This window comes from Harpia harpyja, chromosome 4 (assembly GCF_026419915.1).
Source record: "Harpia harpyja isolate bHarHar1 chromosome 4, bHarHar1 primary haplotype, whole genome shotgun sequence".
In the NCBI taxonomy this organism is placed as follows: Eukaryota; Metazoa; Chordata; class Aves; order Accipitriformes; family Accipitridae; genus Harpia; species Harpia harpyja.
The window spans coordinates 83,374,717-83,435,664 of record NC_068943.1 but is presented as its reverse complement, the minus strand read 5'-3'; the positions used below and the strand labels follow the sequence as shown (position 1 = coordinate 83,435,664).

Sequence of the window (60,948 nt, the reverse complement as noted above, 5' to 3'; positions counted from 1 at the left end):
CGCTGGTGACTGCTAACTGGAGCCTGGTGTCTTACTTGCATTTATGGGCTGCTAGCAGATGATTATAGAAAATACAGTAATTAAATAAGTACTTCGGCTGGGTAGGTTTGGCCTGGGAAAGAGTAAAATTAGACTAGGCAGTATGAGCTGTTCTAAATTCTGAACTCTGATTAATTTCACTTTCTTTTCTTGTAACGTGTCCAGTAATATTCAGGAGGAGGAGGAGGAGGGGTCACCCAGGAAAGCCTGTGGCTGGTGAATTGGAGCCAATAGGCTAAAACGCCCGGCACGTTACAGTGATACTTAGCAGTCCCATTCCACAAGGTGCAACGCAGGCAGGAGACCTGCAAGCTTTGGGGACCAGAAGCAGCCCTAACAGCGAGGGAGATGATTTGACCGGAGCTGTGCAGCATATCGGTGGGAAGCCATGGAGTGACCTCAGATCTGGTTCCAGCAGTTGGGCAACGCTGCTTTTTCTGCCCTGTTGCCTGTTCCCTTGGCTAGGCAACTGCTAGGATTCAAGAGTAAAAGTGGTTCTTGGGGCCACCTATTTACGATATTTTTGTGATAGCATCTCTTCAGTGGAAGCTCGGAGAAGCTCGCTGCTCTTCCCCCCTGTGTTTTGCATGCAGTGCTCTCTCCAGCACAACAATTTCCAGTAAAGCCGAGGCCAGGGGTTGAACTGGCTCCAACCAGTAGGAACCTGCAATTACCCAAGCATCTATGGGATGCCATCAACGCAGGATTCCCTTTGATGAAGCGTCGTATCCAGGTAACCTGTTCCTAATCAAACAAGACACCTTGGTGTGCAGGAAAGGGCACTGCCGGCCATTCCGGGTGCTCCAGGAGTGTGCTGTGGGCAGAGCAAACAGGAAGCCGAGGGATGGACCACGGAGAGCCGCTCCACCTTTGCCCAGGGGTGTTGGGCAGGTGACGAGTCACTTAGAGCTGGTCCTTCTCTCGCTCCAGCAGTGACGCATTGTTTTGAACAAGAAATTCCAAAAGCGTTGATAGTCCTTTTGCTTTAGGGACAGCGTCATTACTTGAGGTTTTTGGGGTTAAATCCACAAAGGTGCTAACCTTCCTCGCTCTCAGGAGCCCTGCAGGATTTGGGGCCAGGGCTCACCCTACAAGCATGGAGCGTTGGAAGTGCCAAAGGAAGGAGGATGGTCACCAGAGCCTTCCTCTTGAGTAGATGGAGAGAGCAGCCATTCCAAAACATGAGTCATTGCACTTAGGCTCTGAACCACCCTCTTTGGTGGAGGCCACCTCTCTTTCTCTCTTTCTTTCCGCAGCCCATAGAGGGAGCTCATGGTGCTTTGAATCACCTGGCATGAAATCTGGCCTTGGTGCTTACATAAGAGTGGGATGCCGAAATACCTGTATGGCTTGGGCTTTTTGGAGCCACCCATGAGGCCTTTGGTCTCTCCTTACCATGTGGCTCTTGCAGAATCTCATGATGCTGGTGCAGAGGGTTTGATAAGGTAACTGAAGGCGTTAAAGAGATGCCATTCAATGTCTGTTCACATTGCCCTCTCTGGGCTTCCCTTCTCTGTTTGGGTTTCCTTCCTCATCTGATCAAGAGATGAACCCTTGACTGAATCTCTTGGATGACTTGGGTCTAAGGAGAGGAGATATTCTAGACCCCAGGAGTGGAAAGATGAGAGGTATTTTTAATATCATCCCTGCTGGAGCATGATGAGATTCCCTCAGACGTGCATAGCTGCTGAAAACGCTCAGGTTGAGACATGATGCAGCAACCCCAGGAGTTCTTCCAACAGATTGCCTCTTGGGCCAGCGTGCAGGGAATTGAGTCAGGGCCATCAGACCTAGCAGCAGAAGCTGAGCCAAAGCAGCCGCGGCTGTTTCTGGGGACTGACAAGCTCTGCAGCACACACAGGGACAAGGGTCTTCCACAGTCTCCTTGGGGACTGCTGCTCTAGACTCTTTCACTTGCTGATGCTTTGCTGTTCTCAGCGCCTTGTGAGTAGGGAAGGGCAGACATCAAAAGCTCAATGGGAGCATCCAAAAGTTCATCTGAAGCATGCAGACCTTTAGCGTTTGTAACGGGAAGTTGGAGAGTTTTCAAGCACTCTCATCCCACCTCCTGGCGCTTCTGTTTCTGGTTAGGGCCAGACATAACCACAAGAACAAGCTTTCTCACGGTGTTTCAGCACATTTCCTGTTGGTCCTGGAAGAAAACTGGAAGAATGTTTGAAATTAAGAGGACATCTAGCCTTTGTAGAACCACAAAGGCTCTGTTTTGGAAATGGGCACAGGCTCTGAGTGTTGGTAAGGGGTGAGTTTACTTTCTTGAACCAGTTTGCGCCATCCCAGCTAATAAGTGTCCCCCCTGCCAAAAAAGAAGAGTTGATTTCATCTTATGGAGAAATGAGTCATGGTCCTGCAGTGCTCTTGTGCGATGGGAGCAATCCCGGGATGCTTCAGGAGACTCAGATGGAGCAGCCTTGTGCAATGGGTAATTTCGGAGCCCGCAGAGGGTCAGAGGTGGGTGTGAGGATGGAATAACATTGCTGTAGAGGGAATGTCCTCCATCGTGCTGTCACCCAGGCCGGTGTATCCAGGGAGGTTTTGTCAATCTTTTTCACTGGAGGGTATTGGGCTGTGTGAAGCAAAGGGCCATGGGCAGAGCTGGTTGGAAAATTGTGTACGTGTGTGGTTGGGGGGCGGGGGGGGACGACTACATGGAAACATTTCACTTTGGGGAAGAGGAAGACATTTGAAAATGGTTTCATCAAACTGTTTATGTCAGAGAACATGTGGGGTTTCTTCCAGCGTGAGTTGAAGTTTGTCTGCATCTTCCTGGGATTGTTTTTGTTGTGACGGACATTTGTAATCAAATTAAATAAAACCACAGGAAAAACAGCCAACAGGAAAACCCTTCAGCTCAGATCATCCCTTGGTCTCAAAAACCCTTGGAGGATCCTTCTCTGCCATTGTCCCTGCTGGGGACTGGAGCATGAGAAAGCAGCTTTGGGCTGGGAAAAGGCAAACTAAGAACCCATCGAGCCTTGTTGCCACCACGAGAGGTGAACTGTGTCCATGTAGACATCCAGCCACATCCTTTTTATTCCATCAAGTGCACGCTGCACTTCTGGATTTAGTTTGGGACTCATGAAGGAGCCAATACCCATTTTTGGTGTATTTTGTTTGGGATTTGAATCCTTGCAATCTAATTTTTTTTTTTTTTTTTAAGATTAAAGAGCATCACACCAGGGAAGTTTAGACAGCCAGATAAAGAGTGCTGGGACACATAGAGAGAAGGATCGAAACCACGAGCCGGGCTGGGATCTAACATCATCTCCCTGTGAAGCACAGGTATAGTTCACTTTCCCTGTTTTATCTTTGCTAAGCCTTAATCACGGAGTTGCTGCAATTCCTTCCATGAGGTTAAGTCAAAGGAAATCCCCAGGTCAGGTCATCCATCCTCTGCGCTCAGTTCTGATCCTGTGCCTGCACTTTGCTAAATCCAGAAAGATGTGAATTGGGGTCAGCAGCAGGATTTGAGCTGGAGGCTTGGGTGAGAGCACTGGCAAGCCAGTGAGGGTGGAAAGATGTCCAGATTTGTGTTGCTTCAGAAAGGGTTTCCACATCTCACCTTTCTGCCTTGAAGAACTGTGTTTACAAAAGTCAGAGCCCTGCGTTTGACTTCAGCTGGGAACTCAGGTCCACGTTGTGGCGAGAGTGTCAATTCTCCATCACTGGCAGTCTGAGAGCATTTGGAAAAACATGCCAGGGATGACACAGGCAGAGCTGTCCCTAGTCCGGGGTATGTGATGAGCAAGTTGACCTCTTGCATTCCTCCTGTCCGGCTCCATCCCTTTGCTACTTCATCTGTTCGGCGGAGCTGCACCCCGGCAGTGCTGCTCTACACGGCGAGGCGATGCAAGGTACTCATCTTCCTCGCTATAAACCTCAGGCCCATGAGGACGAAAGCCCACCTGATGCAGCATGCTCTCCCTTTGCAGAGGGCAGCTCTCCAGCCAGACTCACTGTGGGCTGACGTCCAGCCACGGAGATACGTCGCTGAAGCAGTGGGACAGGGTAAGGGAACTTGACCAAGACCACACAGGGGCTAGCAGCCTTGCTTGGAGTAGATCCCAAATCCCTAGGCTAGTTTGCCACCCGCAGGGCCATGCTACCTCCCTTGGGCAAGGGGAAGTTTCCTGGGACAATCCTTTCTTCTCGTCGGCCCTTTTTTTTTTTTTTTTTAATTAAATTAAATTAAATTTCTGTAGCATCTTTTTTTTATTATTATTATGTACCTTAGGCATTGCTCTGAGTCCATCAGGGTGAGTTGTATAACACACTGAATAGACAGGTTGACTATCTGCCCACTACTCCTCCCTTCCCTCCCCCTCCTCTCCTCCGGCCACCCTAGAGCTATGCTGCACTAAATGTGCTTCAGTTTCATCAATCCCCAAGCTGCACATCAAAGGCTGCATTTGCTTAGCTGCGCGCTTCCCTGGCAGGCTTCAGGGATTAATCACACCTGAGCCTGCGTGAAAAGCGTGACCGTGTCACACTTGTTTGTCTCGGACGGGTGCTCTTCTGGTTATCTTACAGCAAAACTAACTTGGCTGTTGGCCTTTATGGCTGTGCCATTTCCATTTTTATTTCTTTGGGTTACCAGCCACAACCGAGGTTGGCTGTAGGTGCCATACAAGCGTAGCGGAAGACGCCGTTACATATAGTTAATGGACATCCTTGATTTATTCGAGTTGCTGTAGCAGCCAGGAGTCCTGGGTACAAACTAGTGTCCTGCCAGGTGCAGTGCAAGCAATAAGAAGTGATTTCTGCCCCTAGAGCTCTGTAGCCTGGTAGAAAATGAGAAAAAATGAGTGGATACCTCCTAGGGAGCCTACAGAAACCATGAGACAGTAACGCTGGTTGCATGATTGGTGTCTGTCTCCATCCACCCCCAGAATAGGAGCTGTCGGCTTCTGAGGCTTGCTGGCCACCGTGAGAAGGTTTAAAGCAGAATTTGGACAAGAGCAAAGCCTCCGCAGAGCGGGCTGGCACCCGGAGATGACGCTTGGGAGTTGCTTGTGTGCTGGCGACAGCCCTGTGCTGCCAGAGATTCACATGGGCTGTGTTTGTACCCTCAGAGAATGAGAATCAGGAGCCAAAACTGCAGCTGGATGGGAGCAAGGATCCTTTCATTAACTTCAGCTGCTGCTTGGGTATGGGCTGGTGCTGAGCTGACCTCTGGGAGGGACCCAGGGAGTCTGCTCTGGTTTGCTTGGATTGCACTGCCTGCCCTCATATACTGAGTGGCCTTTTCTGTAGCTGCCTGTGATAGCAGCGATGCTACAGGGTGGAGAAAGCTGGACGTCACCCAGAGCGTACAATTCGGTCAGGGTTTTCCTGGAGATTGACCCTGCGTGTGCAGAAATGCTCACAGAGATTAGCATTAGCATCCTGGTTTGGGTGGGATTATAGCCTGGATTTTTTTTTTTTTTTTAATCTTGGGCATCATCTCTGGCAAAAGCATTAGCTCACAGTTGCAGACAGAAGCCCTAAGAGAGAGCAGGGCTCTGTATTGAGTAACAGGCACTGCCCCAAGGAGCTTGCAAAAAAGCTGGGAGGGGAAGTAAACACAACAGAGCAGGGCTGGGATTGCAGCACACTCCCCGTGGCCCCGTCCGGCAGCCTACACATGGGGCCCCAGTGCCCTCCTGGCTGTTTAACGCCCAGCACTGACCTGTACTGCTTCTGCACCGGGGGACAGAAAACACTGGGGCCCTGGATTGCGAGGGAGGTAGCCTGCCATAGGAAAAGGAGACGCCGTGGATGTGAAGCTGAGCAGATGTGATGATCTCCACTGGCTCAAGGCAGCCAGAGGATGGAGAAGCCCTTGGCAGCTGGAGGACATGACCATAGCAGTTAGTAGGGACGGGGCAGAGTTGGTCATTTCCAACATGCCTTCCATGGCGGGGAGCTGGAGCAGTCGGCTTGCAAAGCCTGAGGGATGTGTGGCACACATTCCTTGAGCCCCATGCAGCTGTGCTGGGGGAGAGGAGACACCTGGATCTCTTATGGGGTTGTGGCTTTGGACCAGCACAGTCTGAGCTGCCTGCAGTATTCCCAGGAGGATGCCTGGGTACCGCCAGGCAAGGCCAGGAGAGTTCCTGCAGTATGCAGGCAGGGGAGGATTATGGCAAATGAAGTGATACCTATGGCCACTGGAAGGCTGTGCGGGATGAGCTTGTTCCCTAGCTAATTTCCAGCTCCCAATTTAAATCCACTGCACTTCCTCTCTCCCTTGACAAGATAAAGATCCTGGGTGCGCAAGGGTGAACACCCTGCCGTTGCGTCCTCTTCCACAATCAAACCAGGCATGGAGTGATGCCTCTCCCGGTGTGTGCCATGGGGAACAGGGAGATGACAGGGGGAAAGGGGAGGTGGCTGCCTTCCTGTGGGTGTGTTTTCCAGAGCAGGAGAGAAACCAAGACGGATCAGACACCAGCCAAACAAGGTGACTACGTTATGAGGAATGCAGGCACAGGCTCTGTGCATGTGTGAGATGCAGAGAGGAGATAGAGGGGCAGCTGCAAAATGCTTTTGCCAGCACGACCAGGACACTGGCTCCTGAAAGGTGAGAGGAAGGGTCAGCATCTCCATCCAGAATGAAATAACGTGAAAGCGGTTCGAAACTCATTGCCACAAGACACTGTTGCTACCAATGGCTTAGCAGGGCTAATAAAGCTTTTAGGGAGGTATTGAGATAGGAAGAACAGCGAGAGTTTTAAAATAGTAAGTTGTAAAAAGATAAAGAGGTTGGGTACAGATAAAATCCTCATGCTTGAGCACGTAAAGGGCAGTGCAGAAGATGAAGTGACAGGCAGGAGCTTATTCTGGGACAGGTAATCCCCAAACCACTTCCTTTAGGGTTCCCAGAGGAGGAACCAGAGGAATCCTGAGTCTCATCCTTGAGTAGTTCTACTCCTTTGTGAGGTATTTCTGTGGTAATATTGGATTTACTTTCCTGGATAGGGCAAGGATCCGTCTGTCTGCTTCTCTAGGATGAAACAGGTCTTGGTACTGACATGGCAAAGCACAGTTTCCTCTGGGGCTGGAAAAAAAGATATTTGTGCAGAACTTGTAGGGAGTTTGTTGTCAGGATGCTTGCCTGTGTCAGCTGGGGGTGAGGTTGGCTGACAAACCTGCAAGTCCTGTGAGGGAACAGGCCAGCAAATGTAGAGTGAACACATGAGATTCCTTTTCTCTGGAAACCAGGCCAAAAAAAACGGCATGCCAGCAGTATGAGGCTGGCTGGAGATGACCCTGCTCCTCCCAAACAGGGGCTTTGGAGCTGGGACATTCCTCTCTGGGCATCAAACAAGCCCTGCTTCTCCCCTCTTATGGTTCTGGGAGGCAGGTGGCATGGAGACATGAGCAGAGCAGTGGGTGCTGCCAGCACGGGAGAGGTGATGGGGAGCAGGATGCAGCGGAGAGCAGGGCCTCCCCCAAGACATGCCGGGTGGTGGCTTAGGCAGGACCCTGCACTTCTGCTCCTGCTGGTAAAACAGGGAGAAGGATCCTCTACCCTGCCTCTGGCCTCCAAGTAGAGCTGAGGAGGCTGGGAAAACTTCCCTGTGTTTCTCAAAAGTGACAAGTTTGTTGTGTCCTGTGAGTATTTACACCTCTCTGCATGCCCCCATGCTCAATTACTGATGGGGGACCTGCTGGGGCCATTCTGAATTTGGTTTAGTTGCAGCCCAGTGTGGAGACGAGCCGCACATGTACTCGGCCCCATCCGCCTTTGATCTTAAGCTCTGTCAAGAAAGATGCTTTGGCAGGAATCTTGCCCATCAAGTACCATCCATAGGCGGCTGCATTGTCACAGCCGTGACCAAGCCCTGACAGCTCCAGGAGCTGAGGTGTTGCCAGGTTTAAGCCAAGCCTCCACCTTCTGCCCTTGGGCTGGAGACAGGCTCCTTTCTGTGCTGTGCGAAAGCTCAGGGCTCCCTGCTCCTCTGCCTGGCAAATTCAGGGACCTTAGCCGCTTTCAAGTGTTGTCAGAGGTTGAAGGAGCTGCCACTGATCCCCTCTGAGCCCTGGCTCTGGCTGTGCAGACACTGACCTGCTGCCAAATTGCGGCTGGGAGGTAGGAGCTGCTGCATGGTCCAAGCCCCTGAGGAAGAGGATGGGATGCTGCTGCCCGAGCGGAGAGGCCGAAGCTTGCCCCTCACATCCTCAGATGATCCAAGCCCTTGTGCCCCCGGGCGTGGGTACCACTGGGCTGTCACCGGGTACCACTCGGGTACCAGCACACCTGTGCTGCATCACACCCACCCCACCCCTCCACCCTCTTCCCAAATAATCCCAAAAGTGGTTTCCTTCCCTCGGCTCGAGGTGGGGAAACCACTAGATGGCAACGTTACCTGCAGTCTGGCCGCCTTTCCCGGGGATGGAGCGGGGCCGGGGATGCTCCCGGGGACCGGGACAGCGCTGTCCCCGCACCCGGCGCTGCTCGGGGTCCACGGCGGGGAGGCTGGCCCGGCGGTAGGCTGGTAGGTCAGCTCTTACCTGTGACTTCAGCGGCATGCGTAAAGGAAAGGAGTTACCTTAAAATCACTTTAATTCCAGGTCATTGGTTTGGCCTCTTAACAGCAAACTGGCTGCAGCAGTTGTGAGATGTCACGTCACCGGGCAGAGAGGTGACAGCACCAGGGCACGCGTACTCATATGCACATACGTGTTCACGTATACATGCGTCGCCATCCCTGGAGACTCTGTTTACCTGCAGAATTTCTCAGGCAAGCCCCAAACTGTCTCTTGCAAATGTGGCTGGATTTGACCTTGAAGAACGGTTTGGTCCTTTCAGCGTGGCCAGCCCTTGGTGGCCAGCAGAGACCCCTCAGCACTCACTACGGTTTCTGTGAGTTGGTGTCATTGCTGCGGCAGGGAGCACTGATTTTGCCGGTGGTGAGGGCTTTTAGGCATGACCAAATCAAGCTGGCTTTGAACCAGCCAGTGCAGGAATGCACAGCAGCATGTAACCTGTCAGGAAACACCCCGTGCCTTTCCCTGCTCCCTTCAGTTATCGTTGCTGCCCGCATTATATCAGTGCCGTAGTTGAGCCCTGTTACGTGAAGGGCTTTAGAACTGATCAGGTAAGGCAGGTGTGAAAAGCCATCTAGTGTTAACCTGGGCTTGTTCCCTTGGGAAGGCAGGAGAAAGGCTGCTGAGAGCCCAGCAGTGCTTCAGGCGTGGTGCCTGTCTCTGCTGGGCCACGTCCGACTGGCCGGCGAGTTCCTGCAAGCAGAGAAGTTACTGACCTTGAGCCTGCACCTTTGCATGCCTCAGTTTCCCCACGTGATGATCCTTCCCTGCTTCCCCTAAAGCAAAGAAGAGGAAGAGGATGGAGGAGCATGGTGGCATACTTCTCCAAGGCAACCAGCTGGCCTGAATGGGAATACTAATTAACTATCCAACGCACTGGGGCCAGAGTGCACCAGGAAATGAAATTACAGCGTGGTATGGCAGAGCAGCCCTGAACAGAAAAGGGATGTGCAGTTCACCCAGGGAAAGATTTATGGGAGTCCTGAGTCAGAGCTTATAATACTACAACAGGTAATATAAAAAACACCGGAGGACAGTGCGTGCGAGGGAGCAAGAGGCATCACTGTGTCTTTCCCCGTGAGGCTGCGGAGCCTGGAGAGGATGGACCGTGGTGGACTGGGATGGGGAGGGAGGCAGGAGCACTGCCTTGCTGATAGCTCTGCCCTCACTCCTGAAGTCCTCCAGTCTCTGGTGCAATGCATCCAGGTGTTCAGTATTATTTTTCTTCTTTTTTTTAGGGCTTTTGTCCCTCCTTAGTCGCCACCCGCTGCCCTTTGAGCTCTGAAAACTGCAAGTTGGAAACCAACCTTCGTCACAAAATCTCCCGCATTCTTCCAGCCACAAACCTCCACCCTGTGGGCCCCGTAGTCGAAGCGTCCAAGAGGAGCCCTGGGGGTGGGACACCGTGCGCTGAGCCCGTCCCAGGAGAGATGCCACCACCACAGTGCAAGAAAGGTGAGATTTGGGCCAAGGGGAAGGAACAGAGGCCAAGACCTCTCAAGTCCCAAATGCCTCCTCATGGCTCCTTTGCAGCGGAGAGCAATGGTGCTCCTCCGTGAAGTCCTGCTCGCTCTGTCCTCTCCACCACCCTGGCAGGGTTGCAGGTCTTTCCAGCCTCCGCACTTCCCTGTGTGACTAAGAGAGCTGGCCGGCTCCCAGGGGTGTCAGTCCAGGACCCCAAACAACCCCGGGGAGCCAAGAGGAACAGGAAAGCCCAGAGTCTCCTTCCTCATCACCCTCCTCCTCCTCCTCGCTGCCTGCCAGCTGCCTTCCTGGGCCGAGGGGTGGCCCTGGGTGGCCCCATCTCCCGCCGGCCCAGACGGGAACGGCCGCTCCCTATTACTCATGGGGATGATGTGGGGGGATGCAGGGGCGGAAAGTCGGAGTAAATGGAAAGCGGGCACTTGCCTCTGACCTCGTCTTCCCATCGCCGCAGCTGGAGCTGAGCTCAGCCAGACGCCCCGGCACGAGGCCACGGGTGGCAGGCGGCTGGCAAGGGGACGCGGCTCTCCGCCGTGAGCTCGGCCGTGCATCTCCGTCCTGAGCCAGGACAGGCTGCGGGGGACGTGGAGGTGAGAGCGAGCATACAGCTGCTGGGCCCCCATTTACACAGACGTGCACGCGTGCCCGAGAAACGCGCCGGTCCGTGCACACACATGCACAAGCGCCTTCGATGTCGGCCCATGCAGAGCTGTGCTCAGACACCCACAGTCAGCAATCCCTGGGTGACTGGCACCCACTGGGGGATGCTCTGCCCCCCAAAAGTGGTGCACATGGCTCCAGCAGCTCAGCTACCTCCCTGGGGGGAAGGTGGTTGCAAAGGGGAGGGAGATGGGGCACGGGATCTGAAAACCAGGAGTCTGAATTCGAGCTACAACCTGAGATAGACCTTGTTTTCCTGCTGTTTGTGCTGGAAACTCGCTAAGGCTGTGTCTTATAGACATCTTCAGAGGTGTCTATAAGACGTCTTCAGCCCATGCCCTGGGATGCCCCCTCAGCACCCCCACTCACCCCTCTGCCGTGGAGGGGCCAGTGCTTTCCAGACTTGTAACACAAATAAACCCAAAAGTTAAGGTGAAGGAAAACGTGCCCTGGCCATTCTGGAGGTTGTCTGAAAACCTTCCTTGCACCCCTGGGTCCTCCTGTGCCCTGAGCCCTTCTCCAGCTCGGGTGGCATACAGCTGCCTTGAAACCAAACCCACCCACCCCAAGCTTTCCAAAATCAGGATGATTATCCCTATTTCCCAACAGCAAGGTTTTCTGTCATGATGGCTGGACCGTACAAGTGAATTTGCAGGTTGTGTTGCCACGATTTCAAATGATTTCACAATCTAGCTTCTGTGGGCTGGAGAAAGACTCACTTCCCACCTCAAAGGCTTTTCGCAGCACTCAAATTTACTAACGTTAGTATTCAAAACTTCTCCTTTGCCAAAAGCCAGATTTTCCTACCTAAGCTGAGTTTCCATGAGGATGTCCATAGATGGGGCAGGAAGGACCAGAGACTGGAGAGCTCAGGAAGGCTGGCAGCTTCTTTGCAGAAGGCAGTGACATATTTTTACAGAAAATACATCTTTCAAGAAAAATCTTTTGACATGAAGGACTTGGGCTGACTGTGACTCTGAGAGGGTGCGAGACGTAGACCCTGACTGCTTTCCAGGTCTAAAAGCGGGGGCAAATCCAGCTGGTGGGAGGGGAGCTGGGGAGCCATGGAGGTCCCCTGTTCCGCATGAATGCCCAAGCTCCTAGTTATTATGAGAGGGGTACACACCTCTGCAATATTTTGATGAGAAATCCTGCCCAGGTCAAAGTGAGCAGATACGTTCCTAGCAAAAATAGTTATTTCCAATGAATTGACATTTTCCTGTTAAAAAAAACCAAAACAAAACACTTCCAAACCCTCCCTCCATCACTTTTACAGCTCAGTGCTCAGCTCACGGCAAGGTGGCAGCTGGACTCAAACCCACGGGCACTTTTGGGGCTACAAACTGGATGAAATGGGATCCCTGGAAAGCCCGACTGCGACCAGGTGGAATTTCCCAAACCGACAGCGAGACAAAAGCTCGGCCGACCTCCGCGCCAGCAAATCTCTATCGGGGGACGTTCAAAGGGGCCGGTGCCCGTGGTGCCGCCCACTCTCCCGGGACCAGATGGAGGTGAGATTCAACTGCTGGTTAACGCCGGCGATGCCTTCCCGGCTTTGTGCCGAGCGGGATTGGGTTACGGGGCTGGGGCTGGGAAAGCTCCTCCGCAGGTCGCAGGTGGATTAAGGAATTCCAGTCCCCATTCAGTGCCCAGTGAACCACAACTAATATGGGAGCTGTAAAGAGCAGGGGTAGGCGAGATGGGAGGTGTTGAATGGGAAAGGCACCTGCAGGGGAGGGCGATGTGAGCTGGGTTGCTGGAATCCGGCAGGCGGTGAGGAAATGGTGTGATTTATGATCAAACCTGGCCACAACCTGCTTTTTTTTGCCTTTGAATAGGGGCAGCCAGGGAGAGCCCTGGGTGAAGGTGGCAGGGGAGGTTCATGTGTCACCTCCGTAATGAGGATACTTCCAGGGAGAGGAAAAATAATCGCCTAGTGCAGGTGGATTGCTGAGCTGGGTCAGAGCCAGGCTACGTCCCGGCCATGGCCAGAGGTGGGCACAGAGCCTGCGAGGGGCTGAACGAAGGGACCCTGAACAGCGCGGTGCCGGGGAGCGTGGTAGGACGTGGGCAGGTCTCTGAGGATGACACGGACTTCCCAGTGAGGGTGAGGACCTGATACGCCGAAAGGGCTGAGAGATGGAGAGGGAGTAGCCGGGGTGTAGCAGATGGTGAAACCCTGAGTCCGTGATAGTGCTAACGTAGATCAGGCGATAGCAACTCCCTCTTTTTGCCTATTAAAAAGCCTGTCTCCTCCAACAGCTCTGCCGAGCCGTGTGGTTCCAGCCAGGCATCACCCCGCCGAGCCCAGGATGCAGGCTGGACCCTCCGCTTGTCCGAGGTTGGTGGCCCCTTGCTCCAGCCCAGTCCGAGCGGGTTTGGACTCAGGGAGCACCCTGCACCTGAGCTGGGCACCCAGCCCCCAGTTTGAGCTGTCTGGGGAGATGTGGCTGCGAGGGGAGCCAGTAATGGGACGGACGCCTGCTCCCAGCATCTCTGAAGTCAGAACAAGGCTGCAGGGGATGGGACAGGATGGGACGGTCCTCCCACACCGCAGCCTGGCCTTGGGAGGGATGTCCCAGTGTCACAGAGACCCTGACAATGCCACATCCCCCGGGGCAGGTCCCCCAGGTCCTCCTGGCCATGCCTGGGGAGACTTTTGCACCCAAAAGCCGTCGGGGAAGCAGCGATCTCGTACACCCTGCTCCCTAGGAGACTCCTAGGCGCCTCTTAATAGGACTTTAATTATACATCTACCATCACCATTTTTTTCTCGCTGCCTCTCTCTCCCTCTTGAGTTCAGCTTCCCCAGAGACGTAAATACCCGGCGCGTGCTGCCGGGATTGTCAGCTCCACTAATGACCACCTGCAAGTGTGCTGGGGAGGGAGGACGGTGGCATGGGGACATGTTAGGTGACACCACCCTGACTGGTTCAGCGGTGGCTCCCGGGCTTGACAGGGGTGTCCCTGGGCCCCGGAGTGGGTGGCTCTGCCTCTGGCTCTGCAGGAAAGGACGGTGGCTCTGGGAGTCAGGGAGATGACTGTCACGGGCCAGAAGAGGAGGGCTCAGGTCCTGCAAGGGGACCAGGAAGCAGGGTTGTCCCTGTGCTCCCTCCGTGCAGCAGGACGATGCTGCCAGGTGGCTGTTAGCCCTAGGCACTAGCCAGCCATCGGATGGAGGTGGCCACCAAACACCTCTGCCCTAGGGGGGATCCGAGCTCCAAATGTCACACCGCCAGCTCTGCCAGCGTCCGCCCTCGTGGCATCCCTGCCAGAGCCATCCCGCCTGCCCGAGACGGTGTCTGATGCCCACGGCACTGTCAGGTTGCTTTTCAAAGCTGCCTGGCTTTCCCTTGAAGCCCTCTGCAGAGACGTGCGGGATTTGGCAGGGACCGAACCCTCCTTTGCAGAGGGGAGAATCTGGGCTGAGTCGAGCATCGCCTGGCACCGCTCTGCTCTGTGAGCAGGTACCGTGGGCTCAGCTTGCTTTACAGTGAAGCGGAGGGTTGGCTTCTGCCCTTTTCTGCTTCTGGGCAAGACCCTGACTCCTTTATTCAGGCAAAAACTCACACTGAGAATTTTGCTTAAGTCGAGCCTGGGAATTTGGCCCCAGAGGCTTAAATAATTCTTTCTACATGGTACATACAGAGAACAAAAAAAAAAAAACCCAAGCCAAAAAAACAAGCAAACCAGAAACAGCAATATAAGAGGAACAATTTCCTTTACCACTAATTTTCTCTCTGTTAATTAGCAAGAATGTGGGGTCACTGATTATAATGCTGTTAACGTCTCTCCAAACCCACACGTCCCAGCTGGGGACAGCAAGTGACCACGCAGTGCTGAGCCTCTCCGGGTCCCCTGGCAGCCTCGGCATCGCGGGGGACAGGAGAAAATCTTGCCTGGGAAGCCTATGTGGGTACCCGGGGCCGGACTCTGGTAACTGCCCTGCTGTTACCTCTTCTGCGGGTAAATCGAGGACTCTGAGATGACATTTTTTTTCGAGGCTTGACCCGAGTCTGCTCCCTCTGAAACTCATCGTTGGCTGCAAAGGAGGAGAAGGGAGCCAGGCCTGGGACTGCTAACAGGGCGGTTTTCATCAGTGCTAAAATATAGAGCTGGAGTACGGAGAATGTGGCGGGTCTGACCCAGGGAGCATCTTCCCGCTCCCCTAACGCTGTGCCTGGACCGAGGGACAAGCTGGGCATCTTCATCCCCTCGAGGACACCCACAGCCACCGTCCTTGGCACCTTCCAGCAACAAACCCACAGAAGCGAGTCACTGGGAGGGGTTGGAAAACACCCATTTCTCCAGAGATGTTGAAGCTTTTCCAATTTATTGCTCCTTTCCCTCTTAAAAATTCCTGAAATAATTTTTTTCAGAGTCTTAACCACCAAAAAGAAAAGGATGTTTTGGAACACTGCTTTTCGTTAAAGCATTGAGGGACTTTGTGCGTGCGTTTGGGGGTTTGGTGGAAGGCTTGGGATTTCACCAAATATGGGAAATGTCAACAGAATATATATTTTTCTCTCCAAGTATTTGTTCAAAAGTTTCTGTTCCATCAGTAAAATGTCACAGTGATTTCCATGACCTCCTCCCTTCTTCTCTTCACCTGCTCGTGGACTTTTGCCATGGGACTCCGATGTGGTTCCTTGTGAGCCACACTTGGCTCACCCGTGAGCATCCCCCATAGCCACAAACTGCGTCTCGAGCTCGGTCTGACACAGGGCTTCACTGAAAGCCCTTTCTGATGAATATAAATCCGGGGGGGGGGGGGGGGGGGGATGATTAAATTACTCGTCTATTTTTGGCGGAGAGAGTAGGCGCAGGGGAGGGCTGGTCTCCCCCCCTGCCGCTGAGGAGCCCTCTTTGCCAATTCGAGCGAGCACCGCAGATTTCCCGTCACTCGGTCCCCACAACCCGGGCAACAAAGCGATTTTCTGTCATCAGCGACGCAAAGTGCTCACAAACAAGGACTGAACGTGCAGTCAGCTGCAAGCTCAAGCCCTTCCTGTCGGCTCTTTAAACACTCGGCAAATTCTTCCCTCAACCTGCAAGCCCCGACACGTCTCGCGGCACGAGACGGGCACCATGCATCGGACGCGGAGGATGTGGGGTTGTCCGTGCTTTCCCCTTCCCATGCATGTGTCCGCTTGCAAATGAAGCTTCCAGTGGTTGGGAGAGGCTGGGGGTGGGCTGGAGAGGGCCCAGGTGCTCCTAAATGGGGGATCCAAGTGTTGTCCTGTGGCATCTGGATGTGGAAATGCTGTCCGGTCAGCATCCCCTCCTGGCCAGCGGTGCTGATGCTCCCACAGCTGGAGCATCCCCAACATGTGCCCCCAAAGTGAAGATCCCCCAAGTCTCCCCGCTTGCTCTGACTTGAGATCAGATCATTTTGTGCTGTTTCTCTGCACCAAAAAAGACAGGGATTCCTCTGTGAGTCTTCGTTCCACCGGTCTGGTCGGTGGAGTCCCTGACCCAGAGACATTGGCCTTTCCCCAGGTTTTTATAGTGCTTCTCAGTGGCCTGGGCAGGGGTCAGATTTCAGAGGAAACCCTGGTATTTCTTCCTGATCCTTTACAAAAACAGAATGAAAACATCCTACAAATGGTGAAACACCCCCCCCAACCCTTCTGACCCATCAAAATGTTTTGCTTTGAGAAAAAAGAACAATTTTGCTCTACTTACTGAAATTTAAACAGGGTTGGGCTTGTTAAAAAAAGTAGCTTGACTTCAAAGTGAAAAATTACATGTTTTCACTGTAACAAGTGGCAGAGGGGCTCTTCTTCCCAGAAGCTCGTCTATTCCTCCTGGCCTGGTTCACCTCTTGGGTTTTGCCTCCCAGATACCCTCAGCACATCCCAGCATCAGCAGAATTGCCCCCCTGCTGCTCAGCACCTGGACCAGTGGGTGACCGAGGTTTGCTTTGCTGGGGGCACTGAGCAGCCGGCAATGGCAGGGATAGAGCCCAGCACTGCCAGAGGAGATCTCAGCCACAGCTTTCAACTTTCCAGCTAGGATATTAAAAAACAAAACAAAAAAGAAAATGAATAAAAAAAAAAAACCAACAACAACAAAAAAGAAAATCTGTGGGTTTTAAATTCCATCCTTGGCCAAGCCCCTTTCCAGAGAAAGATGTCAACAGGCACTGCTGCCAGCGGGCTGAAGCGGGATGCTGGGGGGAAACGTGGGGTTTAATTCCTCCCACCCGATGGGCAGAGAGGTGGGAGCGGAGCTGGCCCCAGTGGGACTCCAGCCTCCACGGCAGAGCGTCACCGCGGGGTGCAAGCACCTGGGGTGGAAGTGGATGAGGGATAAGAAACACCTTGGTGGGCACCGGGCATGGCTGGAAGCAAGAGGAGGCTGTGCCAGCACCAGGGTACCACGGCGGGCACCTCACCTCTCTGAAAACACCGCATTTAACCCCCTCTCCCCACCCTGGTTTGCCAGTGTGGCAGCTATTAAGGTGGTAAAATAGGTGCTGCCCGTTTCAGTCCTAATCCCAAAGTTTATAAAGTTTCTCCTTTAGAGATGTGTGCCTGCAAGAGGTTGTTTTAAAACACATTAATCCAGTTTATTGGTTCAAATTCTCCGCTGAGAGGCCAGCTCTTGATGATCTCTTTGTTTAAATGCTGCATCTAGCCATTACTAACTGCCTTGTTATGTTGTTAAAGTTGCAAACCCTTAATAGGTCTCACTAAAGGGAAAATAACAGCTTCTTAAATGAAGAGCCTGCGATAGGAAAGGGAAAGACCGTCCATGCAAGGAAGAGTGCCTTGGAAATCATGTAGAAAACCTGGGCCAGATCTTAAGTGGGCTTGTTGTAAGGCTCACCCTTAGGGGAAAAACAGCCCCCAAACAGTTATCTAAAAAAAACCCAATCCAAACCAATATTGTTCATTATTTAAATGCACAATAAATTCAAGTTATCAAAAAAAAAATCCAAACCAGTATTTCCCATTATGTAACTGCTCCGCTTACAACACAATAAATTTAAGTTATCCTTTTTATCTGCTCCTCCCAGAAAGAGGCCATTTTGCACCGTTCCAGCAAAGGCAGGGAAGGAACAGGAGGGGAAGAGCGTCAAGTTAGAAAAGACAAGTGAAATTTCAGCCTGGTGCCGATCCACAGCCAAAGTCCAAGCGATGGAGTTTCATGTGAATGGAAGGGAAGGAAAGGAAATGTAACTGGGTTTTTTAATACTTTTTGAAGCACCCCAGAGGATTTTCTGGGTTTGCATCAGCAGACAAGATGCTTTCACAGAGTCAGCCTCCTCGCTGGCTGGGGCAGAGCTTTACTAGTGACCGTGGAAGGGAAGGCGAAGGGTTTGGGCTGCGACGTGTCACCGTCCCCGGCAGGACAGGGTTCAGCTCATTTCCAGCTTCGGTTCTCTCCAGCTCCCTGTGTTAAAGGCGATGGGGAGTGAATGAGGGTTAAAAAGCCTCTTTAACTGGTGCTCTTGTCAAATTAGCAGGGCAAGGCGCTGAGGCCGGGGCTAATGAATGGAATAATTGATTAAATATGTCATATTTCTGCCTAGCACGTTCACACCTTCCCCAAAGGTTTCCAGATGGGGCATAATTATCCCCCAAACTGGCTTCGCACACCAGGGCACAAGGGGAGAAACAGTGACATGGGGAATTTAGACAGCAGAAAATTGCTCCCACAATTAATCCCAGGCATTTAATAAACTCACCAAAGAATAGCGGGGATGGGGAGAGACCCTCTCAGCTTTGGCCCTCAGTGGTGCCGGTCAGGAATAGCTGGTGATGCTGGTGTGAATTTTCATCCTCTGAATTTATGGGGTTGCAAAGCTGGCACCGGTTTTGCTTCTCTCCAAACAAGATGCCACGAAGCGGAACTTTCCCCTCTCCTTTGCTCCCTCATTCGTCTGTCTCAGTAGGGGCCAAGGGCTGAAGTGATGTCAATCAGGGGGACTATATGCCCCCTCGGTGGATCATTGCTGATTTACATCAGGGTCCTTTTATTCCTTTGATTTCCAGCCGGCAGTCCCTGTGAAAATCAAACCCAGACCAGATCTACGTCCTGGAAAATATTTTAAGTTCTAAAACAAAATATTTGCTTTATTGAGGGGGGATGAAGTGGGGGGTGGAGGGGGAATGATTACTTGTTTTAAGAATTTTTAACATCTACATGGTTTCATCTCAACTCAAACCGGCAATGAAGCAGGGCACAAATCCTGGCCGACGCGATGGCTCTGACCACAGCTGTGCTGTTGGGGAAATGCTGATTTACACCACTTGGCCGGTCCCTTTGATGGCACCGGGCTGACCCACACCCGCTGCAGAGCCTCTGGGTACTGGAAAACAAGAAATCCCCCCCGAGCCCAGGCCAGGGAGCTGGGCTTCAACCAGCCCAACCCCAGCCAGGCTGGCTGCTGAGGCTGCGACATCTGGGACAAGCCATTTTTTGAGCATCTTTTTGCAGAAAAACCCTTTCAGATCCCTTCTGGAGTTGTTGGAGCTCTGCAAAGGTAAAGGGGGAAAAAATATTTATGTGAACTTTCTCTTTCCTTGCGTGTCTCTGAAACCTGCCCGTCAAAGCTGGGTCCCAGACCCTCCTGTGACGGTCACGTCGCTGTCACCTCCCGGGTGCGTGTGTCCCCTGGGCCACCTCTGCACCTTCAGGTCACCTCCCCATCGGTAGCTCCCATCTCGCCTCGCTCATGCCGTGATTCATTGCACGGGGAAACAGGTCCTGGGTGCTTCGGGGGTGTCTGACACCATCCAGGGGACGAATCCTGCTCCCGCTCGTGTTGGTGCTCCCTTATGGGGCAGGATCAGGCCCTGGGAAAGGAGGGTGTCACGGAGCGCAGCCTTTCCCCTGCACTATTACCTGCTCCAGCCCCCTCCCAGAGGATGCTCCCTTTAAAGTTCCCTTCTAACCCAAACTATCCTATGATTCTATGCTCCTAAATGGCCCTTCGTCCTCCGCGGTCCCCCCTGGGATGGCTTTTGCTCCAGCCAACAAGCCAAAAAAGCCCAGGGAGAAGCCAGCGCCGCAGCTCGCTGTGCAGAGGAGCCCAGCTCACGCCGGCACCCTGTCTCTCCGCGCTCCCCCGGGATTATTGACGGGGCTGGAGATAGCGCGGTTGTTCGTTAGTGTGGCAGCGGTGGCGTGTGGGAGGGCAGACGCCAGGCTGTCTGCTCCCACTTTGTTCGGCTTGTTATTAACTTCTCCTTGGGCTGCCATTAACCCAGAATTCCTGTACTTGGCTTCAGGCTTTCCCCGCGCCGCTCTATCTCCAGCGCGTAATTACAGCTGTTGGGATCTCCCTTTATCTTGGAGGATCTTGTAGGTTTGTTACCTGGCACATGCTTTCCTGGCCCCCCCCACACACCCTTCCCTGCACCCCTTTAATCCCTCCTGCTTTCCTCAGCCTCGGCAGCCGGTGCCGGCAAGCCGGCAGGTAAAAACCCGGAGCCTCCATCGCCTCGGCTTTGCACCGGCGAAGCCGCATCCCGAGCGCCCGCCGCCACAGCGAGAGCATCGCCGGGCAGGTGGACGGCGGTGGCACGTCTCCCGCATGTCCCGGCTGGCAGCGCCCGGCGCGTTCCCTGCCACCGCGTGGGTCTCGGCATGTGTCAGCACCTTCCAGCCCCGAGACCGAGACTTTGAATTGGCTCCGAGCGTGGCCTTGATTTATTTTTTTAATTTAATACGAGTCGACTTGATGTATTTATTTTGGCAGCGGGTTACCCCTCAAACCCCAAACCCTGCTAAAACAGCGTGTTCTGTCCCTGCCAGCCCGTGCCGACACAAACACGAGGGCTGGGACCTGGCCCCCGGGCGTGCGCCCCGTGCTCGTCCCCGGGCAGGTGCCTGGGTGGCACCGGCTGCTGCCCTCGAGCTGCCGAAGTCACTGGGAACCAGCCCCCCCCGGGTGAGCGGTGACTGGGAGCTGGGAGGTTTTTTTTTACAGCCTGAAGGTTTGGTGCCAGTTTCTTACCCCATCTCCCAAGGGAACGTGGAGAAGGTAGTGCTGTCCCTGCACCCACCCCGGTGGGCTCGGAGATGGGGTGTCCCCTTGGCACAGGATTGGGCTTGGGGATGCTGAGATCCGCACCTTCAGACCCCCGACCCAAAACTCCACCTGTGCGAGGCTGGTATGGAGTTGGGGAGGAGGAGGAAGAGGAGGAGGAGGAAGAGGAGGAGGAGGAGGAGATGGGCTGCCTTTCATCTGGTGTCACCACTGCCTCGTTGCTTGCCCTGGGCTGCCCCATGCCATGGGACCCTCTTGGAGACCCCCAAGTGGGGGGATCCACTCGCTCTCCACCCCCCAGGCGTGGCGGGGTGGGATTCCTCCTTAACATCACCAATGGAACAGAGCTGCGACAACGTGCCCCAGGAGGAGATTTAACCCTGAGGATCCTCCTCCTGCCAGAAGTCAAATATTGCTCCAAAACACCCATGGGGACACTGTCCTTCCACCGGCACCTGGCACAGGGACCCTGGCTCCTCTGTTACGTGGTGGACATTTTGGGGTACTTAGATTTAGATTTAATTATGGGTATTTGTTATGTCCACCATGTAGCAGAGGGGTGGGAGTGCACAGGGGGCTGGGAAGGGGGTCCAGGTCCCCTAAGTATTTGAACCCACCAGATCCAGCCCTGGGAACCTCCCTGCCACCATGGGCAGCCTCTGCGGTGGGGGAACATGCAGCCCCCAGCCCCAGCATCTCCCTCCCACCCTCAGCGCCAGGGCGAGGAGCACTGGAGGGAGCGGAGCCACCAGTAGCTCATCCCAGCAAGCCAGCACCCGTCCCCGGAGCTGGTGAGAGCTGAGTCACCCCGGCAGGGAAAGTGAGGAGCCGGGATAAAAGCAGATCAGCGGAGGTTTGCTTTGATACTCGCAGCGGCCACGCTTCGCCCTCGGTGCTGGCCAAGCCGGGCTCCCTGGGGATGCCTCAGCCAGCCCGGGCAGGGCTGGAGAACATCTGGATTTCTCCTTTTGCCTCTTTTTATTTGCTGCCTCGCCCCCGCTTTTGCCTGGGTGGGGTTGGGGGATTTTCCACGTTGGCCCCTGGAGTTTGGTGGCCCCAGGCAGAGGTAGCAGGACAGCTTCTCCCTGCGCCCAAATTTAGGGCTCACATAGGATTTTGAGCCCATGTCGTCCCCAAGGACAGTCCCAGGGATGCTGGCGCTTTGCCCAGCTCCGTGCTGGGATGGAGGGACGTGGGGACCCCAGAGCCTGTGCCCAGCACCAAATGGCCGCTCTGTGGGTCCGGCTGTGCTGGAAATGATCCTTACGGTGTTGTGAGCAAAGGTTTAGGGAGGTTGGGATGGGGAAAGCCATCAGCTACGGGCGTGCGGAGGCGGGTCGGAGGAAGGGTTGTTGTATTGGGAGTCTGGGGCAGGACACGGTCCCAGTGTGTCCTGGGGTTAGCCAGGAGCTCGGCTATTTATATCGGAGCTCCTGGCCCCTGCTCGGAGTGACTCAGACTCGGCACGATGGCCAGATGGAAACATGTTTTGAAGATGGTCTAATGGGAGGGTGGGGATGGAGGACCCTCCCTGCCAGCATCCCCGGCTGCCTGTCACCCCGCTCCCTCGGGGCTGCTCCTCCCGGGCAAACCCCACGCGAGGTGGCAGCTGAGCCCTCGTGGCCGATGCTTGGCTCGGCACGAGCCACCCGGCTCCCTTCCCCGCCGTGTCACCCCGGTGTCCCCAAACCCATCACCGTGGTGCAGCCGGGGCTCACGAACCCTCCAAATCCTCCCCGCCGGCACCGTCCGGTCCTCCAGCTGGCTGTCCCCAGAGGTGGTGACGGCATCCCCCAGCCCCGGAGGGGGTTTTTGTCCCCAGTTTGCCCTGGCTGGCAGCCGGGGTGGAGGCTGTGGGGCTCCTCCGGGCCCCACGCACCCCAGCGGGGTCAGGGCTCCCCGGGGGCAGCGGGGAGGGAGCAGCCGGGCAGGTTGACGCCTGCCGCCGGGAGCGGGGCCCCGCGGGGACGGGGTGCTGCTGACGCCAGGGGAAGGGGCCTCCCGTCTGCCAGGGTGACGGGGTGGCTCCGGGGCTCTCACCCCCCCTGGCACCCTGGGTGTCCTTCCCCAGCACCCACAAGCACGGGGACCGGGGAGGCACAGGGCCTCGACGCCCTGCGTGTCCGTCCTTCCATGGGGTGTCTGTCCGTCCTTCTCCCGTCCCTGGTGCGTCCCTCCAGCGTCCCCGCACAGGTGAGCTGAGCGTGAACGGCCTCAGCTCCTCCTTGCCCGGGATCTGTCCCCTGGGTGCCCAGGGCTGCCCCGTGTCCCCCTCAAGGGGACGCGTCCCCCCAGGGCCGTGTCCGTGGGGAGTCACCATCCGCTCCCCGTGCCCCCGCTAGAGGGGGGATCCCTGAGAAGGGGTTAACCCCCCAAAAACAGATTACCCCACACGTGGGCCAGGCCCCCCCCAAGGGGACACACAGCCAGGACACGGGGGGGGGGGGTCCTGGTGCCCCCCCCCCCCTCCCCCCGGACCCCACGCATTGCTCCGCATCGGGGCACAGAGAGGGGGCTACCCCCCCGGGCGGGGGGGAGGTGGGTGGGTGGGCAACTGGGGGGGGTGTCTGGGGGGGGGGTGGGGGTGCCCCGGGGCCGTGACGTCATCGCGGGCGGGGCTCGGCGGGGCGGGGCGGGGCGGCCAGGGGATCCCCCGGGCGCGGGGCCGCGGTGCGGCAGCGCGGAGCCCGTCGAACCGGGGGGGGGGGGGGGGGGGACGGGCAGCGGGGTTCGGAGCGGTATTGCGGGCTTCGGGGGCTGCCCGGCCCGGCCCGGCCCGGCCCGGTCCGGTCCACCATGACCATGAGCTCCGTGGCCGAGAGCCTGTTGGGACCCGACCCCTCCAAAGCTGCTTTCCTGGAGCTCGGTCACCCCTCGCCGCCTCACTACCCGCTGCACGGTCTCCATCCCGCCGGTCATCCCCAGCACGACCCGCCACCTTTTGCCTCCTACGGCCGGCCCGGGCCCTATCCCTACACCGGCGGTGCCCCCCCCGCCACCCCACGGGGGTCCCTACCTGCCTTACCCACCCCCCGGTGCCCAGCATCCCCCGGCGGGGCTGGCCCACGGCGGCAGACTGCAGGACGCAGGTAAGGTGGGCGCGGGGTGCTCGGCGCTGCGCACCCCCTCCTCCCCCCGGGCACCCACCCGGCGGGGAGCGATGGGAATTCACCGGGAAGCGCCGGGACGGAACCGTCGGAAGAGCGTTGGGGCTGCGCCGGTCCGTCGGGGAAGCGGAGATGTGGGGGCTCGGCCCGGTGGGGAGGTCCCCGAGGGGATCCGCGGGGGCTGGGGGTGATGTCCGCGGTCCCCCCACACACACCTCCCGGTGTGCCCGGAGCCCCGTGTGGATGGGTGGCTGCGTGGTTGCAAGAAACCCCCGGGGATGGGGAGCATCAGAGCCCCGGCTGTCCTCATCCTGCCCCCGAGACCCCCCCGGCTGCCCGCATCCTACCCCCTGAGCCCCCCCGGCTGTCCTCATCCTGCCCCCTGAGCCCCCCCGGCTGCCCTCATCCTGCACCCTGAGCCCCCCCAGGCCGGGCAGACTCTCCCTTCTGCCCCACCGTCATCGTGCTCCGAGCTCAGCTCCCTGCCCTGTTGTATCCCTGTTCCCCACTGTTTTCCCCAAAAGCTGATGTGGGAAACAGCAAGCTGAGCCAGCCCAGAGAGAAGCGGCCCCCAGGCTGCCCCACGGAGGGGTCCGGAGCCCGGCTGAGCCCCTGGGCCCTGTGGCCCCCTCGTCAGCCCCGGAGAGCCGTGGCAGTGGCCAGAGCAGACTATGTGCAGGGTGTACGTGGGTGCGTGGACACGCTTGCCGCCGTGCCCTGCGCTCGCCCACGTCGGCCCCGTGCTGCTGAGTCGGGGACCACCTTGTCCCCCGTCCCTCTCTGAGCCCCGGTGGGTTTCTGCCCCGCACAAGCCACGTGGCCCAAGAAGGACCCAGGGATGCTCCAAGGCACGGAGCGGGGAGGAGATGGGTCCAGGATGGGGGCACAGACCTCGCAGCGAGGGGCTGCCCGGAGGCTCGCTGCAGCCTGGGGGAGCAGCGTGCCCCCAGCAAGGGTCCCCGGGGCAGGGGAGTCTGTCCTGCCGCCCCCTCTGTCACCCCATGGGCCCTGCCTGCTCCCCCGCATTGGGTGCACGGCAGAGGGGCCTGTGGCCTGCCCGCTTTTTTGCTTGTATAGTGATATTGAAGGAATAATCCCATCCCTCCCTTCCTCCTCCTGTTTCCCCTTTGCTTTACCTGGGGCTTAAACAAACCAGCACAGCAAAAGCAGGTCCCCCCCTACTTATTCCCCCTCCCCTCCAAAACTAACCTCCAAAAAACAAAACCCGCTGCAGCCTCCGGGGCCAGGGTGGGATGGTTTGGGGTTGGGTTTGGGGGGTTTTTTTTAACCTCCCAGCGTGTTAGTTTAACTCTCTGCTCCTCTCCCACCCCAAGAACACGAGAAGCCCCCGGCCATCGCCAACGGGGAGTTGCGCATCAACGGCAAAGGGAAGAAGCTGCGCAAGCCGCGCACCATCTACTCCAGCCTGCAGCTGCAAGCTCTCAACCAGCGTTTCCAGCAGACCCAGTACCTGGCGCTGCCGGAGCGTGCCGAGCTGGCGGCCCAGCTGGGGCTCACCCAGACCCAGGTACGGCCCCCGCCAGGGGCGAAGGGGATGGTTGCATCCCCGGGGATGCACCACGCGAGGGGTCTTGTGCCCATCGCCGCTCCGGGAGTGACTCCGGATTAAGGCTGCGTCACGACGCCGGGGTGCAACTGGAACCGTGCCGAGCCTTGCCGTGCCGCGGCGGGGGGAGCTGGCGCCGGTGGGCCCCCGGGGCTCGGGTTTGGGGCGCCCCTGCTCGCACCTCCCAGCGGCACCGGGACTTTCCCAGCCCCGAAGCCTGGCTGCCGGCCCGGCCGTGCCCGGCGTTGGGCGGCCCTGGGCCGCGGGACGGGGTGAGTGGGTTTTTGAAGGCGATGGGGAGAGACAAGCAGGCGGCAGCGGTGCAGCCCGGAGCCAGGGGCGAAGCGAGCTCATAAAGCCGGGGAAGAAGAGACAAGTGGGAACCTGCCGGCAGCGCGGGGGGGACCGCGGGGAGGAATGAGTGGGGCCACCACCCCAGCGCGGCGGGCCCCACCGTGCCGCACCCCGGCCCAGCCCTGGCACCCAGCACCCGGCTGGGCTGGTGGGGGCCACAGACTGTGCCGGAGGGGGGGGACGTGGGGGACACATGGGGATGTGCACGGCTGGGGACTCCTGGGTTGGTCTCCGTTTATCGCAGGTTTGTTTGGGCTCCCTGTGCGCCTCTTCCCACAATCTCCTCCAGCTGCCCTTAGTGGAGTCTCTGGTGGTTTGTATAGGGTTGGGCTGAAAGCCCTGCTTATCTCAGAGACCCCCACGCCGAATCGGCTGTGCCCCCGGGAAAGGGCAGGTGTAGATGGGGGAGACGGGGACCCCAAAGGGGTCTGTAATTATTGACGCTGGGGGTTTGGGGGGGGCATTAGCCACAGACCCCATCCTGCCCACTCACCCCTCTCTCTCCCACAGGTCAAGATCTGGTTCCAGAACAAGCGCTCCAAGTACAAGAAGATCATGAAGCAGGGCTCGAGCGCGCCCGATGGGGAGCACCTCCACACCGCCGCCTCCCTCTCCCCCTGCTCCCCCAACATCCCCCCGCTCTGGGACATCCCCGTGCCGGGCAAAGGGGCCCCCCTGGCCCCCAGCAGCTACATCAACAGCTTCGGAGCCTGGTACCAGCCGCACCCGCAGGATGCCATCCCCCGAGCCCCCATGATGTGATGCTGCCACGGATCCAGCAACCGCCGGCTCCGGGAGGGCCAGCGAGGTGGGGGGGATGCTCTGCCGCTCCCCCCCCCAGGGACCAGGGAGCCCAGCAAAGCCCTGGGGGACCCCAGTGAATGGAGAAGGAGGAAGAGGAGGAGGAAGGCGATTGCGGTCTGCAGGAACCTGGACATCGCCTGCTCCATCGCGGTCTGAAGTGAGACAGCTCCAGCACAGCACCCTGGTGCGCCCGTCCCGGCAGGACAGGACTTGGCCTCCAGCTGTAGCCCCGCGTCCCTCCGTTCATGGACATGGGGCAGGGGGGGCCCCGAGAGGGGCTGGGGGGCTGGGGAGTCTCTGGACCCCCCCGGTGTGGCCTTATTTATAAATACCGTTCATTATTGTATGTGCCCCCCCCTTTATAAATAGGCTGTACACTTGTAAAGACTGCTCCTCCGTACCTGCTGCTCCCTTTAGGGGGGTCTGTCCCTGGTTTGGGGGAGATGCTTTGGTCCCGGTCCTCGGAGGATCCCGTCTCCAAAAGCTCCTGGGAATATAGCCCTGCGGGGATAGAGGCATTGGAGCAGGGGGCTGGGGCTGTGTCCACCCCCCAGACATCTGTGCGGGACCCGCCGCTATTTTCAGACATGCAATCGCTCCCCCAAAATGGAGGCGCAATTATAGTAATTGTGGACCTGGGCCCCTCGGTGAGGGGCTTCTCGCCGCCTCCTCGGGGTAATTACGGGCAATTTAGAGCTGTTGAAGATGTCTCCCTTAATAGGGGTGGGAGAGGGAGGGCAGGGGGACGCGGGGCAGGCTGGGGACCCTGGGGCAGGTCGAGCCTGGGGTTACTACCCCACGTCTCCAGCAGCCCCCGTGAATACCTGGCCCGGGGAGCGAGGGTATTTTGGCAACGGGGGATATTTTTCTGCTGCAGCTTTGACAGTGGGTAACCTCTCCCTTTGTGCTTTTCAGAGGCCAGAACCTGGCTGGAAAATACATTATCGTTATTTCTCACTTTTCCCAATCCTGCTCAGTGTTTGTCACCCACAATGGGGACGAGACCCACACTGGGGCTCTCCCCAGCAGAGATTTGCTGGTGCAGCGGGTCCGTACTGAGGTTTGCTCCGTTGCAGAAACATGCCATGATCCTCGGCTCCAGATATTCCCACCTTATATTTCCCCAGCTCCAAGGGTCCCTTCCTGTCCGGGGGACCACGTCTCCCATCACAGCCAGCAAGGTCGGGGAGGGAGCAATGCCGCGATGCCATGCGTAGCTCTGTTTTCTTTGCACCTTCGACAGCACGCGGGGCCGGAGTTTTTCCGAGCACTTGGCTCCCACCTGAAGAGTTGGGTTTTTGAGCAAGCAGTCAATAGCTGGGAGATGGGCAGGGCTGGAGATCTGGCGTCGAGCATGGGAACGGTGTGACCCGGGGCCGGAGGCACGTGGGGAGCCCCGGGTCCATGCTGGGAGCCACAGGGCTGGACACGAGCCCCCACCGCCCTGCCAGCCGGTAGCCGGCTTGATCCCTCATCCGAGAGGTTTGGGATGCTGGTGGTGACCCCGCTGGGATGCAGGCACGGTTGTCTCCGGCCGTGTCCCGCAATGGCCACGGGCGCATTGCGACGATGGTACATGGAGGATGTGGAGCCCACGGGCTGGCTCGGCACCCTGGGGGACATCGTGGCTGGGACCGACCGCGGTCCGGGGCTGAGACATGATGCGTGGTGTCCTCTGCGTGGGTGGATGGTGTCCATGAGTGGGGACAAGTCTGGAAGAAGCAGGAGTCTGTGCAGGGCAAGACTAGCTTTATTTTCCCTGAGTGATGGAGCCCGTCCTTCGCACAGAGGCTTTAGGGAGGCGGATGGATTTGCTTTGCACCAACATTGGCAGAAAGGAGAATTTCTCATCCAGAGACTGGGGAAAGCCCAGCTGCTTGTGGGTGGGATTTACCCCAGACAGGGGCTTTGGGCTGGAAGGGGCAGCTTTCCTCCAGGAATTACTCTCCAGCCCCAGGAAGGGGCTGCAACATGCTATGGTCCTGGCTGCAGAGGGCTCTTGGATGCCTTAGGGTGCTGCCATCGAGGAGCTGGGTGCTGAGCACCATCCCAGCCCTATGCATTTGGGGTGACCTCCTGCAGAGCCGGCGGTGGGGTCGGAGGGGGCTCGGCAGCGTGGCATGCCCGGGAGGGAAAAGATCTGGCGGGACGGGGGAAGCAGGAGGCAGAGGCCACGGCACCCGCTCGGCTTTCCCGATGGATGTGCTGCCAAGGACCTGCAGCCAGAGCTGCTCGCAGGTCCCGTCTTGCAGCAGGAGGGACGCAGCAACCCTTGGCTCCCGGGGCCAGGATCCGGCCCGCCTGGCGCTCGCGGTGTGGCCGGGATGGCGGCTGGCGCCCGGACCCCATGCGGAGGGGTGTGGGGGGGCCGCCTTCGCCTGCGGCTCCCCCCTGCACCCAACCGCACACATGGGAGAGCCACGGCCGACCCCTCCTGCCCTGGCGCGTGGGAGCAGATCCCAGTTAGGGCACCCTTGGGTGCAGGGAAATTCCTGCTCCAGCCCATCTCTCGGGCACCCGCGGGAGCTCAGCGCCCGCTGCCGCCCGCCTGCGCTTGGGTCCTGCTCGGGATGCTCCTGTGGGATGGGGATGGGGACAGGGATGGGGTCCTGTGCCCTGAGGAGGGGGTTTGGGGGCTGTTCTGCCCTTTCCTCTGCAGCCAAACCGGACGGTGACCCCGCTTTCCTCTGCACCCCGGGAGAGGGGTGGTGTTGCCAGCACGGCATCGCTGAAGCTGGTCTTGGCTCTTCTCCACCGGCCAAAAGCGTCCCCGGCTGGGGACACTCAGAAAAGGCCAAGAGCACCCCGACATCCCGGTCTGGTAGGGTTTAACCCACTGGATGGGAGAAATCCCACTGGGGGACGGGGACATCCCCGGGCTTGTTTGGCTCTCTCTTCCCTCCACTCGCGCAGGCTGGAAATCCAACTGACCCCCTTCAAATTGCCAGGGCAGGTTTGGGCAGCTGGGGGGGGAACTTTGTGTCCCTTTCCCATCCCCAGCCTGGGCAGGGTGATGGGACAAGGACCGGGGCGGACCGGGAGCAGAGAGATCCCCGAGGCCGCTCGGGAGCGTTTCTGTCCTATTTTCCAGTGCCAGCAACAGTGACGGAGCCCCGGCTGGCGGCAACGCCGTGGCTGCCTGGCGTCACTCCTGGGCTGCGGCCGCCGTGTGCCGGGTTAGCCAAGAGCTGGGGAGGAGACGAAGACACGGTAGATGCCAGGCCGGGCCGTGGGCGGGCAGCTGCCCCCGCTCTTTGTGTTGGCAGCGGCGTGACGCAAGAGGCTGGAAGCGGCGTGTTGCAACGGGGCAGGAAACGTGTGCCGTGCTGGGAGGGCTGCGCGCCGGGGCTTGTGCACGAGGGACAGATCCGTGCGGGGATGCCGGTGGGATGCCGGCCACTGCTGCCCCACAGTTTGGATCCACGGAGGCTGGAAACCACAGCTGAGCCCTCGTCCTGCCTGGAGCCACTGGCAAAATCCTCTCCGAGGGGCTGGGTGTCCCCAGCATCCCCATCCCGGTACCATTCGGTGTCGTTCTCCATCCCCGCTGCCGGCAGGGGATAACTGGTATAATGAAGGATGGTCATTTTATTCCTGTGTCAGGGCCAGGATGCTGGGAGGAAGGGGGTGATGTCCCCACCCCGGGGGGGGTCCTGCCTCTGGCTTTCAGGCCCCATTCTGCTTTTGGCAGCCCGCTGGGGCAGCAGCTGCTGGCAGAAGGAGTGGGCTTTGCCGTGGGGAGACATGTCTGAGTCCTGCGGCCCCTTTTGGGGAGCTCTAGTGGTCTTGGCCAACCTCTGGGCCGGAAGAACAGCGGGTGATGCTGGTGCTGAACCCCCACCCCAGGTTGCTGGAGATGGGGCTGAGCGAGAAGGAACAGGGGGAAGGCAGCCCCGCGGCTCATCGGGCAGGTGCAAAGGGCTCCTGCACCGGCGCTGGCTCCCCTGCACCCAGCCCACCCCATGGGCTGTGGGTGCTGTGACCCCTGGGAACCCCCAGCCCCACCTGGGCTCCGGGACATGCTCCATGGCCAGGACAGAGGAGTGGGACTGGAGGGACTGGGGGCTACGTGAGCACAAAGACTTCCCCAGTGCCCATCCCCGGGGCGTCAGGACTGGCGGCACAGGCTGCCGGGGGAGTCCAGCTTGCAGGCAGTGCTGCCGGAGGGGAGCAGGATTAACGCCTGTCCGCGGGCAGCGATGCACCCGGTATTTATATAATCCACGGATATGTAATCTTCTGTCTTTTTTTTTTTTTTTTCCTCCCCCCCCTAAATTAAAAAAGAAAAAAAAAAAAATAAAATAAACCAGCGCCAGCTCATGCCGTGCTTCTCACTCCAGGCAACGCCGCTCGGTTTCCTCCTCTCCCAACCCGCCGCCTCCTCGCTCTTGCTGGCAGCCTCCCCCTAATAACCCCCGTGTCTCCAGCGTGTCTGCCCGCCTGCCGGCTCTGGGGCGGTTTGCACGCAGCCTCCAACCCCAACCTCAACCCCAAGCGCTGGGGGACGGGGGGCTGGCAGCACCCCTTAATTCTTTGCAACCGGCCCGGTCATGCAGGCGCCGTACGGGGATGCCCAGGGGTCCGGCTGTGCCCGATGCTGGCACGCCGGCGGCACGGGATGGGGATGGGGAACCGGCGGGTGCAGCCCGTGGGGGGGATTTGGGGAAACCCCCACGGGTGCGAGGTGCGAGGTTGGCCCCGCACGGACTTGGCCGTGGGAAGGGGGGACATGGGGACACCTCTGGGGACACTGGGACGCCTTTGGGGACGCTGGAAGCTGGGTGCATCCCGGTTGTGCCCGGCGTGCCGGCACCCCACGGTGCCGGGGGTGTCCCTGGACAGTGCAGAGGGAGCATCCCCGGAGCCACCCCACGGAGGGCTGGGTGCTGCCTGGGGCCATGTGGGAGCAGCGCAGGGGGCTGGGGGGGGCCCTCCACGGCCATCGGGGATGTGATGCTGGGGACCAGGTCCCCCGTCCCCAGCGCGGCTCAGTGGGGACAGCACTGGGATGGGTGACGGGGCTTCAGCCCCCGACCCTTTGCTGCACTCCCACCCATGAAATGATGCCGGTGACAGCCGGGCAGGGTGACCGGAGCGGTTCAGCCCCGTCCCTGTCCCAAGACCCTACGGCTGGGGGGGGGGGTCTTTGGGTCACTCGTGCCCTCCCGGCCCCATAAAACCGATGGGGAAAGTCGGCGTCTCCGCAGGGATGGCAAGTGTCGGTCCCGCGGGGTCGGTGCCTTGGTGGGGATTCCGTCCCCTGCCAGCCCTCGCTCATGGGGTGTCCCCAAAAGGGACACCGGGTCAGCCCGGTCACCCTCCCAGTTTGCATGGCTAAGAGGCTACTGGTCCCAGTAAGAGGAGCGGGAGGGACGCGGCAGCTCTCCGCGGCGGTTCAGGGAAGACTCTGCAAACCAGGAATAAAATCCTCTCCCTGCAAATTCCCTCTCGGCGGGGCGAAGCGGGACTCGGGGGGAGCCGGCAGCGGCCGTGCCCACCGCCCAGTGCCATCCCCAGTCCCCGACCACCCCCCCCCAGCTGCCCCCCAAAAACGGGGCGCAGGGGACGCAGGGTTTAACTCTGCGTTTCCCAAGCAGGAAAACTCCTGAGCTCCTCCCTGCTCACCAAAAACCTCCCAAAAAATGGTGTTTAGAGCCTTCAAATTCAAAGCACTTCTTTTATTAACATTTATAGATCAGCTTTTGTTCACTAGGAAAGCAGCAAAGGACGCTCGGAGGAAGCCCCTGTCCTTAGAGCGGGCTCCCATCAACCAGGATTTTTTTTTTTTTTCCTTAAAAAAAAAGCGAACAAAAAACCAGACCGAAAACAGTTTGGTTTGGATCAACTTTATACAAATGAACCTTATGTACACTCTCTTTTTTCCCCCGTACACCCCTATTTATATAAGGCAACATAAATAAGATCCTCGGGACTGTACAACACGTATGAACACTTCTTAAAACTGCACTTTCTGCTTTTAAAAAAATAGCATCATTCTCTTAAAAAATAGTAAAGAGGTTTTTTTTTTTTCTTTAAAATGTGTTGTCGATTTATTTAAAAAATAGGCATTCTGCTTCGCTGTTAGCTTAACTGACACAGATGGAGGCACTGTTAGAAAACGGACATTAGTACGATTTTTCTCTTTAAAAAATAACTTAAGCCATTCCCGAACTGTTTAAATATTAAAATATTTTCTCCCCACACACTTTTTATTTATTTTTAAATAACCACCTTATTGTCTGACCATCGTCCCGGGCGATTCCCGCGAAGCTGCCACAGAAGCGGCCGGGCTGGGGGTCCTGGTTTACTCCCGTGGGGCATCCGTGGCCCCCCAAACCGCTCCCGGTCCCCGGATTTTGAGTGTCACGAGGGCGAAACACATCCCGCTCCTTCGGCATCGGCGACGGGCACCCACACGCCGGGACGCCGCGTCCTCCTCCCCACCGGCTCCGTTCCCATTGGGGTGCGGGTGCTCCGGGTGCCCCTCGTGCCCCTCCTGGGTGCCCACTCGTGCGTGGGGTGGGGTGGGGGTCACAGCGTGGGGCAGCCACCCCCCCCCCAAGGCAGCTCACCAGGGTGGCCCCAAGAAGCAAAGCTCCGTCGAGGGACCCCCGGTGGGATGTGGCTCCTCGGGGGCCGTTTTTATTGGGGGGGGGGTGGAAAAAGAAAAAAAAAAAAATGCATAAGAAGAGTTCTCCACCTTTTCCTCGCCTGCCCTGGGCTGGGAGCTAATGAGTTTAACCCTCTGCAGTCCTCTTGTTCCTGAGATGAGCTGGGAGAGGATAGGATATATAAGTGTATATCTAGGGGTGCATGTACATGGTTGTCCTTTTTTTTTTTTTTAAAAAAAAAAAAAAAAAAAGAAGAAAACCCAAAAAGTAGGGGGAAAAAAAAGGAGGCAAAGGAGTTCTGCCACTGTCTCTCGTTCCTTTTCTCGCTCCGGGCTGTTAGTAGACGGCACCGGTGTTGGGGGGAGGCCCCGGAGAGGTGTGATGCATCGTGGTGGCCGGTGGCGGCTGGTGGGGTCCGTGGGGTCCGCTGAGGGTCTGGGGGTGATACCAGGGGTTGTGCTCCTCCAAAAAGCCGGGGGAAGAGCTGTAGGGAAGCGGCTGCGGGAGCGAGGTCCGGCCCGGCGCGCTGCCGTGCGAGTTACTGTCCCAGACGGCCGGGGAAGGTGGGGAGTTGCAGGCCATGGAGTCGCTGTTGTTGGGGCTGTGCTCCAGCGGCACCTCGCCGTTCTTGTACAGCTTCTTGAACTTGGAGCGGCGGTTCTGGAACCAGATCTTCACCTGGCAGGGAGGGAGAGGGGTCAGCACCCCGACACCAAAAGCAGACGCCCGGGTTGAACGAGGTACGGGAGTAGGACCCAGGGTGGGGGTGAGGTGGGGATGCCAGGCAAGCGGGAAGGGACAAGGGACATGGGTGTCACGGGGAGCCCAGACACACGATGCGACGCGGGAAGGGACAAGGGACATGGGCGTCATGGCGAGCTTGGACACACCGTGCACCGTGGGAAGGCACCCAGGACATGGGCATCACGGGGACCCCACACACATGGTGAATCGTGGGAAGGCCCCCCCCCCCCCGGGACGTCGGTGTCACGGGAACCCCAGACACACAGCGCATCGCGGGAAGGCACCCGGGATGCGGGTGTCACGGGGAACCTGGACACGCCGCGCGCCGCGGGAAGGCACCCATGATACGGGTGTCACGGGGACCTCGGGGGCGCGGCGCGTCGTGGGAAGCCCCCCTGGGGACATGGGCGTCGCGGGAAGCCCGTCACGCCATGCATCACGGGCCGCCAGCCCAGCACGCCGGGCGTCGGGAGCGTCGCCGGTGCTGGGTGAGGCGTCGGTGCTGGACGCCCTTGGCCCCTGGGGAAGGAGTGGGGGGGGCGGTGGTTGTCACCCAAACAGGATGTCCCTCTGGGAGCGGGTGACGCGCTCCGTCAGCCCTTTGCCGAGTGTCCCCGATTGCTTCATCGCCCAAGGGAGGAGGAGGAGGAGGAAGGCCGGGTGCTGGGGAGCGCCGCGCCAAGGGCGGCACAAGGGCGACGGCGACGGCCCGCAGGCAGGGAGGGCGCCGGGGACGGGATGGGGTGCGGGGGAGTCGCACGCCGCGGTGACGGCGGTGATGACCCGCTCGCCCTCATGCCAGCAGATCGGTGGGGGACGATTTGTCCTCACGCCAAGCAAATCCCAAAAGCAAGGGTTTAGCCCCAAATCTGGGTGCTTGCGTGGCGAGATGCCCGTCGCGCCCATCCCTGCTTTTCCAGTCCAGCCTAAAGTGCCACCCCAGCACGGGGTCCCGGCGAGGGGAATGTGATTCCTGTCCCAAAATCCCTTCTCTCTGCCTGGACCGAGCGGGAGCGGGGAGCCAAAGTGCCACAAGGACGGACCCAAGGGGAGCCCCAGAAACCCGGCTGGGGGGAGCAGAGTCCGGCCCCCACGTCCCTGCGCTCCAGCTGGACTCAGGGTCAGGACCTGCTGCCGGGACGGGGTGTCCCAAGCACCCTTTCCCGAGCACCCTGTCCCGCCTGGGATTTCGTGTCCCGTGTTCCTGGGAGCCAGGACCCTCCCAGGCACCAGGGCAGGATTCGGCCTCAGACCCTGCCGGGTGCCGGGGCAGAGCGAGGTCTGGGATGGGGCTGGCTCCACAGGGAAGGGGATAAACCCCGAAACCTGGGGAACGGGGCACGACTGGGGTCCGTCCCCTCTCTCTGCTCCGTCTCTCCTGTCCACTTTTTCCTCGGCAAAGCAGATCTGCTCCGCACAGGGAAATCTGGCGGCAGGGACCCCGGCGGCCATAAGCAAATGGGGATCATCCATCTCCAGGGACCCCCAGACCCCTCCCGGCTCTCACCATCCAGCTGTGAGCGGAGCCCTCACCCAAACCTCCACTCATTCGGGTTTTGTCAGGAGGGGGGCAGCTCCGGCTTCCCCTCTTGCCAATCCTTCCTGCCCGCGGCTGGGAATTGGGGTGACGGGGGGGTGACAGGGCGCTCAGCCCTTACCTGGGTCTGGGTGAGCCCCAGCTGGGCGGCCAGTTCAGCCCGTTCGGGCAGCGCCAGGTACTGGGCTTTCTGGAATCGGCGTTGCAGAGCCGCCAGCTGGTAACTGGAGTAGATGGTGCGGGGCTTGCGGATCTTCTTGGGTTTTCCATTGACCATCCGCACCTCCGGCTCCGGCTCCTCCTTCACTGACACTGGGCAGAGAGCGGAGGTGTGAGGCCGGTGCCGGTGAAGGGGTCCCAGCGCAGGCATCCCACCCCCAGCTCAGGGTCACCCCGCTCTGTGTGGTGACACTGCCCCGTCCGTCGGGGCATCCCCCAGATGGCCGCATCCAGCCCGGCTCCATCCTGCTCCATCCCCCCCGCAGCACCGGGGATGCCGGAGGGGGCTGAGCCCTGTCCCGACATCCACGCCATCCTTCGACAGGGACAACACCCCCTTCCCCCAGCCCCACGGCCACCCCGTCCCCAACTCGGGGACAATTAGAGGGGTGCAACTTCGCCAAGCTCCGGCTGCAATCCCAAGGGATCAGCGGGATGGATACGACCCCTCTCTCCTGAGCATCCTACCTGCTTCTTGGGCTGGGAGCTGCTGGTCCCTGAAGTGGCTGTACTGGCGGTAGGAAGGGCTGTAGGAATAGTCGGATTTAGGCGAGTAGGTGCTGGCAGCGCCGATGCCGTTGAGGTTAAACTGGTGGTAAGGGTAGTGGCTCACGGGCTGGCTGTAGGACTGGCCCGAGTAGTAGTCGTGCTGGCCGGTGTAGTAGCCCAAATCGGTGACGGAGGACTCCGGTAAGGTAGGAGAGTCCTTGGAGGCGGCATGGCAACTCAGCGAGCCCGAGAGGTCGGTGAGGATGCTGGAGAGCTTCTTGTCGAAAGAGCCGCTCATCGCTGGAACTGGGGGAGGGGGGAGCTGCCCGCCTGGCTGGGGACCCCCCAACCTGGCGGCTCCGGCTGCCCGCGCGTCAGGCCTGGCGTGCCCAGAGCCGGCTCCTCCGCACCGGCTCTTGCGAAGAGCAACCAAGAGACTGTGCCCAAACCTCCAGCCCCGGCCGCCTGCTTAAAGCCTTTAATTAGGGAGCAGGGCAGGGTGGGTGCGCATTCCGATTGGCTCCAGAAATATTGCCTGGGAGGCAAAATAGGCTCCTGCCTCCTCTCTGTGTGTGTTTTTTTTCTCTTTCTTTTTTTTTTTTTTTTCTTCTTTCCCTCTCTCAAGAAACAACAAAGAGTGGGTGAAGGAGGGAGAAGGAATAAATAAAGATCGCAGGCTCCTGTCTGCAGGAGCAGGGACTGGGGGGGGCGGCTGGCAGGGTCTCTGGGGACACCCTGTGATTCAGGGGAGGGCTTTTTTTCCGGGGGATTGGTGGCCCTCCCGGGGACTTTTGGTGCTGAGAGGGGATTTGGGGGGGGGGGTGTTGCTGGGGGGTAGGGGAGAGGAAGGGTTGGGGTTAGGGAGTAGCATGGATTTGGGCTTGGGGCTGGGTGGCTACAGGGGGATGTTTTAGACCCCCCCACCTTCTCCTAGCAGTTACCAGTGTCTCCCAGTTCAGTGCCATCCCCAAGGCAGAACCCCCCCCAGCCTCATGGAACAGGGGACTCTCACGTACCCCAAAACTTGCCGTCCTCCACCTGCCCTGTGGGGACCTCGGGGCAGTGACAAGCCCTGATTCTGGGGACATCACCCCCCCCCCAGGACTCTGTGCCCCTCTCCCACCCCCAGTCAGGGCCCTGACCCCCCCCACTGCCCTAAGACCCCCTGCCAGCATCGCCCAGCCCGGGGGTCCCAGGCCAGCCCCTGCCACCCCCAGCCACTCGCAGGGCTGTGCCCAGCCCCCCCCTCCACCCAGCAGTGTTGGGGGGGGGGCTTCGGGAGGGGGACTTTTATTTGGGGGGGGTGTCTCTGCCTCTACTGGCAGCTCCTTACCCCTGAGAGGGCCTGGGGGGGGCGGAGGGGGGGGGCTGGGGCCCGATCCTTAAGCCTGGTAGAGGCTTCTCCCCCCCGTCCCCCCCCCGATCCCCCTGCCCCCCCCCAGCAGTGCAGCGCGGTGCAACGGCTCCACCTGACGGCCGCAGCGGGCATCTGCGCCGCTCCGCTGAGGCGCGGGTTCGAGTCCCGGCCGTGCCGCCACCGCCGGGGCCATGAATAAAATAGAAAAATAATTTTTAAAAATGTGAATAGAATGGAAATAGAAAGAATGGAACAGAAATAGGAATAGGAATAGGAATAGGAATAGGAATAGGAATAAGAGAAATAGGAGGACTAGGAAGAATAGAAATAGAAATAATAGAAATAATAGAAGTAGAAATAGAAATAGAAAGAATAGAAATAATAGAAATAGAAATAGAAATAGAAATAGAAATAGATATAATAGAAATAATAGAAATAGAAATAGAATTAGAAATAGAAATAATAGAAATAGAAATAGAAATAGAAATAGAAATAGAAAGAAATAGAAATAGAAATAGAAATAGAAATAGAAATAGAAATAGAAATAGAAAGAACTGGAGATCAGTTCCAGAGGGAAGCAGCCAGGAAGAGGCAGGAGACTGAAGCGTGACCCAGAAGTCTGCGTGTGAAGGCACGGGCTCGTCTCCCTGCATGGGAAACGTAATTTGAGATTTGAGGAATTAATTCAGAGGGGACAGAAACGTCTGGGACAAGCCCAGCCCTGCCGCCTGTCCTGCTCGGAGCTCCGCGGGGGCCTCCCTGGGGAGGTTTCCCAAGGTCCCGGAGGAGCCGCTGGGACATCCCCCAGGTCCCCGGCCAGGTTGTCCCTCCAGCCGGACTGTCACCAGGGCTGGTTCCTTCTGGGAGAGGGTTTCTCCAGCAGGAAAAGCCGGTTGGAGAGCTGCAGGCCGGGGAACGCGGCCGGGGAGCGGGGCGCAAACGGGGAGCAGGTCTGTGCAGTCCTGAACCAGTTTGGGACTGGGAGGCACTGGTGCCTGCGGCTGCAGGAGGCTTCTCGGCCAGGCTGGGACTTGGTGAACCCCAAAAACCCAGGAGCTCATGGATGGGACGGGGGACGGGGGGGGTGGTCCAGTTTGGGTGAACTGGGACAGTGGGGGTGGCAGCAGTCGCTGTACGGGGGCACCCAGGGGTCTCCGTGGGTGGCTGCACGGGTGGGGGGGGGCTGGCAGGGCTGACCATAGGGCCAAGCCAGCACCCCCACCCCCGCCGTCCCCTGTGTCCCCCACAAGGCTGGAGGGGTTCCCCCCCCCCCGTGCCCCCCCACCAAGGTTGGGTGGGTGGGTGCCCCCCCAGATGCTCCAGTTGGAAACGCCCCCGCAGCCCAGCAGTGCCCACGGGAGTCCCCTCGTGTCCCCACAGCTGCGGGAAGGGTGCGGGGGGGGGACACGACCAGGCGGACTGCCCCCCCCACCCCGCAGCATCCTTGAGCGGACGGCTCCATCCAGTGGCCTCTTACAGTAATGACACCCCCTCCTTGGGCGGTGACACCCCTTCTTTGGGTGCTGGCACCCTTGGGTGCTCATACCCCCCCGTGGGTGCGAACACCCCCTTCTTTGGGAGCTGATACCCCACCCGGCAGGTAATACCCTTCCCTGGGGGGGGGGAGACACCCCCCTCCCACCCTCGGGTGCAGATACCACCCCGGTGGGTGCAAACACGCTCCTTAGGTGCAGACACCCTCTTACTGGGGTGCTGACACCCTTCTTTGGGTGCAAACATCCCTCCTTTGGGTGTAAATACCCTTCTTTGGGTGCAAACACCCTTTTTCAGGTGTAAATACTCCTCTTTGGTGCAAACATCCCTCCTTTGGGTGCAAATACTCTTCTTTGGGTGCTGACACCCTTCTTTGGGGCAAACACCCTCCTTTGGGTGCAACTACCCTTCTTTAGATGCAAACATCCTTCCTTTAGGTGTAAATGCCCTTCTTTGGGTGCAAACACCCTTTTTCCAGGTGTAAATACTCCTCTTTGGGTGTATATACCATTCTTTGGGTGCAAACATCCCTCCTTTGGGTGCAAATACCCTTCTTCAGGTGCAACCACCCTTTTTCAGGTGTAAATACTCCTTTTCAGGTGCAAACATCCCTCCTTTGGATGCAACCACCCTCCTTTGGGTGCAACTACCTTTCTTTGTGTGCAACTACCCTCCTTTGGGTGCAAACACCCTCCTTTGGGTGTAAATACCATTCTTTGGGTGCAAACATCCCTCGTTTGGGTGCAACTACCCTTCTTTGGGTGCAAACACCCTTTTTTGGGGTGTAAATACTCCTCTTTGGGTGTAAATACCATTCTTTGGGTGCAAACATCCCTCCTTTGGGTTCAAGCACCCTTCCTGGGGTGCCGATACCCTTCTTTAGGTGCAAACACCCCCCTTTGGGTGCAAATACCCCTTCTTTGGGTGCAAACACCCTTCCTGGGGTGCTGCCCCCCCCCTTGGGTGCTAGCACCCTCCTGGGTGGCAACCAAGGCCACAGGGCGAACCCCTGAAACACCTGACAACCCGCTGGGCTGAGAGACAGACCCATTGCACCCCAAAATGTCCCCAAGCCGGGGGGGTGGGGGGGTGGCCTGGCCACCTGGCTGGGGTTCTTTGTCCCCGTGCCGAGGGCTGTGTCACCTGCCAGAGCGAAAATCCACCCATCCCTGGGGAGACGGTGGGTGTTTGGGGTGCTCCGAGCCGGGATCGGGGCCAGTCCACACTGGGGGACATCGGGACAGGGACTGGGGACAAAGGGACAGGGGACAGGGCCCCGTGCCAGCACCGCGTGCCGGCTGCCCTTGGGACTGTCCCCTGTGCCGTCACTCTTTCCAGTGACATTGTGCAGCGCAGGAGCTGTGCCGGGACGCGGGAACATCGGGGTGGGGGACACAGGACATCCTGCAGCCCACCCACTCACCCGGTGGGGGGGGGGGGGACAAGACGACATTTCCCCCTCCACCCACCCAGGGGTTTCCTGGCACGGGTGGGAGTGGCACGATGGCTCCCGGTGACTTTTGCCGGGGTTGGGGACCACACCACCTCCCCGGGAGGGACGTGGGCTGCAGCCATGTAGTGGCCATGTCCCCGTCCCCAGTGGGGGGGGGGGGGTGTCCCGGGGCACCCCCGTGGCCCCGGTCCCACTCTCGGGGTCCCGGCTTGACCTCCTGCCCCCAGCCAGGCCCTCGGGGTGGGGGTCTGTCCAGCCCCATCCCTGGGGACCCCCCCCCCCACCCAGGTCCTCACAGCCATCCCCGGGTGACTCCCACTGGGTGCCGCAGCCCCCAGCACCCACACCCGGCTGGATGGTCCCGGGAGCCGGTACCGGGCAGGGAGCCCGTGCATTCCCGGCGTTCCCGGGTGGGAAGGCGTCGTGGGAGGCCGGGGATTTTCTCTCCCTCCTGTCCCGCTCCCACCTCCCAGTGCGGTGCAGCGAGGGGGGGCTGAGCTCAGGAGCGGGGGTCCCATCCCTTGTGGGGGGGGTCCCTCCCCATGGGGGGGGTCTGATCCTTGGGGGTCTCATCCCAGGAGGTCCCACCCCACGGGGGGGGTCTGATCCTTGAGGGTCCCATTCCAGGGGGTCCCACCCCATGGGGGGGTCTGATCCCAGGGGGTCCCTCCCCATGGGGGGGGTCTGATCCTTGGGGGTCTCATCCCAGGAGGTCCCACCCCACGGGGGGGGTCTGATCCCAGGGGGTCCCATTCCAGGCGTTCCCACCCCATGGGGGGGGGGGGTCTGATCCTTGGGGGTCTCATCCCAGGGGGTCCCACCCCATGGGGGGGTGTCTGATCCTTCAGGGTCCCATTCCAGGGGGTCCCACTCCATGGGGGGGTGTCTGATCCTTGGAGGTCCCATCCCGGGGGGGGAATCTCATCCCAAAGGATCCATCGTGGGGGTCCGAAGTGGGGGGGGTCTCATGTGTAGAGGTCCCAGGTAGGGGGGGTCCCAGGAGGTGGGTGCCAGCTTTGGGGTCCCCTGGGACAGCGCAAGGTGCAGGGCAGGGCCCGTGGGGTTTTGGGGGGGGGGGGGCACTGCCCCCCCCCATCCCCCACGGCCCAGGGCCGGGCCAGGACAGGGTGGGCCACTGGAGTGGGCGGAGCCGTCCCACGTGTGCGGGCACGGTTGCGCGTGGCGGGTGGGTGAGCGTGTGCGTGGGCTGGGGGGGGGGTGGGGCGGATGAGGCGGTGCCCCGGGGGTGGGCGGGGCGTGTGCCAGCGCGCGTGCTCCCGCCGCCCGCCGTGCACGCGCAGGTACGTCCCCGCCTCCCCGCTGCGCACGCGCGGGGCGCCGCCCCCCCCCCCCCCCCCCGCAGGTGCCCGGTTTGGAGTCGGGGGGGGGGGAGGAGATGCGTGTGCGCGCGCGGCCCCTTTAAGGGGAGTGCCCGGAAGGGCGCGCGCCCGCCCCGCCCGGCCCCGCCCCCGCCCCGCAGCGCACCGGCCCCGGTGGGGCGCGGTCCGGCGGTGGCGGCTCCGGGAGCCGGTGCGGGACATGGCGCGGTGCCGCCGGCTGCTGCCGCCGCCTCTTCCTCCTCCTCCTCCTCCTTCTCCGCTGCCGCCGCCGCCGGGGTTGCTGCTGCTGCTGGTGCTGGGCACGGTGCTCGGTGGTGCCGCCGCCTTCAACCTGGACCGCACCTTCCCGGTGCTGAAGGAGGGCGCGACCCCCGACGGCTTCTTCGGCTTCTCGGTAGCGCTGCACCGTCAGACCGAGCGGCGGGAGAGGTGTCTGTGAGTGCGGAGGGAGGGGGGGGTCCCCGGGGTGGGGTGGGGGGGGGAGCGGTGTCCTAAGGTTGGGGGAGCGGGGGAGGGTGCCCCGGGGGGGGGCCCCACGGGCGGGGGTCCCACGGGCGGGGGTCCCACGGGCGGGGACAAAGGTCCCCGGGTTGTTCTCGCCGCCGTGGGGGGCGGGAGGAGGAGCTGGCGGGGCTTTAGGTGCAGGGAGAGGGGCGTCCCGAGGGGTTTGGGTGCTGGGGGGGGGTCCCTCGTGGGAGAAAGCGGCCCCAGAGCCTTGGGTAAGGGGGATATGTGCTGTAAAATAGCTCCTCGGGTGTTTAGCCCGTGGTCGTGGCTTTGCTCCGCACCCCTTTATTGGAGGGAGTCCCATCCTGACCCTGGGGTTTTCCCCCCACCCTTATTCCCTGGGTGCTGAGCATCCACTGTGCGGCCCCCCCCCAGCACAGGACCCCGGTGATACTGGGCAGCAGAGCAGGGACACACCGTGACAGCACCGGTGGGCACGGAGGCTGGCGGCCACCCCCGGGAAGTGGGAGCCATCCCCACCCGCGGGGTCCCGGCTCGGCACCGTCGGCGCTGACCCTCACCGGGGCGGTTGCGAAGCCCCTCGTGTCCCCCCTTCAACTTTGGCCGGCTGCTGGCGAGGCTCCGTCCCCATCCAGCAGCCCTGGGGAACCTGTTGAACTGTAATTCCTGCTGTCGAGCAAAACCCCAACAAAAGCCCTTTTCAGCCGGTGCATTCCCCGTGCAATCCCACCACTGTCACTCGCCACGTCCCCTGCTGTTGCGTGTCCCCCCCCCCGGCTCAGCCGGACCCCCCTCATGGGCAGGATCCCCAGCTCCCATCCCTCCCAGCCGGAGGTGCGAGTTGCGTGTGCGTGCTGGGGAGAAGGCGCCGGCGCAGGGCTTGGGTTGGGTTTTTTTTTCTCGCTTGGGGGCACAGGTTTTTGCTGGCTCACCCTCCCGTGCAACTCCTGGCTGCGGGACTGGGGGGGCCCATTCGGAGACCCAGAGGGCTCCCTCTTTTTTTGCTGTGCCCATGGTGAAGGGACCGGTGGCAGCTGCTGGACGGAGGCATCTGCTGCTCCGCATTCCAGAGATGCATTTCGGCCGCTCGCCCGCCGTGGGATGTCTTGTTGTTGCTCCCGTCCAGGAGAGAGTGAAGCCGTTCCCCTGTGGAGCAGCTGCGGGGGGGCAGGAGCCGGCCCAGCACCCCGGGGATCCCTCCTCCCCATGGGGACACGCTGGCTCCCATCCATAGCTGGGTTTCCCCGGCTCCGGTGACATTGGAGCAGCTGGCAGGGGGACATCGAGGTCAGGTTCCTGGCTGGCACCGGGGCAGATCGGCTCGTCCATCCTCCCGAGATGTTGGCGCTGGCTGTTGCCTTGTCTCGGGGGGGGGGGGGGGGGGAGTTTGGGGGGCTTTGGTCCCAGCACGGGCTTGTGATCCCCCAGCGTGGGCCACGTGGCCCATGCGTGTCTGAGCGTGATGCTGGCGAGGCGCGGAGGCTCTGCGGTCTGTGGGGGAAAGGCTTTGGAGTGTAAAACCCCCGGGGGAATTTGCACCCCCTTCCCCTGGGAGCCCCCCCCAGCTGCCCATCCCTGTTGCAGGGGACGCAGGGGACCCTTGTGAGTGCGGAGGGGCCGTGGGATGCCAAGCACGTCCCTGCTTCCCCACGGAGCCTCGCATGCGGGCAGCGGACCTGGATGGGCTGCACAGGCAGCTCTGCCTGCGTGGCGTGGGCAGGAGGGGGGCCGGGGCGAGTGCAGGCAGCTCCTGCCTAACCAGGGCCTGGCTCGCTCGCTGCGGGCAGGTCCGGGGAGGCACTTGCTTCTCGTGGAAGTGGCAGGAGATAAATACCGGTGTCGGTATCCTGATGGCCAGCTGCCCTCCTGCAAACTGGGGGAGCTGCCTGCCCCTCGCTCCTACCTTGGGGAGTGGGGGGGAACGGTGCAGGCAGGAGCGTGGCAGAGGGCTGGAAGAGCCGCAGGGTTTGCTCCGTCCGTGAGGGTGTCCCGTCGTTCCAACCTGGGCTGTCGGAACCATTCTGGGTGGATGCGGTGAGGTGGGACCGGCACAGACATCCCCCCCACCGGCTCCCCCCATCCCAGGGCAGGCAGCCCTGCTCTTCCTCCCCAGAGCTGAGCCACAAGCCAGGGTTGGGGGGTGCTGAGCCGGGCTGCAGCACCACGGGGGGAAAACCCGCTCCCCTCCTTCGGTCCCGGCAGCGGATGGAAGTTTCCCCTGCCCTTTGCTTGCCGGGCAAGCTCTCGCAGGTGCAGCCCTGCTGCAACCGGGGTGGGGACAGGAAAGGGACGCTTCCTGCCACCATCATCCTCGCTGGGGTGGAGGGGGGGGGAGGAGGGTGTCCTGTGGTTTATTTTTTGGGGCGTCGATGCCATGCGGCTGCCGGAGGTCTTGGGATGGCGGTGGGGTGGGAGGGATGCTCTGGAGCACAGCTGGCATTCCTAATCTCCCGGCGGGGTGGGGAGAGCCGCTTCCCTGCGGGGGGGGACCAGGCTGGCACGGCCGGTGTGACACGCTGGAGTCCCCTGTCATCGTCCCCCCCTCCTCCACCCCTGCGGTGTTTTTCATGTCCCGGAGCTGTGCCCATGCAAAGGTTTGTTTGCTCACTCCTCCCCAGGCCAGGTGAAGGCGAGGTGGAAGCAGCGGCGTTATCGGTCTCCCCGAGATTAAGAAACTCCTTTGGCTGCCCGTGCCGGGTCCGGCCGCTCCCGTGGACTCAGGCAGGGGACGTGATTCAGCTTGTGGTCGTGCCAGCAGGACCCGGCGGTGCCAGGGGAATCCGACCCGTGTGGGTTTGGTGGTCCCTGAACGACATGGGGAAACTGAGGCACGGTGCTTCTGCGCCAGGGACCCTGTACGTGCAGCCAGGGGGGAGGCAGGAGGCGGCACCCACATCTGCAACCTTCTGGGTGCCTCAGTTTCCCTCCTGTGTGCATGGAGGAGCAGGGGCTCTGTCCGATGCTTGAGGGTCTTTCTGGTCCCAGCTGGCCAGTGGGGAGGAGGAGAGCATGGCCGGCAGCGGGGGCCAGCTGAATTCCCAGCTTTCCCTCCCCCTCGCCTGATTTTTCTGCCGATTGCCAGAGCTGGCCTGGCCGCGCTCCCCCCGCCTTGGCCGGGGGCCGGTGAAAGCCGCCGGGGTCCTATGGGGCTGCGGCTCTTTGGCAGGCGGAGGGGGGACGGATGTGCCGTGGTGGGGCCGGCGCCCGGGGGGGGGTCACATCCATCCATCCTGTCTGTCTGTCCATCCCTCGCTGCTTCGAGGAGCCATCTCCCCCTCTCCCACCTCCTTTCTGGTGTGGGCATCAGCAGATTTGCCTGCTCAGAGCTCCCCGGGGGGAGCTGATCATTGCAGGACCCCCCCATTGCAAACATAGTGGTGCTGGGGGGGTGTTGGGGTGCTGGTGGGTGGTTTGGGACTGGCCCAGAGCCTTGGGGAGGTGGGCTATGCCAGGGACACCCCTTGGTTGCCTGCCTTTGGGGGTTCGGGGGGGGGTTCTTGGGGGGGCCCTGCAGCCCAATAGCGGAGCTGAGCTCTCAAACCTGGAGCCTTGGGGGGGGGGGGGGGGGTGTCCCTGTGCCCAGGGATGGGATGTGATGGAGCAGGATGGGGTGCTGTGCCGGAGCCCACTCTTCCGCTTGTCACCCCTCGAGCGTGTCGGGAGATGGATGAGGTGCTGCGCTCGCTGCCCAGCTGCTCCCCGCCTGGCGCCCACCCCAGGGGGGGGGAGCGGGGGGCTCTGGGGGGGGTGTGCTGCTGTTTGGGGGGAGCACACACACCCCCCCCCATTGCAGACCCCTTCAGGGCTGAGCCCAGCCCACCCTGCACAGTCTCCGCTCCCCTTGCTGCGGTGTCCCCGTCGGATCCCCCCTTCGCCATCCTCACCAGACCTCTCCCACCCCCACATTTCGGGGCCGATCAGTGCCGTGGTGCCAAGACCATCATCCCGCAGCCGCCTCTCCTGGCTCAGCCAGCACTGGCGGGGAGCCCCCCCCGCCACCATCCCCCCCCCCTCCAGCCCCATTTTACCAGGGTGGATTAGGACGGGCCACGGCCTCTCGCATTCCTGCCTCCCTCCCTTCCCGGCCTCCCCCTCTTGCTGCTGTTTGACCATCCCTGCCTTTTTTCTGCTGTCCGAGCACACAGCCTGGGCTGAGCCCCATCTCCTCGTGTGTCCCCCCCACTCGGGTGGGACCAGTGCCACAGACTGGTCCTAGCCTCCCTGAGATGGGCGTCCCAGCATCCCGACTTCTGGTTTTCCTGGGTCTCGAGGTCGCTGGGCTCTGCGTGGCACATTGGGGCATGCATGGGTTGGGCAGGGGGGGGGTGTCTGTCCATATCCCCCCCCCCCCCCACTGCTCCAGTGAAGCTTGGAAGCCCCCAGCATCCCGCAGCCTGCCCCCCCACCCCACCCCAGGAGCAGATCCCGCGGGTGGGCTGCCATGCTGGGAAGTCTTGGCTGGAGGCAGCGAGACGCCGAAGCTGCTTGGCTTGGGTCGGCTCCCACCGGCCCCCCCCCCCCCGGGGGGGACCCACGGGGCACAGCCGTGGGGAGCGCTGGTGGTTGGGAATGGCTTTGCTTGGAGCCAGGGTCTGGCTGAGCCAGGACCACCCGGGGAGGCTGGGGGCAGGTCCTGGCCATGGCAGCCCCCCGACAAGGGGCCAAATGCGTGTCCCTGTCCCCCAGGAGCCACGCTGACGGTGGGGCAGCACCCGAGGGCTGTGGGTCCTGCTGGGGCTCAGGGTGGGGGAGCAGGACCCCCCCCGTGTCGTGTCCCCCCCCCCCCGGCTTTTCCCTCCAGCCCTGAGTCACAGCATGGCTGCACTGAGTCACTTCCCCTTCAGGTAAGTGGGGATAATGGTGTCCCTTGTTCCCACCACGTCCCTCAGGTGTATGGCTGGGGGGGGACACACAACAGAAATTAGGGGGGCAGATTTCTTTGTGCCAGGCTGGAAAAAGTCAGGAGGAAACCACTTCGCCTTCACACCCGGTGGGTCCCGCTTTCCCGGGGGGGTTGCAGGTGCCGCTGACATCCCCAGCCCAGCATTCCCCGGGGGGGGGGAAGCGGACACCCCCCCCCCCCATTGCACCCCTTGGGGGGGCTCCTCTATGGCTGAGTGATGCCATACCCCCCCACCTGCAGCATCTGGCTGACTCAGCCGGAGCGATGCTGCCGGCAGTGCCCGTCAGCAGCCGGGCGGGCATGGAGCAGGGGGGGGCCCTGACGTGCCGGGACGGGGGCTGCCTGGGGCCCCACATTCCTCCTGCGCCTGGGCTTTGAGTCAGCCGCCCCGGCGCTGCCCGGACGCGCCCGCGCTCCCGGCCTCGCATTGCTCAGCTCTGCCTTCCCCAACGCTCCCTTTCCCGATGGCAGCGGGATGGGGACAGCCAGATTTGTCCCCGTCCTTGCCGGTAGCCGGGCTGGCCGCGCTGAGAACTGGCCAGCTCATTACCCCAGTGCCCTGTGATAATAAGGTCTAGGGGCTGCGGCAGCTACCTGGGTGCCTTGTCCCCCCCCCCGGCAGCCTGCCTCCATCCTGCCTGCGAGTGGGGACGCGCTTCCTTTGCTGGCACCGTGCGGCCGTGCCTCCTCCGCGCCATTGTCCTCGCCATCCCGAAGGACTTCCCGGCGGAAAGGCTGGCCTTTCCGGAGCCCCCCAGGCACGCCAGGTCCTCCTATCGTCCCCCAGCCCCGTGGCAGGGCTGCGGATCCTGTGCCCTTCTGTTACCTGGGATCCCCAGCCTCTTCCCTTGGGGTGGGGGGGGTTCAGGTGGGTGCTGGGGTCCCTTCAGCATCACCTTAAAGCCCCTGGGGGGTGAGTGCACGTGGAGCTGGGCTGCGGGTGTTGCATCTCCAGCCTGGGCACCCATCCAGGGATGCCAATGTCCTCCCCCCCGCCCCCCGCGTGGCATCACTGTGACTCAGCCGGGATGTCTGTGCCCCTCCAGGGGCCTGAGTCACCCCCCCCCCGGAAGGGTGCTGCCTCCCCCCAGGACCCCCAGTGCTGCCCAGAGGAGTGGACGCAAGCCCAGATGCTTTCCGGGAAGAGGGATGCACGCGTGCCCCTCCTGGAGCTGGTCCCAGCTCACCCTCCCCACTCCTGAGGGGTCTCCCCCCTCCCCGTTTTCTGGGACGTCCAGTTCTCACGGCATTCCACGGCACGGCGGCCGGAGGCGGCGAGCCTGTCTGCCGGACACGCCGCAGCTGTGCCACGGAGGCCCCGGCCTCGCCGTCGGCTCAAAGGTTGGCCGGGAAGGGCTGCGGCTGTTTACACAGGCGTGGGGGCCCCGGTGCTGGCGGCGGCCGGTTCGTGCCGAACTGCTCCCCGCTTTGCTTTCCCTACCGGCACGGCGAGGTTTGCAGGCGTCAGCCTGATCCCCCTGTTCCTGCACCCACCGTGCACCGGGATGGGGCGGCTCAGTCGTGAGCCCGGGTTGGGATCGGGTCCTGCAAGGAGCGTGTCCGTCAGTCTGTCCCCCACCCAGAGCGGGGGGGGGTCTGTCCCTTTGCCGTCTCGTGAGACCTTTCGGCGTGCTCGTGCACCCACGTGCTGGGAGCGAGAGGCTGGTTGCTGCCAGCCCCGCGCACGCCCACCCAAGAAGAACCCCCATTCCTGCTCTGGAGATGGGGCTGGGGATCTGCTGCCCCCCGTTATTTGGGGGTGTCGAGGCGTGACGTCCTCCGGGGAAGCAGCTCCCGTCCCCTCCGAGCACCTCCCGGCCACCATCGCACCCCACCACCCTCTCCCCGGGGCAGCCTGCCTGGCTTTGCATCCCCCAAAATGTGACGGAGGGCATTGGGGTGGGTGGACCTGCCGCTCCCCCCCCCCCCCACCCCCTCTCTGCCCCCCAGGCTGCTGGTGGGAGCCCCCCGAGATGCGGAGCCGGCAAACGGCACGCGGACGGGTGCCGTCTACGCCTGCCCCCTCACCGCCTCCACGAGCGACTGCCAACGGCTCGACATCGAGTTGAAGAGTACGTGAGTGCCCCGGGGAACCCCGAAACGCCTCCCACACCCCCCCCCAGGCACTCTGGGGGTGCGGGGGATCCCCACTCTCACGCTCTCTCTTCCTCGCCCAGGTGAACCGGACAAAGCCATCATCGATGATATGTGGCTGGGGGTGACGGTGGCCAGCCAGCGGCAGCCGGCGGGGAGGGTGCTGGTGAGTGCACGTGCGCCCCGATTCTTGGCACGCGCGCCCCGATTCTTTACACGCGCGTGTGCCGGGGCTGAGCTGCCGCCTCGCACGACTGCTCGAGGGCACCAGGGAGCTGCTGGTGGTTTCACGTGGGTCTTGCGCGTGTCCCCGGCGCGGTGGCACCGGGCAGAGGCACCGCAGGGCTTCCCCTGTCCCCTGGGACTGGGAGCTGCGGGGTGACGGGGTGTGCGGACCCCTCTCCTGGCAGGGTGTGCTGGTGTGGGTGGACTGAAGCTCTCCGGAGCATCTCGGGTGGCAGGACAGCGTCATACCCTATAGACCGTCGTAGGCAGGGTAACTCTGCGACGTATGGGCTGCGTTAATGGCAGGGCAGCATCCGTATATGCGACCTGACGCCAGGATGGGGGCAGAGGCAGCACAAAGGGGCAGGGGGCGGTGGCCCCTCGTTTTTAGGGGTGCCACCAGACGCTGAAAGCAGATGCCGGGCTGTCCCGGCAGGCTTGCGCTCACCGTTACACCAAGGTGCTGTGGTCGGGCAGCGAGGACCAGCGGCGTATGGTGGGCAAGTGCTACGTGCGGGGCAACGACCTGCGCCTCAACATCAGCGATGAGTGGCAGACCTACCACAACGAGATGTGCAACTCCAACACGGACACCGACGAGACCGGCATGTGCCAAATGGGCACCAGTGCCGGCTTCACCGCCAACATCATCTATTTCGGGGCGCCCGGTGCCTATAACTGGCAAGGTACGTGTGCCTGGGGGGGGGCGGGCAGGCGTGGACATTGGAGCACGCACACGTGCGCTTATGTGCCCACATGCGCGTGGCGAGGTGCGCACGCACGCACCGGAGCGCGCGTGCACGTATTTGCGTGCTCGTGCGCGTGGATGTGCCTGAGCGTGCCCGACACGTATCGTGCGTGTGCTTATCTACGCACCCACGCAAACCCTCCGCGCGTGGGTGAGCGTGTCCGTGGGTGAGCGTGTCCGTGTGCGCGCACACGCGTCCGGCCGCGTGTGTGCTCACGCGCATTGCGGGCGTGCAAGGGGAGCGGGTGCTGAGCTGGGGGTGAGGGGCTGCCCCCCCGCTGCGGGTTTAACCCCCCCACACCGTTGCAGGTACCGACTACATGCTGCAGCGGGAGATGTGGGACCTGCACGACTTCTCCTACCCCAACAACAGGAACGGCAATACTTATATAGGTGGGGGGGCAGCAGGGCAGGGGGCATCCCCCTTGGGGGGGGGATTTGGAGCAAGGAGGAGGTTTGGGGGATGTGGATTTAGGGGGAACCTCGGGGGTGGATTTTAAAGGGGTGCGGGGTTTAGGGAGGCTTGGAGACCCCCCCATTCCCCAGGGACGATGGGAGCAGGGGCGTAGTGCTGACACCGTGCCGTTCCGGGGGGGGCTGGAGGTGGTCGTGGTGGGGGGACACGGGGTCTGGAGATGTCGGACCGTGCTGGCCCCCATCTCACCGAGGCGGGGGGGTGTGTTTGGTGGCAGGGTACACGGCGGAGGTGGGCAGCGCGGTGTTGCAGCAGGACGCGGTGACGGTGGTGACGGGTGCTCCCCGGTACAAGCACATGGGTGCCGTGTACCTGCTGAGCCGAAGCCCCCAGCAGACGCTGCAGAAGAGCCTCCTCCTCCCCGGGCACCAGGTCGGCTCCTACTTCGGCAGCGCCGTGGCCCTGGCAGACCTCAACAACGACGGGTGAGAGTGGGGGGCCGCGACCCCCCCAGCTCCCGGGGGTTTGGGGTCTCACCTGGGACATCCTGCAGCTCAAGCGGGGTCTCTGTGGGTCATAGCATGGAGGGGGGGGGTGCAGTTCTAGGGGTGGGGAGGTTTTTTGGGGGGGAGTCATCTTTTTAGGGGGGGGGGCTGGTGCGTCGGGGTGGGGTTGTGTCGCAGCCCCCAACCTTGACCGGCCCCTCGGCCCCGCAGGTGGCAAGACCTGGTGGTGGGAGCCCCGTACTACTTCCAGCGGAAGCAGGAGGTGGGGGGGGCAGTGTATGTCTACATGAACGAGGTGGGGGGCTTCCAGTCCCAGCCCAGCCTAGTCCTCACCGGCCCCAGCTACTCCGCCTTTGGCTTCGCCGTGGCCAGCATCGGGGACATCAACCAGGATGGCTTTCAGGGTGAGGGGCTGGGGACGCTTGTGGGGGGGGGTCTTTGGGTTGGGGGTGTCTTCAGGTAAGAGGGGATCTTACTCGAGGGGGGGGGGTCTCTGGAGAGGTTTGGGGTGAAGAGAAGGAGGGGGGGTGCATTCAAGGATGAGAGGGGCTGGGTGAGAGTTGGTGGGGGGGGTTGAAGAGGGGTTGAGGAGGTGTGGAGGTATACTATGGGGCAGCCCCATCCCTGCGGGGCTGATCCTGCTCTTCTCCCCACAGATATCGCTGTGGGGGCTCCTTTCGAGGGGCCCGGCAAGGTCTACATCTACCACAGCAGCGCAGAAGGGCTGCTGGACAAACCCCGGCAGGTAATGACCCCCGTGGGGAGCCCCTCACCAGGGCAGTGGGGCTCCGCATCCCCTCCGAGCACTCCGTGCTCTGGGGTGTGGGATGCAGCAGGTAGATCCCCGGATCCGTGGGGCTGCTGAGCAATGGGTGACATCCCACCCCCCCTGCCCAAATCCAGGTGATCAGCGGGTTGGATCTGGACGCCGCCAACATGCAGACCTTCGGGTATTCGCTGAGCGGGGGGCTGGACGTGGACGGGAACTCCTACCCCGATCTCTTGGTGGGCAGCTTGGCGGAGAGGATCGTCCTGCTCAGGTAAGGGAGCTGGCACCGGTGGGCATCCCGCAGCCCTCTGCCTTCCCTGCCATCTCCCAGGGATGGCTCCTGCCTCTGCCAGCACCTCGGGACAGCGAGGTGGGCACGGAGCGGTGGGCACGGAGCGATGTGCCCGGCTCTGGGAACTGGCGCTAGGCAAGGAAGGGCTGTGCCGCCGCGGGTGGGGGGGGAGCTCAGCTGACCCCCATCTCTGCCCAGAGCTCGACCCGTGATCAACATCCTGAACAAAACCTTCACGGTGACACCCAGCAAGGTGGACCCTGCCCGGTGCACGCCTGACTCCTGGTGAGCCCCCACCCCGGTGCGGCCGGTCCCGCTCGTGGTACTGCGGTGCTGGCGGCTCCGCTCACGACCCCTTTTCCCCCCCCCCCAGTATCACGGTGACCGTCTGCTTCTCCTACAACCAGAGTGCTGGAGACCCCAAGTACAAGGAGAAGATCAGTGAGTGCCCGGGGGTGCAGGCGTGGGAATGTGTTGGGGGGGGATGTTCACTAGCACTTGTGCAAGGGTGCGTGCGTACGCAGGGACACGTGTGTGTGAGCACACGTTTAAGGGAAGATGCACACGTGTTGGCGTGTGGGGATGCACACACGTGGGTGTGCAGGGGATACGTGTGCACACAGGGGGTTGTGTTGGAGGCACGCGCGTGTGCAACGCCACGGCACTCTGCTCTCCCCGCAGCCCTGGAGTACACCCTGGAGGCTGACAAGGACCGGCACCCCCCCAGGGTTAGGTTTTTGGGCACCCACTCTGCCACCTACCGCGGCATCTTCCCCATGCCCGAAACCCGCTGTGAATCCAAGGAGCTCCTGCTGCTGGTGAGCGTGTGCGAGCGCACGTGTGCCTGTGCACACGTGAGCGCACACGTGTGTGCGTGCACCGCAGGTTGCTCTACACGTGGCACTGGAGCTGGGGGACCGGCTCCTGGGAAATGGGGAGAGGGATGGCGGAGTGTGGAGGGTCTTGGGAACAGCAGGAAAAGAGGTGGAAATCCATCCATCCTTTCCTCCATCCATCCCTCCCTCCCTCCTGTGATGAGTTTGTTGGGTCTCGTGAGCAGGAGTTGGTACCCCAGCTGTGGCCGGGGGCTGCCTGGCTGGAGCTGGAGGGGGGGCCAGGGAGGGAGCCGAGGCTTTGCCGTGATTTCTGCCACCCTGCAGGACAACATCCGAGACAAGCTGCACCCCATCGTGCTCTCCATGAACTACTCGCTGGTGGAGAAGCCCAGGATCTTCCAGCTGGGCCCCCACTCCCTCGACGCTTTCCCCGTCCTCAACCAGGACCAGTCCCACGAGAATGAGACCAAGGTGCCGGGGGGGGCGATGGAGATGCTGGGCTGCAAGCGCCCCAGCGAGCCTGGCCTGGGGGATGGAAGAAGGCTCATGGGGACGTCCCTGTCCCTCCAGATCGAGTTCCAGAAGGAATGCGGCTCCGATAACAAGTGCTACAGCAACCTCCAGCTCCAGAGCAGCTTTGTCACTGACCAGAACCAGCCCCTGCCCAGGTGACAGCGGGTCCCCCCGGGTCCCCATCCATCTCTACCACCCGCTGTGCCATCCCCTCGGCCACAGGTCACCCCTCAGCCCGCCCTGGGCTGTGCTGGGAGAAGCAGAGGGGGGGTGTCCATCCTGCTGGGGTGGGCCACCCATGTGCTGAGCGGGGGGACGGTCTCTGCACAGGTTGAACGGTACCCAGGTGTTGCAGTACAGCCGGGATGTGCGGAAGCTCTACCTGAGCATCAACATCACCAACGTGCCCACCACCCCCTCCAACGGCGAGGATGCCCACGAGGCGCTCCTCAACGTCACCGTGCCGGCCAGCTTGCTGCCCTCCTCCGTCCGCCCGGTAGGCAGTGGCATCCCCCTCCCCGGCTGAAGAAGGCACGAGGATCGGGGTGGGCTTTGCCGGGATGTTCCTCATCCTCCTCCCCTCCCCAGAGCGGAGCGTGTACCATTGCAGAGACGGTGCTGTGCGAGCTGGGCAACCCTTTTAAGAGGAACCAGAGGGTGAGTGCTCTCCGCCAGCCACCCTCCAGCCCTTTTTGGGGGCTTGGCAGGCAGGCGGGGGTCCGGCTGAGCTGCTCCACGGTCCCTCTGTGCTGCAGGCAGAGCTGATCATCACCTTCGAGGCCATTGGGATCATGCTGGACACACGGGAGGTCTTGGTGTGGCTGGACCTGTCCACGTGAGTGTCCCTGGGTGGGTGGAAATGGGCTGGGAAGAGGGTGCCTGGAGCGGTGTCGGCTCCTCTTTTGCTTGGTGGAAACGTGGTGGTGGATTGGGATCGTATCTGGTGGCGTCGCTGGTCCAGGAAGGACTGGAAAGCAGGCAGGGCTCCTGGGATGGACAGGACAGGGACCCCATGGCTCCTGCTGGGAGGGTGGGGGCTGCCCCACACTGTCTGGGAGCTATTTGGTGGTGGGAGACGCTGACCCCAGTGCCTTGGCAGGCAAAGCACCCAGGAGGACCTGCAGCCCGTGCTGGCCAAGTTGCTGGTGGACTACAGCATCCAGTCCTCGCTGACCATGTGAGTGCAGCAAGGCTGTGCCCCCCCCCATCCCTCTGCATCTCCTCCATCCACCCCACCTAAATTTGGCTGTGTCGGGAGTGGGCACGGCCCCCCGTGTCCCAGGAACGGGGCAGAGGGATGCCCCGGAGATGCTCCCTGCACGTTCTGCCCCACTCACTATGCCTGTATGTCCCCCCCCTGCCATCCTGTCCTGTCCCCAGAGCCTCCTCCCATGCCCAGTCACACTTCAGCGGGACGGTGGTGGGCGAGTCGGCCATGCGGAGAGAGCAGGACGTGGGCAGCTCCCTCGCCTTTGATTTCCAGGTGAGCTGGGGGGCGGCCGGTGTCCGTGGGGGGGGTCAGGAGTGCCAGTCTCCATCTCCCCCTCTGCTTCGCAGGTGACCACCAAGGGCGAGTCACTGGGCACCCTGGGCACCATCCTGCTGGGCTTCGAGTGGCCCTACGAGATCCCCAACGGCAAATGGCTCCTCTATCCCACCGAGATCCTCGTCAACAGCAACGAGACCTGCCAGCCCCCCGGGGGGGTCATTAACCCCCTCAACCTCACCGTGAGTGACCTTGTCCCTGCTCCTTTGCGGGGATGTGTCCCTGCCCCACCGCGTGGGTACTTTCAGCCCCGGGTGGGCAGAGCTGCCCGGGCTCTGATGGGGCTCGTGTGTATGTCCCCCCCCCAGCTGCTGGAGGACCAGGTTCCATCCCGGCAGAGACGAGAGCTGGAGGCCCCCGAGCCGGCAGAGCCCCCCGTCACCCTGGCCACTGCCAAGAAAGCGAAGTCGGAGGTGGTGCTGGTGAGTGGGGGCTTCAGGGGGTGGGAGGGGGTCCAGCAGCACGTGCCCCCCACCGGGACGGCCGTGTACGCTGCTGCTTGGCACCAGCGCGCTGCGTTGGGGACTCTGGTTCCCCCCCAGACACCCCCCCCTTCCCTTATCTCCCAGAGCTGCTCCAAGGGCACCGCTCGCTGCATCTGGTTCGAGTGCCCCCTCCTTCACACCCAGCACCCCACCACCTTCAGCATCCGTGCCCGGGTGTGGAACAGCACCTTCATCGAGGTCAGCGCGGGGCCCCGCGGCACAGCCTGGGGATTGGGGGGGGCAATGGGGGGGGGTGAAGGCTGGGCTGCTCCCTTGGGGATGGTGCTGAAACAGGGCACTGAGTTTGCCAGGTCTCAGCTCAGAAGCTAGCACCCGTCCCTTACCCCTTCTGTCATTCATGTCCCCCCCTTTCCATCATCCGTGCCCCCCCAGGAGTACAGCGATTTTGACCGGGTGAAGGTGGACGGCACGGCGACGCTCTTCCTCCGGACTCACATCCCCACCATCAACATGAAGAACCACACGGTGCGGGTGAGTGATGCTGGAGCCTCTTACTGGGTCAGGCTGGGAGGGACTGGGGCCACTGGGAGCTCTTCCCCTGACGAGGCTCTTCTCGGCCCTTCCAGTTCTCCGTGGACGTGGACTCGGAGCTGACGGAGGAGCAGCCGGCCGAGATCGCGCTGTGGCTGGTGCTGGTGGCGGTGGCGGCCGGGTTGCTGCTACTGGGGCTGATCATCCTCCTGCTCTGGAAGGTGAGGGGGTGCCCGGATTCCCCCTCCCGGGGAGGGGGTGCAGGAGCCGTGCCGCTGAGACCTGATGGGCTCGTGTCACTGGTGGCTGCCATCCTCCCCGCCTGGCTGTGGGACGCTCGGGAGTGGTGGGTGGAAGATGCCCGGCTGCTGAGCGATGAGGAAGAGGAGCAGCAGAGAGAATCCCGGTGCAAAACATTTTGGGTGCTGCAAAAAAACCCACCCTAAACAGGGCTGGACGATGGCACCTCCTCAGCCCGTGGCTCCCACCTCCCCCTGTGCTGCAGGGACTTGGCAGGGGGGGGTGTCTCCGGCCCCCTGTGGACCCCCCCAGCTCCCTGGGGACCCCATTCTCTGGCCAGGAGGGGTTACGTGGCTCTGCAGGTCCACCCACCCCGCAGCATCCCCAGGGGCGAGCATCAGAGTGAGGGGGCAATGGGGGCAGCTCGCTGCCCCGCTCCCCCCACCCCACGGGGGTGGCCAGGAGCCCCCCGGCCCCTCTCCTGTCCCCCCCTGACCCCTGTCGCCTCCTTCCTCGCAGTGCGGTTTCTTCCGACGGGCCAACACGCGGGCCATGTACGAAGCCAAGGGGCAGAAGGCGGAGATGAGAATCCAGCCGTCGGAAACCAAGCGGCTGACGGATGACTACTAATGGGGGGGCCAGCCTTGCTGCCCCCCCTCCGGGCGCCCGCGCCACCCGCTTGGTAATGCCCCGTGGGGGCCGGCTACAGCGGCATCCTCCTCCTCTTCAGCCTCCTCTCCTCTTCCTCACTGCCTCATTTCTCCTGCCAGGTTCTATAGGTCTCTATAGGGTACAGTGGGCTCCGTGGGGTCTCTCCGAGCGGCTCCAGGACTGCTGCTCCCTTTGCCTCTTCTCTCTGCCGGCTCTGGGGTCTCTCCGGCCCCACGCTGACCCTCCCCAGCCCCACGCTGACCCTCTCCCCTCCCTCTCCCCTCCCAGTGCGACTTCTTCCAGCGGACCCGCTACTACCGGATCATGCCCAAGTACCACGCGGTGAGGATCCGGCAGGAGCAGCGCTACCAGTCCGGCGGCCTCCTGCCTCGCCGGCGCAAGAAACACTGGGTGACCAAATGGCAGGAGCCGGAGAAGTACTACTGACCCCCCCACCCGATCCCCCCCCGGCCTCCCCCGTGCGAGGGGAGCACAAGGGCCGGTGTTTGACTTTGCACAAGTGCATCTCTCCTTGCCCCAATCCCCCTTGGCCGTGGCCGCATCCCAGCGCTGGCTTCTGCACGCTCCTGTCTGCTTCACCGGGCTCGCCAGTGTGCAGCCTGGCTCTTGCACGCTCGTGCCTTGCACACTCATGGGGATGAGCCCCAAATGTGCCCCCCCCCGTTCCCCGATGTGACCGCTGCTGGTCTCACCACGTGCCTTCTCCCCATGCAGACACTCCTCCGGCCGTGTCCCACACACGTCCTTGCACACCGGGACACGTCCTGGCACCCTGGGACACACTTGCCACCCCCCCCCACCCCCCCCCCCATGCATCCCCCTTCCCTGGGTGCAGGGCTCCCCTCTGCTTTCACCAAGGCTACATGCGGTGGTGGGGATGGGGGCGGTGGGACCTTGTTTCTTCCTCCCCTTCCTCCTCCTCCTCCTTCTCTCCAAAGCAGTGCAGGGGCCTGATCCTGCATGTTCATACCCCCCCCCCCCCGAGTCCGCATAGGCTGCAGCTTTGGCTTGGGGAGGGGGGGCAGAGCATGAGGCTGTGTCCCCCCACCCCGCAGCCTTATCCCCCGCTGGGGGTCTGTCCTACCCCACGGACGCTGCCCCGGGCGTTAAGTTATTCCGTGTCTCTCGTCGGCGTTTTAGTGTTGAGCCCTGGAGCGTGGTCGGTACTGGGGGCTGGGGGGGGGGTCCCTGCACCCCCTGGCCCCCACTCGCCCCCTCCCCTGTGGCCGGGGCCCAATAAAGCCTCGCTCCGGGATTTGTAACCTCTTATCTCCTCCGTGTCATGGCTGGCAGCGTGATGGGCGGTGTGGGCTGGTGGGGAAAGGGGTTGGGGTTTTTTTTTTGGGGGGGGGGGGTGGGAATACCCTGGGCAGAAAGGGGAGAGGGGGGCAATGAAGCACCCCAGGCAGGGGTATTGGGGAGGAAATATCCCAGGTGGGCAGGGATATTGGGGGGTAATACCCCAGGAGAGCAGGGGCATGGGGGGGGTGATGCCGGGGCGGGCTCAGTCGTCCCCCTCCGTCCCCCCCCCCCCCCCGCCCCGGGAAGGGGTAGCGGGGCGACCCGGGCAGCGAGGGGTTAAGCGCGGCGGCTCCGCTCCGGGCTAGAAGAGGTTACAACGGGGGGGCGTGGCTTAGCGCTGACGGGGGCGTGGCCGTCCCACCCTCGGGGGCGGTGCTAACGTGCGGGAGGGGCTTAGCGTAAAGCGGGGCGGGGCCGGCGGCAAGACGGTCGTTGATTGGCGGCGGGGCGGGTTGTTTGCGCGCGGTGCGGCGGTGGGCGGGGCCGCGGGGCTGGGGGCGCGGGGGCCGGGGGCGCGGGAACGGGGGTCGGCATGCGGCTGCTGCGGTGCCTGGGCAAGCGGGCGGCGCTGGCCGGCGTCCCCACCTACATCGAGCACTTCAGCAAGTTCTCGCCGTCACCGCTCTCCATGAAGCAGTTCCTGGACTTCGGTAAATACCCACCCCCCCCCCCCCCCACCACCACCCATCCACCCAGCGACCCACCGCTCCCCCGCCGCGGGTGGGTACCCTCGGTACGGTGTCGTGGGTGCTGTCCCGGGAAGGAGAACGCTCCCTTCTTTCCTCCCGGATTACAGCCGGTCCGGGTAAATATCCCCCTCTGTGCTAAATACCCCCCCTCCGTGCTAAATACCCGGTCTGGGGGCGGTGCTCCGGGGAGGGACCTCCGTGCACCCTCCCCCCGGTAAGTACACCCACCCCACCCCCGCCTGTAAATAAATACCCGGGGGGGATCCGCTTAAGTGGGTATCTGGGCCTGGGTATCTGTAACCCCCCCAAATACCCTGTTGTTATATTTTGCGGGGGGTGTTACCCCCCCCCACGTGCTCCCTGGCCCGGGTAAATATCTCTCCTCCCCAACCCTGCCGGGAAATACCCGCTCCCGGGTAAATAACTGGGGCTGGGAACATGGTCTCCTGATATGCTTCTGCTTTGGGGGGGGGGGGTCTCCCCCCTGACCCCACATAACCACCCACAGGGGGGTGTTACTCTCTGCAAGCAAGTAGCAACCTGGGTAAATATCCCCCTGGGGAACGGCTGGGTGGATATCCCCCCCCATGCCCCTCCAGGTAAATACCCCCCGGGTAAATACTCCCTCTGGTAAATACCCCCCCCGTGGGGTACCTCCTGCCCCCACCGGGTAAATAACCCCCTGCATGGGACCCCCAGCCAGGTGTTCCCTGCACATCCCCGGTCCCCCCCTGCAGCTGGGTAAATACCTGCCTGGCCCCCCAGCACCCCCAGGGTGGGCGACATGAGGTCTGTCCCCCCCAAGCAAACACCCCAGGTAAATACCCCAGGGAGATGGAGGTGCCCCCACCCATCGCTGTCACCCGTCCTGGGCCCCTCCTGTCGTCCCCCCCCCAGGGGTTTTAATGTCAATGCTATATTTACCCGTGTCCCTGGCCGCACCGTCCCTGGCTGAGGCTGGTGGCTGCGCCCTGGGGGTCCCCAGCCCCTGCCTGGCCCCCCCCCTCAGTTCTGCCCCATCCCACCAGCACCAGGACCCCCCTCAAGTCCTCACATTTCAGCTCCATCCCAGTGTCCCTTGTCCCCAGGGATGTGCCCCTCCAGGGGCTCGGGGACAGCTTTGCCCCCGCAACCCCCCCCCCCGCCTCGCTGGCTCCTGGTTGGGGACATCCACGTCCTGGGGACACCTCGGTGTGTCCCTGTGGCAGGGGCTCTCCCCACCCCGGTGTCACTGGGCTGAGGGTCTGGCTTGGGTGTCCCCAGTTCTGATGGTGGCTCAGGTCCTTCTCCCCTCCCAGTTGCCCTCAGGGGGCTCCCAGCGCCAGTCTGGGCTGCACTGGGGACCCAGCCTGCCCTCCCCAGCGGGCTGAGCCGTGTCCCCCACCCCCCCCAAGCCCTCCCAGCCCCTCCAGGGTCCCCCTCCAGCCAGGGACAGGGACCTGCTCCTGCCTCCTCTGCTCCAGTCTTCCCAGTACACCCCCAGTCCCCACCAGCAGAGCAGCAAGAGCGAAGCCAGCCCTGGCTGGGAGCGTCGAGCTGGGGCTCAGCCCGTGTCCGTCTGTCTGTCCGTCCCCCCCTTGCCAGGCTCCAGCAATGCCTGCGAGAAGACCTCCTTCGCCTTCCTGCGGCAGGAGCTGCCCGTCCGCCTCTCCAACATCATGAAGGAGATCAACCTGCTGCCGGACCGCGTCCTGCGCACCCCCTCCGTCCAGCTGGTGCAGAGCTGGTGAGACTGGGGGGGGGGGGTCCAAAGCCGGGGAGGTGGCGGGGGTCGCTGCCACCTCTGGGACCGCCCGGTCCCACGTGGCGTTGGGTGTGGAGGCGTCACCACCATCATCTATATGGGTCCTGCTGCCAGGAGTCCCACCGTTGTAGCTCATGAGGGTCCCACCACTGGCACTTGCATGGGTCCTGCTGTCACCACGGGTCCTGCTGTCACCACGGGT

General features: G+C 61.4%; 4 protein-coding genes across 6 annotated transcripts in view; 3 read left to right on the top strand and 1 right to left on the bottom strand.

The window, feature by feature from the left end:
* The first annotated feature begins 23,440 nt into the window (after nt 1–23,440).
* DLX4 (distal-less homeobox 4) lies at nt 23,441–27,417 on the top strand. Its single transcript, XM_052785880.1, is given in 4 exon segments — nt 23,441–23,719; nt 23,721–23,820; nt 25,173–25,366; nt 26,270–27,417. Coding segments are annotated over 4 exon segments (738 nt in total). The 5' UTR covers nt 23,441–23,527; the 3' UTR covers nt 26,522–27,417.
* Nucleotides 27,418–32,244: 4,827 nt separating this feature from the next.
* Nucleotides 32,245–36,601, bottom strand: DLX3 (distal-less homeobox 3). The gene is made up of 3 exons (XM_052785879.1): nt 36,143–36,601; nt 35,577–35,767; nt 32,245–33,852 (listed from the first exon to the last, which is right to left on the bottom strand). The coding sequence occupies exons 1-3, from the start codon at nt 36,459–36,461 to the stop codon at nt 33,511–33,513; spliced, it is 852 nt and encodes a 283-aa protein (XP_052641839.1). The 5' UTR covers nt 36,462–36,601; the 3' UTR covers nt 32,245–33,510.
* Nucleotides 36,602–41,892: 5,291 nt separating this feature from the next.
* ITGA3 (integrin subunit alpha 3) lies at nt 41,893–58,280 on the top strand. Of its 2 annotated transcripts, XR_008234837.1 has the most exons (26): nt 41,894–42,242; nt 49,129–49,250; nt 49,356–49,438; nt 49,934–50,183; nt 50,555–50,638; nt 50,938–51,145; nt 51,377–51,570; nt 51,823–51,911; nt 52,070–52,206; nt 52,426–52,512; nt 52,601–52,668; nt 52,909–53,045; nt 53,388–53,534; nt 53,634–53,731; nt 53,907–54,072; nt 54,165–54,233; nt 54,332–54,411; nt 54,676–54,753; nt 54,957–55,059; nt 55,134–55,304; nt 55,431–55,544; nt 55,692–55,805; nt 56,001–56,099; nt 56,195–56,320; nt 56,859–57,021; nt 57,279–58,280. XR_008234837.1 is itself a non-coding variant. In XM_052785249.1 (25 exons), the coding sequence occupies exons 1-25, from the start codon at nt 42,007–42,009 to the stop codon at nt 57,435–57,437; spliced, it is 3,219 nt and encodes a 1,072-aa protein (XP_052641209.1). In that variant the 5' UTR covers nt 41,893–42,006; the 3' UTR covers nt 57,438–58,280. The 2 variants fall into 2 exon arrangements, 1 of the variants encoding a protein (XP_052641209.1); XM_052785249.1 differs by lacking the exon at nt 56,859–57,021 and having other exon boundaries at nt 41,893–42,242.
* A 518-nt stretch (nt 58,281–58,798) lies between these two features.
* Nucleotides 58,799–60,948, top strand: part of PDK2 (pyruvate dehydrogenase kinase 2) — a 7,235-nt gene continuing 5,085 nt past the window's right edge. For both annotated transcript variants that reach the window (XM_052785248.1, XM_052785247.1), the window contains exons 1-2: nt 58,799–58,963; nt 60,587–60,728. In XM_052785248.1, the coding sequence (XP_052641208.1) occupies nt 58,846–58,963; nt 60,587–60,728 (260 nt within the window). In that variant the 5' untranslated portion in view covers nt 58,799–58,845. The remainder of the gene's footprint in view (nt 58,964–60,586; nt 60,729–60,948) is intronic.

Excerpts from the sequence above, each read along its gene's own strand:
- DLX3 (XM_052785879.1), bottom strand. The coding sequence starts at position 36,461 with ATGAGCGGCTCTTTCGACAAGAAGCTCTCCAGCATCCTCACCGACCTC. Across the intron at positions 35,768-36,142 it reads GCTCCCAGCCCAAGAAGCAG|TGTCAGTGAAGGAGGAGCCG; the intron begins GTAGGATGCTCA and ends CTCTCTGCCCAG. Across the intron at positions 33,853-35,576 it reads TGGGGCTCACCCAGACCCAG|GTGAAGATCTGGTTCCAGAA; the intron begins GTAAGGGCTGAG and ends CCTCCCTGCCAG.
- ITGA3 (XM_052785249.1), top strand. The coding sequence starts at position 42,007 with ATGGCGCGGTGCCGCCGGCTGCTGCCGCCGCCTCTTCCTCCTCCTCCT. Across the intron at positions 51,571-51,822 it reads CAACCAGGATGGCTTTCAGG|ATATCGCTGTGGGGGCTCCT; the intron begins GTGAGGGGCTGG and ends TTCTCCCCACAG. Across the intron at positions 55,060-55,133 it reads CCCTCGCCTTTGATTTCCAG|GTGACCACCAAGGGCGAGTC; the intron begins GTGAGCTGGGGG and ends TCTGCTTCGCAG.